Source organism: Coptis chinensis, chromosome 4 (assembly GCF_015680905.1).
Source record: "Coptis chinensis isolate HL-2020 chromosome 4, ASM1568090v1, whole genome shotgun sequence".
In the NCBI taxonomy this organism is placed as follows: domain Eukaryota; kingdom Viridiplantae; phylum Streptophyta; class Magnoliopsida; order Ranunculales; family Ranunculaceae; genus Coptis; species Coptis chinensis.
The window spans coordinates 26946416-27018504 of NC_141459.1; the positions used below are offsets into that span (position 1 = coordinate 26946416).

Genomic DNA, 72089 nt, shown 5'->3' on the forward strand with positions numbered 1-72089 from the left:
GAATAGGAAGAACTACACCATTTAGAAAGCCAAGATGGAAGACTTGCTTTATTGCAAGGACTTGGCACAACCCATTGAAAATGGAGGAGAAAAACCGGAAGCAGTTACTGCGACTGAGTGGAACAAGCTTGACAGAAAAGCGATTGGGTACATTCGACATTGGATTAACGACAGTGTCTTTCACCATGTATCCCAAGAGACAACAACTTTTGGCTTGTGGAAGAAACTCGAAGACCTTTATGAGAGGAAATCGGGCGGAAACAAAGTGCTGGTCGTTAAGAAGTTTGCCAACACGAAATTCCAAGAAGGTTCATCAATGTCTGAGCATCTTAATGAAGTACAGAATATCATCAATCAGATGCATTTGATGAAGATTAATTTGGGAGATAAAGTTGAAGCTTTGTTTCAATTAGGCTCTCTACCTGAAAGTTGGGAAACATTAGCAATCTCTCTACACAGAGCAGCCAAGGATGGAATCGTTACCATGGAGATGGCTACCGCGTCTTTGTTGAATGAGGAGACTAGAAGGAGTTCAAAAAGTAGCTCCTCTCGCTCAGAGATCTTTGTCACAGAGAAACGAGGGAAAGGTAGATACAGAAAACCATCTTGTTCTAGAAGTGATGACAGAAGTAAATCTAGGGGTGAAGCTAGAACTCCTAAGGCAGAGAGGCAATGTTACTATTGTGCCACCAAGGGCCACTTCAGATATGAGTGCAGAATACTGAAGAGGGATGAGAAGAATAACTGTGTACATAAAGACATGGTGTAGAGGAATGGAAACATAGGCAGAGATACTACTGCACTAGTCGACGACCTAGTGGGAATTGTGTTAGATTGTGGTGTGTGTTGTCTTAGTACCTCATGTCAGGATACAGAGTGGGTGATAGATACAGGAGCATCCTATCACGTCACACCGCACAGAGAATTCTTCACTACCTACAGTGGTGGTGAATATAGTGAAGTGAAGATGGGTAACAGTGGTGTCTCGAAAATTATAGGCATTGGTGATGTTCATGTAGAAACCAATGTCGGCTACACCTTGACACTCAAGGATGTAAGATATGTCCTTGACATTCGGCTAAGCCTAATTTCGGCTGGGAAATTAGATGACGATGGCTTTGTAAACTCGTTTGGTAACGGGGTATGGAAACTGAGCAGAGGTTCCATTGTAGCAGCCATAGGGAAGAAAACTTGCTCTCTTTACAAAACACATGCTAGTTTGTGTAAAACAGAAGTGAATGCGGCAGAAGAAGAAGCTTCCTCTGAATTGTGGCACAAGAGACTGTGTCATATAGGTATAAAAGGGATGAAGTTCTTGCTAAGCAAAAGGCATTGCCAAACATCAAAGGTACACATTTAAATACATGTACTCACTGTTTGGTAGAAAAGCAACACAGGGTGTCTTTCCAAAGATTCCCGTCTCACAGAAAGGACAATATCCTTGAACTAGTGCACATAGACTTATGTGGTCCTATAAAAGTGAAGTCCCATGGGGGAGCTTCATACTTCGTGACCTTCATTGATGATGCGTCCAGAAAGATGTGGGCATATAGTCTGAATACCAAGGATAAAGTTCTTGGCGTGTTTGAGAAATTCCACAACATGGTGGAAAGAGAGACTGGGAAGTTGTTGAAGTGTATTCATTCAGATAATGGGGGTGAGTACATTGGGCCATTTGAAGAGTATTGTCAGAGTCATGGGATTCGTCATGAGTAGACCGTTCCCAAGACACTGCAATAGAATGGAATAGCAGAGAGAATGAACCGTACAATTATAGAGAGGATAAGATGCATGTTGTCTCACTCTAAGCTACCTAGAACCTACTGGGTAGAAGCAATGCGTACAACCGTGCATGTGATCAACCTATCGCCGTCGAAGCCTCTGAATAATGACTATCCAAAGAGAGTATGGTCAAGCAGAGATGTTGATTATGGATACTTAAGGGTATTTGGGTACAGGGCATTTGTGCATATTCCAAAAGATGAGAGATCTAAGCTTGATGACAAAGCCAAGCAGTGCATTTTTCTGGGTTATGGAGATGAAAAGTTTGGTTACAAACTCTATGATCCAATTAACAAAAGGTAATCCGAAGTCAAGATGTTGTGTTCCTAGAAGACCAAACCATAGCAGACTTTGGGGAGGGTGAGAAGCTACAAGCTTTCACCAATGATCTTGTTGATTCAGAACTAGAAGTTCCTACTGTGGAATGTGTAGAAGGCATTGAGAATTCAGAGAATCATGAGTTTGAAGCTCATGATGGGATAGAACCTATTGGTATAGAAGATGCAGATGAGATGCAAGAACCACCACCAGAGCAAACAGAAGTGCATCCTCCTGAGGCACCAGCAGATGGGGCAAGGAGGTCAAACAAAGAAAGACTAGCTTCAACCAGGTATCCACCACATACGTACGTGCTACTATCGGATAGTGGAAAACCTATGTAATATCAAGATGCACTTGAAGATACAGACAAAGAAAAGTGGTTGAAGGCCATGCATGATGAGATGGATTCTTTGCATAAGAATCACACTTATGAGTTAGTTGAGAAACCGCAAGGACGAAAAATTCTCAAGAATAAGTGGATATATAAAGTCAAGCATGAGAAGAATAATCCTCACCCAAGGCACAAAGCTCGCCTTGTTGTGAAGGGATTCGGTCAAAGAAAAGGGATTGACTTTGATGAGATTTTCTCTCCTGTAGTGAAGATGACTTCTATCTTGGTGGTATTGGGTATGACCGCAAGTATGAACCTAGAGGTTAAGTAGCTAGATGTTAAGACAACTTTTCTTCATGGAGACCTTGAAGAAGATGTCTATATATACCAGCCAGAGGTTTGAGGTCAAAAGCAAGGAGCACCTAGTATGCAAGCTGATAAAGAGCTTGTATGGGTTAAAGCAGTCACCGAGGCAGTGGTACATAAAGTTTGATTCCTTTATGGCAAAGCAAGGATACAAGAAGTCTGGTTCCGATAATTGTGTGTTTGTTCAGAGATTTCCAGATGGGGATTTCATAGTGCTATTGCTGTATGTGGATGATATATTGATAGTTGGCCCAAACATCAACAAGATATCTAAACTTAAGAAAGACTTGAGTAAGTCTTTTGAGATGAAGGATTTGGGTCAAGCAAAGTAGATACTTGGGATGTGGATCACTCGTGACAGAAAGAGTGGGAAGTTGTGGCTTTCTCAAGAAAGCTACATTAAGAAGGTGTTGAAGATATTCAACATGGATCAAGCGAAGCCAGTCAGTTGTCCACTTGGTGGCGGTTACATGATGACCAAAGAGATGTGTCCAAAGGGTGAGCATGAGCAGAGTCAGATGGAAAAGATTCCTTATACATCCGCAGTGGGCAACTTGATGTATGCAATGGTGTGTACAAGACTGGATATTGCTTTCGCTATTGGTGTTGTAAGCCGTTTTCTGTCAAATCCGGGTAAGGAACATTGAGAAGGTGTTAAGTGGATATTGAGATATTTCAAAGGCATTTCCAAATCGTGTTTGTGCTTTGGTGGAAGTAAACTCTTACTTAAAGGCTACATTGATGCAGACATGGCAGGTGATGTTGACTTGATGAAGTCCACTTCCGGTTATCTGGTTAATTTTGTAGGGGGAGCATTTTTTTGGCAATCAAAGTTGCAAAAGTGTGTTGCGCCCTCTCAACTATAGAAGCCGAGTATATTGCAGCCACTGAGTGTTGCAAAGAGTTGCTATGGATGAAGAGGTTCTTCGACGAACTAGGGCTAAAACAGAAACAGTTTGTAGTTCTATGTGAAAGTTAAGGGCCATCCATTTGAGCAAGAATCCGAGTTTTCATTCTAGATCCAAGCACATACACGTGCGTTATCATTGGATTGGAGAAGTACTCGAAGACAAGCATTTGTGTATTGATAAGATCCATACCGACAAGAACAGGTCGGATATGATGGCCAAAGTTTTACCGAAAGGTAAGTTTGATGTTTGTTGTGCTATTGCCAGAATGGCAGCACACTCCTCTTGTTGATTTGGAAATTGCATGGAGGTAGCCCCCCTCACTGTTCGGGAGGGGGAGATTGTTGGAGTTATCCCTCACATGAGGAGAGAACGAAGTTCATGTGAAAATGTTTGAGCGCAACCCGCACCCATGCCATGGAAGACTTCCAAGATCACAAGAACCCGCTTCGACTTTGGTCTTGCCGAAGCGTTCCGCCCCAGTCTATTTTCGAAAGAAATTGTGGACCGCGAGTTTGTAATAAGAGTTAGAGTTTTTGGCAAAACCTAACACCCAGAAAACACACGCGAGAGGCAGGACAAAAGTCAGAGAAAACCTAATCTTGAAAGCTATCAAGATTGAGAGACAATCCTGTAAAGAGATAATAGTGATCTAGTAAGGTGAGAGACTGAAATGAGAGATTGTAATATTCCTTCCCACTTTATAAAGAACTAGTTCTTGTGGAAGTAGACACCATTGGCCGAACCACGGTATATCTTTGTGTTGTGGTATGCGTTTAATTCTGTTTTATATTAGTATCTGTTGTTAATAGTTGTTTAGCAAGTTGGGCATATTAGTATAAATTGTAGTTAATATTTAGAATTTGTCTGGAGTTGAATTGAGTTCAAATATATACAAATTATCTGTGTAGTAGGAGAATCGTTTGGTATTGGTATAAACCCCAACAGTATATATATCTATCTGATTTTTTATTTTATTTTTTTCTCGTTGGCGGTTCTAAGGTTGGAACAAGATATTGAGAAATTCATCCACGATCCTGCCCAACAACAATTGTTTCAGCAGTTGCCTACTTCCTATTTAAGACTGGCTGCTCATCGCGTATCTCAGCACTACTGTCTGCAGTCAATGGTATTTATCAATTAAACTTCAGATTTGCAGGTTAACTCCACTTCGTGTAATGTGAAAAGAGAGGGACACGTGGTTGCAATTAGATTAAAGGAATAATAAAAATGGATGTGTCCTGGTTGAGTGCCATTCTTGTAGGAGTTTATAAACTTGATTGTAAGATTGCAGGCCATTTTGCAGGTAACAGTCCCAGTCCACAACTTATGGGCTAAATGGTATACTGGACCTAAATTAGTTGGTAGATACGGATTCTGATTTGGGTTGTAAATTGAACATGGCCTGGATAAGGTATAAGGTGGGGCCTTCGGCTCAACGAAAAGGGGCCCTCAATCTGCACAGTATCCGACCCTCCCAAGATCGCTTTATGCAGTTACGCATTCACCAAAATGGTGTGGGACATGAACTGGTTTTATGCAACGCAAGAGAATTGGTTGGCTTGAGCCACAATCAAGTGTCATCGCTATCAGGTTAGCTTCCAGCCAGAGTCGAATCTGACCAGCCTATAGTTTCTTTCACTTGAGTCACATTGTTATGGGCTTCAAACCAATCTCAAATTATTGAATGAACGTGCAGCAGGCCGGCGGTCGGTCTTGCAACTATGACCACTGATTGTTTTTTCTTTTCGTTCTAATGGTCTCTAATCTGTATGGTTCAAAGATAAAGAGTGTTCACTAGAATTCGGAGCTAGCCATCAGAGGAAAATGTACTTTTACCATTTTCATTTTCTGCCAACTAGCACATCTTAACATGTGGTTATTTAATTTTTCATTTTTATGGGTATCAGTGACACAAAATTGTGGATGCCATTTATTTTTTGTAGGTTTAGCTGGTTTTGCTACAAAATATGAGATTTTTTTTTTTTCAGCAACGGTTTATAACCGTTACAAACGATTTTTAAATTAATTTGTTTTAAAAGTTAACTAACAACTTTGCAACGGTTAAGAACTGTTGGTAATATTTTTAACAAATTACTATCGCTTAAAAAGCGTTTGTGAAATAAAAAAACTGTTGCAAAATTTTAAATTTGTGTACGAAATAGTTATAAAAAGCGTTACAAATCATTATTGCAATGGTTAATAAGCGTTGGAAATTTCTGTTTACAACGCTTATTAATCGTTGCAAAAAATTTCAACACTTTACCCACGCCATATTTGCAACGCTTAAAAAGCGTTGCGAAAATGATTAGCAACGATTTTTTGCCATTGCAAATAACCTGTTATGGTGTAGTGGGATAATAAAGATTATACATTGATCGGTGATGGTTCTCCTACTATCATGCTTATGGATTGTGATTCGGTGCATCGTCTTTTACGCCGTGAGAAATAGGATGTTCTTTTCCAGTTGAGCACTGATTCTTCGTTAGTCACTAAATCAGTTCCACTCGAAATCACCACTCTTCAATTCTTTCTCGTTTTTCAGATCTTTTTGGTTCTCCAACTAGTCTTCCGCCAGTTTGCTCTCATGATCACCGAATTCCTTTGGTTGCTGGCTCTTCACCTGTGAATGTCTATCCTTATAGGTATCCTCACTTTCAAAAAACTGAATATCGACAAGGTTGTTAAGGAATTACAAGATGCTGGACTAATTCGAGCTAGTTCAAATCCTTACTCTTCTCCAGTTCTCTTGGTTCGCAAAAAAGATGGGTCTTGGCGTATGTGTGTTGATTTTCGTGATTTGAATAATATTATGATCAAGGATCATTTTACTATTCTTGTGGTTGATGAGTTATTAGTCGAGTTCGTTGCATGGTACTGTTATTTTTACCAAGCTCGATCTCCGTCTTGGATTTCATCAGATATTGATGCATGAGCCTGATATTTTGAAAACTGCTTTTCGAACTCATGATGGTCATTATGAATTTTTGGTCATGCCATTTGGTATCTCTAATGCTCCTGCTACGTTTCAAAGCTTGATGAATGACTTATTTCACCCATTCTTATGCAAGTTTGTGCTGGTTTTCTTCGATGATATCTTGGTGTATAGTGGTTCTCTCTCTGCTTATATTGAACACTTATATCTATTGTTTTCAATATTTTGCGCACTAATATTTTATTTGTTACGGAGTTGAAGTGTTCTTTTGTTCAAAGTTCGGTTGCATATCTTGGTCATGTTATCTCTACTAAAGGGGTTTCGGTTGATCCTGACAAGATCTCTTCTGTTGTACACTGGCCGGTTCCAAAGACTATCAAGGATCTTTACGGTTTTTTGGGGTTGATAGGTTACTACCGCATGTTTGTTAAAGATTATGGCAAGTTAAGTGCACCATTGACTCAATTATTAAAGAATGACTCTTTTGTTTGGGACACTAATGCAACTGATGCCATTTCTCACTTAAAGTCTTCCTTGACTACTACACCAATTTTATCGCTTCCTAATTTTTCTAAAGGGTTCCCTCTTGAGTGTGATGCTTCCGATAATGGGTTGGGTGATGTTCTCATGCAAGATGGCCATCCTCTCGCTTATTTCAGTAAGGTTATCTCTGGTAATTAAAAACTTGAACCTGTCTATTTATGATAAATAGATGTTTGCTATTGTTTCTGCCATACAAAGATGGCGCCCTTATTTACTAGGCCGACATTTTAAGATTTATACGGATCATCAAAGTCTTAAATATTTCTTGGAGCAAAGACTTTCTTCTATTGAACAACAAAAGTGGTTGTCTGAAATCTTGGGATATGATTATGAGATTATTTATCGCCGAGGGACTGAAAATCAGGTTGCTGATGTTTTATCTCGTGTTCACGAGTCGTCAACTCTTTTTACTATCTCATCACCTATATTTTCTAGTATTGAAGATATTATTCGCGAGTGTAACTCCACTGATTCTATGCGTGCTATTATTCATAAGATTCAATACTCATCTCTGCCAAAGAATCAATATTCTTATGTCGACGACATTCTCGCTATAAGGGTCACATTGTGGTTGTTCCACCTTCTTCTTGGTGTTCTAAATTGTTGCATGAATTTCACCCCACGTACTCCAACAGGTGGGCATTTTGGTTTTTTACGCACTTATAAGCGTCTCCAAGTCAATTTTTACTGGCCTGGTATGAAGCAAGACACAAAGACATTTGTTGCTCAATGTGATGTGTGTCAGCGCAGTAAGGCATAAGCTATCTCGCCCACTGGTCTTCTTAATCCCTTGCCTATTCCTGATGATGTTTGGATTGATATTTCTATGGATTTTATTAATGGGCTACCTTCTTCTAATCGGAAAACTGTCATTTTGGTGGTTGTGGACCGATTATCTAAATATGCTCATTTTAGTACTCTGACCCATCCTTATACCACTACTTCTGTTGCTAAAGTTTTTGTTTGAGATATTGCTCGTTTGCATGGTATGCCTCGTACAATTGTTAGTGATTGGGATCCTATATTTCTCAATGCTTTTTGGGAAGCCTTCTTCTCTCTACAAGCGGTACACATTTATGTCGGAGTTCCGCTTATCATCCTCAAAGTGATGGTAAAATTGAAGTCACTAATCGCACTTTAGAGTGCTATTTGCATTGTTTTCTGGGTCAAAATCCTCATGATTGGACTCACTAGTTACCATGGGCTGAATGGTGGTATAATACTACTTATCACTCTACTATTCAAATGACTCCTTTTCAAGCTGTGTATAGCCGTCCTCCACCCTCCATTTTTGCTAACCTGCTTGGTTCTATTGTTGTTCATGTTGTGGATGTTGCACGTACTGCGGGATCATGATAGAACTTTGCGCCTTTTAAAGGACCATTTACAATCTGCTCAAGCTCGAATGAAACAATATGTTGATGCTAAGCTCTCTGAGTGCAGTTTTGACGTGGATGATTGGGTATATTTAAGGTTGCAACCTTATCGACAATCCACCGTGGCATCCCAAACTTATTCTAAGCTCTCTCCCCGTTACTAGGGTCCTTTCCAAGTAACTGAGAAGATTGGTTATGTCGCTTATAAATTGGACCTTCCAATAGGTTGTCTCTGTATTGAAGAAAAAACTGGGTAACACTGTTACTCCGGACCCATTTACCAACTTTTGCTGATACTTCTAAATGGGTGGCTGAGCGACTTATGGAACGAGGTATTTTCAAGAAGAATAATCAAGCAGTCACTCGTTGGCTTATTCAATGGAAGGATCACTTTGTGGATGAAGCTACATGGGAAGAGTGTTCTGAATTTTGTGCTCGCTATCCTGATTTTCCAACTTGTGGACAAGCTGCATTTCAAGGGGGATGGGATGTTAGGAAACCGATACTACTATTAGCTGTATTTATTTATATTAGGAAACATTCGTTTCTAAATTGTTTTGCTTAATTTAGGAAGTATGTTGAAATAGAGTTAATAGCTTTCCTATATAAGGAGGCCGTTTGTAATTGGATTGGTATTCATTCAATTAATAATATTAAGAACTTTTCGGTGGTTTATTGATCTCTAATCAAAGGATAGATGGTTTTGATCTCCAATCAAATTAAGGATAAACTTAGGGGTTCTTCTTAATTTAAGTTAAAAACCTTAACATTCGATGATATTGAACATCCTACAATAAGCCTGCAAACAATAAAAAAAAAAAAGTAACTTAGATATGTGGCGTCAATCCAAAATTTTAATTTTGAATATAGCCATATAGGAAGTGTCTTATGGAACCGAAAAGGGGTGATGGCTGCCTTTTTTTTGGTAGCGATTGGAAACAATATAAAAATTATGAAAGGAGGAAAAACTAGAATGGCGCGAATGAAATAATAGGCAAAGTAGCGCAGAAGAAATCTTTGTCAAACGGTCGAACTGTTGTGAGAAGATGCAATATGAACTTTGGAGGGTCCTGGGCATTTTAGAATTTCCCAACTATTTGTTTACTATTGTATGAATTTTTTTGGATAACTGTTTTTTCTAATGTGGAGCCCATTTATAAATTCATAAAATTAGTTTAAGGGAGTCGGTTAAGAATTTTTTGGACTCCTAAGACAAAGGCATAATCTTTTTAGTTTTTACACCTAAGTTTGACCAAAATTAAACTAGAATTTAACACATGTTTAACCACTTTTGGAAGCAATAAACAAAAATACCCTATTTAATTTTGCAACTACTTCTACAATATGTGAAACAACAAGATTTCCTCTTCCATAATTTCTTAAAAAATTCATAAATTTTAAATGCATTTGAAAATAAGTGTTTTTTTAACAAAATTTCATAAATTTTAAATGAATTTAAAAGTATGCATTTATTTAAATGTTACGCATTAAAATGCATTTTAACTTGTTCAATATTTTAAAATGCATTTAAGTTATTTTGAATTCAACATTTTAAAACATATATTCCATGTCACTATTTCACTTATAACCACCTGCCCTTACTTTTAAAAATGCATATAATGAAAAAACTAAAAATATTATGCCTCCAATATTTTGTGGAGGTATTTGACACGTACTAGTTGTTAAGTCTAAACCCCAAACCACTAGACACTAAACCCAAAATCTTTATAAATTAGACCCTAACCCTAAACCTTAAGACACTAAACCTTAACCCCTATAAACTAGACCCTAAGCCTAAACCCGAAATCTTAAGACACTAAACCCTAACCCATATATCCTAAATTTCTAAACATTAAACCCTAAACCAACCCGTTGCATTTAATAGTAGTTAATCGAACCTACAAAATAAATAATCAAATGCATTTTGTATCTACATTTTAAAATGTGTTGTATATATGTATTTTAAAATGTATAAGTTTATAACGTGGTGCATCTTCATTTTAAAATGTTTGCATTCAGTAAAACGTTTTTTTATAGAATCTGCAAGTGTATTTATACAATTCAAAACCACTGACAGAGCCCGATTATCCCATTGAACTGCACCACAAATGAAAAAATATGTTTAAAAATATTAGTTATCTAGTCACTATTGCAAATTTAATACAAAAATTAAATAAAGCTATAGTGTTGAACATAAATTAATAAAAGCAAAATATTTGGAAGGTAGAAACATATCACCACACAATACGCACTTTAAAATGTCAAAATAAAATTGAAAGTTGGTAAAATACAATTACAAATTACAATATAGTACGCATTGATATAATATCTAAAGATCAACATCGATCGAGAATCGGGATTTACTAAAACAAGAAAACTAACTATGCATTTTAAATTGCAACTAGAACACGAGACAATGCTTGGATTAGACAACCAGGAATTGTTTTGGCTCATGGATTAGCATCATGTGCTTTTAAGAAGAGATTAAATTGAGCAGAGATTAAAAGAATGATGATTGCATAAACTAAAAAAAATTATGTAAAGAAGAAGAACAAAAAATAAAATAGGGCGGTTCTTTATCTGCTAAGTAGTTATTTTGCAAGGGCAAAAAAGAGAATAAATTATCTCAAAAAAATCACAGGTGGCGGGCTGGTTTCGAGTCAAAAGCCAAAATTCTAATGATTTTCTATAAAAAAAAAAAATACTTATGCTAATGAAAACAAATTAGGGTGTATTAAAACCCAAAAAATTATTGGTCCAACTTTTAAGTTGTTTTTTATTAAACCAGTCTCTCAAGCCCAATTTCTTGTTTATAAATTTGGAGGGCTTTAAATTGAATCATCACAATGGTTCAGAAGGGAAGAGTGGCAAGTGGCTATTGAAGCATAGGAACGTATTTTTTTTTATAGCAGTTCTAGAGTACACCCTCTTATGGGTGCGTTGGTACAATACACCCTTGATTATAGACTCTGCCATACAATACACTCTCACCCCTTGCCTGATGGAGGGCCCAGATGTGATAGCACAGATATAGCCTGCGTACTCTAGAATTTGGTTTTTTTTTAATGCTTCGTCCGAAAAGATAACTGCCAAGTACCGAAAATACCCTTATTTTTGGAATAACTACCTAGATGATGTGGAAAGCTGAGAAATCAGGAAAAGTCTCTGTCTTTACAGAGTAGTGATTCTTTGCTCCTAGCAATATTCCCTCCAAGGGATCCAAGTCCAATCAAGAAACAACACTTGTCAATTATATTGGAGATCCACCTAGCAACATATTTCTTTAGATTTGCACTTCCGATTTTACCCTTAGAATATTAGTCAACAATTCTTTTTTTAGTTATTTTATTTAATCAAAAAATTCAATAATTATCATTTAAGCCCCAATAAAAAAGAGATTTATGGAGAATCACTTTATTCATGAGTCGACATAGAATATGAACACATTTGAAAGATCATTTCTTGTTTTTTCGAGCAAATATTTTAGATTTTTTCTTTAAATTTTGACGAGGGCAAATTGGTAAATCTAAAAAACAAGCGGTTATTGGTAGTTGGATTTTATAGACATGTGTTACTTCTTAATTGGGCTTGGAACCCTTGAAGGAAATATCGTTGGGAGCAAAAAAATCACTCTTTATATAGAGTAATAGACACAATATTTTTTTTTCTTAGATTGAGTGACATACACATGAGTCATGATGAATTCTTAGTTTCTTCCTTGATACAAAAAAAGAAAAAAAATAATAATAAAAAATAAATCTTTCTTTCTACTCATTTACAAGTTGATCGGTTTTGCAGACTAGGAAAGAGATCGAGAGATGTAATTATCCTATTTAAATTTTATAATTATATAATTATCACTACAAGAAAAAAGGCTTTTATATCACTGTTAAAAACAGTGACAAAAAGTCTTTTGTTACTGTTTTTTTTTTTTTTTTTTTTCCAAAACCGTGACGAAGTGGGAGTCATTTATTTTTTTCCCAAAACCGTCACAAATATTTGTTCCAGACTAGCCTCTCTCAGCCATTAAAAATGGTAACAACTACTCAAAAATCGTCACAAAAAAACGTATCTTTTGTGACAGTTCTGGCAAAACCATGATAAACGTTATAATTTTTTTCAAAAAAAAAAATATGTATATATTTGAAAACAGACATTTCACATTGAATTGGAACTGTAACAAATATGCACCTAAAATATAATCCATTAAAATTCAAATAGCATTCATAAATGCTAACTCCATTGAACATTCCAATAGCAAAAATAAACATATAAGACTTAGGTAATCAATAAATAAGTATTTAATAATATACAAATTAATGGATTAGGAAAGAATTGTGACCAAGTCACATTCACGTCAAATACTCGTGATTAGTCTTCATCATAGTTCGAAAGGCTTTGACATCTATCCGAGGTAGAAGTCTTCTTGCTGGCCAGAAAGTTTCTTGAGAATGAAGCTCTTCAAGCTTCTTCTCCTCATTCAGCCAACACTACAAGAAAAAAAGCTTTATATCACTGTTAAAAACAGTCACAAAAAGTCTTTTGTCACTATTTTTTTTTTCTAAAACCGTGACGGAGTAAGAGTCATTTATTTTTTTCCCAAACCGTCACAAATATTTGTTCCATACTAGCCTCTCTCTACCATAAAAAATGGTAATAACTGCTCAAAAACCGTCACAACAAATCATATAATTTGTGACGGTTTTAAATAAACATTTATGCATTCATCCTTTTTAACGATCATAAAACCATAAAAAACAGTAACAACTGCTCAAAAACTGTCACAACAAATTATATAATTTGTGACGGTTTTAAATAAACTGTTATGCATTCATCATTTTTAACTGTCATAAAAAGTACCATTAGTCATGACGGTTTAGATAAAACAGTGATATAATATATATAAAAACCCCCAAAATTGGAGACCTGCAATAAACTACACACCTGAATAAACTACATATCTGGATATGATCCATTAAATTTCAAATAACACTTATATATATTGCTAATTTCATTGAAACATTCCAATCCCATTGGATAACCAATATATATTTGTACTTAATCGTAAAACGTAATGAAATAAATAACACATTTCCAATCTAATTCATATAAATATAATCAGTCTAATCCAAATCCAAATGAAAAAATAACCTAATCTCATCAAATTCAATAACCCACATATATGTCTTCAACCTTATGGTTTATCTTCATCTTAAGAATAGTTCATAATACATTCTTGAATAAACATAACAAAATCCATTCGAACTTTCATCCTTGTCGGTGAAAGTCTTTTCATTGCTAAGATTTTTTTATCTGAAACATAAGAAACATCATTAATATATGAAAGATAAAACACGGTTGCTAAAGAGTCCATACTTTTATTATACTTTTACAAAAAACTAGAATCATATTTTTATTACCAACATAAATCACACAAAGAATTTGTTCATAATACATAATTTATTCACAAAGAAAATAATAAATAACTCAAACACTTGATTTAACATCAAGTTTCATAATCTAATAATAATCCAATTTACTTAACCAAAATAGTAATCAACCTACGAAACCAATCCATAACAAACAAACTTAAGCGAGCTACCAATGCAAGTTTGTGTTTACTAACTCTTTCCTCCATCGAACGTCACTAACTTATAACCTAAGAAACAATGTGAAAAAGAATATGTTAGTTTGTTTAATAAGTAACATTGCCTTACCACACCCCACACCAGGTGGGAGCCTCGTGAGTGTTTCAAAAGAGCAAGAGGTGGACTAAAGATGAAATTGAAAAAGGAAGTCGAGTCATCGAAAACTATGATGAGATCAACTGTTACCATTGGCCTTAGAGAAACTCTCATCTCAAGTTGAAAATAATTTTCTCCATATAAATAGTTTTAGATTACTGTGCTATCTCTATATGCTAATGACACCCTTTCACACCCTGGACAATATTTCTTTTATGTACCAGTGGACAGGTGACCAAGTTTATCATAGCTGAGATGTCATTATTATCCTCTCCCATTATGATTTATCTTCAATGATTAAATATTAAAGAGTAGATTGAAAAATGATACCTTGCGAACTTTGGTGACAGGTACTCTGTTACTAGCAAGTGTGTCTGCAATCCACCCTCCTACATTTGCGGATACTACCATTGTAAGCCAGGGTAAAACACAGAGCATGCCAAATTTGTAAGGTTGAACTTCAAAACCTAGAGCAATGAATCAAAACCAAAAAACCAAAAACAAAAGAATATACTTCATTCAGATAGTACATTTCATAATGCATTATCAAAAACAAACGGTTGCTTCAATGCGTCTATAATTTTAGATTCTCAATTATCACTACACAAATTAGATCACATTATACCAACAGATAATAAATCTAGCATCAATCAAGTATTACATAACATATTAGGTGATTCTAGGTTTCAAGTCTACTACAACTCAGATCATGCCAATAAGCAAGCTTGCCTTAATTTAAGAACTAATAGATATTATTCAAAAATACTTTATGTAGAATATAGCAAGTAAAATATATGAAGCGCGATTGCGCAATAAACACGCAGAACACAACAACAGAGAAAATGCTTATAAGACTAAAAAGGCCGAGCCTGCCAAGGTAATGCATCAAGACATCAAGGGCCAAACCTAGTGACAACTTATGATTATTTTTCCCCCCAAGATTTTTACAGTTATTTATTACCCCATTCCCTCCCTTTCTAGGTTAGGGGACAAGTACAGGGGAAGTAAAACTGCATGGAGTCATGTCCCCACATCATCTTTCTTGACTTTATAAACCTAGCATACCAAGGTTACATACTAACCAGGAAACTTTGTATCAACACTTGACTTTGTAAATTAGTTCATTAGGGGGAAATTAGCTATAACATAAAGACAACCAATACCATAGGATGGTTCTAGTTAGGTTCATGTTTGCATCAACCCAAGTGTATAACAAATCCCAATGAAGGAGAAAGATTAAAGACAAACATATATAACTAATCCAAACTATCTGACTTTCAAGTGACAATAAGAATTAATATCAATAAGCTAAAAGCCAAATCGAAGCCTTAATCTTGTCCTTCAAATAATACAAACTCTGAATTGATTGTTGCATTCAAAGGGGGTGCAAGACTATTTTAGAAAATTTACAGTGATCATAAATTTCAAGTCAATGTAACTGATGCAAACCAAAGGGAATCAGGTGCAAGACTACAATATTGGCTAGGTGGTTGATCCTTGGGTGATGAAAGGAGGAAAACTTTAAGTACAACAATTATGATTCAAAGCTCATGCATCAAATTTCTGCCAAAAGTAAAGTAAGAAGGAGAATCCTCCCCAGGCCACACCCACCGATGAGAGAGAGGTCATGTAAAGACAAAGATGCGGTTTTGAAGTAATCCATGACCAAAATACTTATTCAGTAAGTGAAAAGTATTACATTCCTATGCTAACATTTTACGCAAGTAGGAAACCTTATAGGAGTTATAGGTATACTATAGCCACTAAAGTTTGTAAAGAACAAGTGAATTTATGCTGCAGTGATAGGGAGGCAACAAAATCGAATTAGACACGTATGAGGCATGAGTTCAGAATAATAATAAAAAAAACAAAATACAAACCTATATGAAGAATAATGTGCAAATATTTGAATGCTAGAACGGGGAAAGCTATTTTCAGCCATACTTGTCTTGTCCAAAAGCTTGAAGCGTATATGAAAACAAGTTCTCTGTTTTGGCCTTATAACAAAAAGGACTTTAACCCGGCCATTTCATGTAAGGCACCGCCAACACGTCTTTCATCAATTACAAAAGAAGTCCAACTAGTCAAACAGCAAGAGCCCTCACAAATTTAGATTAAGAAACAAAGAATGCATAAGACCCTATAAAAAAGTTACTTGACATCGGGATCAATAACCTTAAGACAATAAAAGGAAGCCAGACCATTACCAATTACATTATACCTAAAATGTGTTACAAGATCTACCTCGAAAACAAAACATCCACAAATGGATGCCACTTAACCATCTTTACAACTGTGCATGCCCTTGCAACACTTAGACACATTCAAATTCATACCCAGGGAGTACTTCCTAGATGCAAACAGAATCATACAAACCACATGTAGCAAGACTAACTGTGCCAAATACTATTCAAAATGGACATGTGAGTATCTCACCCAAAACAAGATAAGTAGATTTCCATCTTGGAAAATAAACCTCAACGGACTTGTACAAAGGCTAACTAAAAGGTCACCATGCAATAAGGATCATCCAACAAATAATTACTATGTTCCAATTGGCTTCCAACAAGCAAGGATTGATAGATGAAGTGATAAAAGAGCGTAAAATTATTTGTAGTGTTTACACGCTAATTCAATTGTCAAAACCATCCATATAGTTGATGTATTGGAAGTAACAATGGCATTATAAAAAATCAAATAAAAATAAAAATGGAAGTAAAATAACAAAGGCAATAAACTAACTAGAAATGAAGTGAAATTTAAAATCAGGATGTTAATAAACACGAAAGTAAGCTATGCAATAGAAAATACTAATTTAATTTCATTGAGGTTCTAGAATACTTAACGACATAAGGTTTTCTCAGGTACACTGATTTGCAAATATTTCTAAAATCCAACAAGTTAGGTTCTTCTTACAAATTAAAACACAAGTATTAGAAAAGTCAGTAGAGGACTTCTCACTTCTCATGAACACATGCAATCTTGTCACTGCCACCACGACCGCATTGAACTAAAGGATTCACATTCGATTGCAAGAACTCCTTTGCTAAAGCTATTGCTACCTTCCTCAGTTTGAAGTTAAACAAACCCCCTATCAGTTTGGTTATCGTAACTAAAACTATTAACAAAAGGATTATTTCCCTATCAAGTTGGAAGTGGTATTACAATGGTAGGTGCTACAATGCAAGGACATAAATTTTGGTTAGCTGATATTTATGTACTTTTGAAAGTGCACGAGTCTAGGCATAAAAACTTGGAAACTTAGAATAAGGCAACACATAGTAAAGCATCTCCAATGGAGTGATCCTGGAGTTGAAGATTTAATAAGTTTAATAAGTACAAGCCTGTGTAAAACCAAAACCCAAGAAAACTTTTGTGGCCTAAATAAATAATTTTTTTTTAAAGTTAATGCATCTAGGTAGAAAAATTGAAAGCGTGGCACAACCCAGCAAAAACACAGCCACAGTAAAGCTCCTTTAATGGACTGCTCCTAATGATCGTTGATAAGAATAGAAGTGTGAGAAGACTGCATAGCAACAACACTCATGTTTAGGGAGTAGCTAATGTTATGTGTTATGTGTAACAGAGAATGATCAGATTTATATTAAGGCTCAGGCACTGGTGTTAATTACAATACTCATCTTCTACTAGAGTTTTGCATGATAACATTCAAGTTCTTATTATGTACAAGACTCTTGTTACTAAGTGCAGCTGAGTAAGACCACGTGCTGGTCCATTCTCCATTCAAATCGAACACATGGGAATGAAAGGTCTATCCTAATCATCAAAACTGATCCCATTTTAGGACCGAACCACCTCAAAGAACCAGTTTAGTCAATTACCCACCCACACAAGAACAAACAAGATAGACAAAGAATACAGGGTCCAAAGAAACTAGATAATGAAGCAGATTGTGGGATCTTAGAGATCCATAATTTTCTTTTCTTTTTAGTCGTGACAAGAAATTTACATAGCAAAAAAAGTGATAAGGAAAGACAATGTGGAAAAAAATTTTAAACAAATATCAAGTGTAATTTGTTCGAAAGTAAACACATACATAATAAGCACTTATGTAAGGAATTTTAGCAAACAAATGGCGGTTATGATTTATCATTTGCAATCACACATAAAAAAAAACTTTTAAGCAATGAATTTATGACTATTTTAAAGAGATTAATGCAAGAAAAAGGGGATTTTTTAGAAGATCAGTACAATCATTTTCCAAGCTAAATACAAAATTCAATGTACACAAAAATTGAAACTTTTCCATTGTATAATTCTTAACCTAGAAACAAGTTACTAACACAAAAAAGGTGAAGGAAAGCTTACTTGGGAACAGATACGATGACTATAGCAGTATTGTAGCCTCAACGAGAAATAATGGTGGCTGAAGAGGAGAGGGGAGTTTTTCCATTTTCAGTTCATGATTGAAGAGAGATGGAGGGGGTTTCTATTTCGTGCGGGGGATTTTTGGTTCGTGAGGGAGAAAAATAGAGATGAAGCAAAATTTAAACCAAGATAAAAAAAAAACCCCTTTTTTAGTAGTGAACAAATCTGCCATTTTGGCGATAAATGAAAAGGATAAGAGTACCTTTTAATTGGAAGATTGAGCAAGGAAGGGAGGCGTGAAGGAATCTCTCAAAGAACCCAAATCAAAATCTAGCAAAAATAAATAAAAATTCGTAGTTAAGAAATCTCTTTAAAAACAATACTGATTCAAAAAGAAGGAAGAGAGAGAAAGAGTACCAGATCGATGAAAACTATAACCCTGGAACAAAACAAACCAAATATCAATCCGATTTTTTTTTCAAAACCCAAGACTAAAAATTTAGGTATTTGTTCCTGCCTCTAAAATTTTGCTTTTCCTTTCTGAAAACTGAGCGGACATATTTGAACTTTTCACCAAACAAGGGACGAGTAGTTTTTTTCATTTTTGTTTTTCATGGTACTGAAGTATTTCTGGAAGTGTTGGAACATGGGCTGTGTTTCTAAGTAGTTTTATTTAGTGGGCTCGCGGGACCGATAAATACTTGGGTATAAGTTTGTGACATAAAGTCCGGGATATGTTACTGTTTTGGGGAATGGTCACAAATAATACTCTGCACACACATGTACCTTTTCCTATAAAAAAAAAACATATGTGACAGTTAAGATCTGACAATCACAAAAAACTTTATAAAATAGTCACAAAAACCCTTTTATGCTATTTGTGACCGTTTCGAACAGAACAGTCACAAATAACTTTCTAAAATAGTCACAAAAAGCTTTTTTCTACTAGTGCAAGTATCTACTTTACCCGACGGATGAGACGATGGGGCAATTGATGGTATCAACGAAACATCAGTATAACACCCCGCATTTTCTTTTATTTTCCTATAATAGTAATAATAATAATAATAATAATGAAAATGGATAAAACAGTTATATGATAACTATCAGCTTAGGGATAAAAGTCCCGTAAGTAACTAGATAAGTGTTATCCTTGTGTTTCGGTAAGGTTTTTAAAACTAATAAAAAAAAATGGTGTTTTCTCACGTAGAGTTTCTTGGGGAAAAACACAGCGAGAGTTTTAGAAAAAAAAAAATAGAGTTTTACTGAAAAGGTTTTGAACGAGGAAGATCGTCTTTTCGTGCGACAGTCGACGTCGGTCTTTTGGGGTTTTTCGCTTTCGGGAAGCTGTTCGGTTTATAAACAGTGAGTAATCTGAAGATGTTTATTTTTAAATATTTGATTCTGCTAATCATATCCGTAATACTGTTTTCCATATTTGAAGATCTTGTAAACTCTGTTAATGGTGTCGGTTGTTAGATACAAATCTTGAAGTACTATAGTATATAAAACTTTGACGAATTAGAGCATTGAACTATCGAAGCATTGACACCGGTTGTTAATGGCGTCGCCATCAGCACCAAACCGTCCTATTACTTGTTGTGTTTGAATTATGTTTTATTTGATTTGATTATGATTACTGTAAATGTCGAGGTGAACTAGGTAAGTATCTATGGGTCTTAGTGAGTAAATTGACTGCGATTTGTTGGTGTAGTGAGATGTGGGCTGTCGAAGCTTGGAAGGAGCATTAATGGCGTCGCCTGTTTAGATTGTTGTTTGAACTCTTGTATATTAAGTTGTATTTCTTGGTTTAGTGTTGGTTGTGGTGGAAGGGTTAAATACTAGATTGGGTGGGGTTGTAAAGCTCCAGAGAAGCCATTAATGGTGTCGATCTCGATTTTTTTTCAGTATAAGGAAATCACGAATTGTTGGTATAGGTACATGGGGTTTTTCTCCAGGAACCAAACCGCTGGGTTCATATTGGATATAGATGGCCGGTGGTGGCTGCATAGGTGGTGGAGGCGCTGGTGAAGGGAGGAGGAAGAAGGAGAAGAAAATGTGTGTTGTTGTTTTCTTTTTAGCTAGGCTTGGGCTTGGGCCGACATGTGGGTTTAGATATTTTAAACTTTAGATTTTCATTTTTGGACTTAAGTTTAGACTTTGGGCCTTAGGATTTGGGCTTTTGGGTTAGAGGAGTTTAGGTCTGGTTGACTGCTGTTGACCTAGCTGGTTGACTGCTTGTTAACCATTGGCAGGTTGACTTTGACTATTGACCAGGATTGACTTTGACCAGTTGACCCAATTTGACTTTTACCTCGGATTATGATTCGGTCTATTAGGATAGGTTTAGGATTATTAGTATGCTTGAATTTAGGCTAAGACCTTTCTAAATATACTTGTGTACATGTAATTACTACTCTGTGATATGTTAATCTTTTATGGTACACAACGTTATGACACTTATACATCCATGAAATTAATAACGCGTAAACCAAAAATACAAGAAACAAGATACTCCTTAGTTCTCTGAAATAATATATACAATAAAGTTCAATAATGCGTAAACAAATTTACCGCACTCTTTTAGAACTCTCCACGCCTCAAGTTTTGGAATTTGAGTTTTATGACTAATGATGTCATATGTTAGGTGGGCATTTATTGAATGTGCCATAAATGGCCCGTTAGCGTTATATGTGGGTATTCATTGAATGTGCCATGAATGACCCGGGTATTCATTAAATGTGCCATGAATGACCAGATTGTTTGGACTGCCCTAAAGAGGAACTAAGGTATTCGCCTTGCGGGTTAGTTGTATTCCTTGAGTGTACGGGAATGTAGGTTTGGGTATTCTTTGAATGTGGCGGGAATGACCTAGGGCATTCATTGAATGTGCCATGAATGGCCCGTTAGTGATATGATAGGTATTCCTTGAATGTGGCGGGAATGACCTAAGGTATTCATTGAATGTGCCATGAATGACCTGAGTTTTTGTGCCCAAAGAGGCTGTGAAATATATGTATGAAAGCCCAGAGGTGGCTATGATATTGTGGTATTCGGTGGGAGAGAGGCACACAGGAATGTGTGATTTGGCAAATGTGTGGAGTGCAAATCGTGGAGTAGGTACTAAAGGGTGGGTGTATAAGAAAAGTAATTAATTAATTGATAAAAGAAATTGATTTGATTATGCGAGTGTGTTTGGGCTTACATTTGAATACCTATAGGATATTTATATATGTTATATAAAACTTCTAACTTTCTTTTGCAGGAGGGTAGGACTTAATAATATTTTGTACAGGGACGCGGTCCTACCCTAATACAGTCGTGGATATCGGTAAGTTTTAGTTCAATTACTTAGTTATTAAAACAAGTTATTATAACGAGTTAATAAGATGAGAGTCTTGCTTGGGAAGAAACTATGCCGGTTGAAATGACGAAACTACCTTTCTTCTAAGCTGAGAATGATTATATTATGATATATTTAAGGTGTTAGTTAGATAAGTAAAGATTGGAAATGTTTATATGTGGTTAGTCTACTCATACCAGCAAATTCTATTTTGCTTACCCATGTTTGCTTTGTTTTGGCAACGTGGGTGTGTTCTTGGGAACATAGGTGGAAGGTAGTGGAACCGCGGCATGTGATTTGGATTCTTGCCTGGAGTAGTCCGTTAGTCCTTTTATTAGGTCTGATTCGTATTCGAAGGATGTAATAATGTAGTTAATTTTTTTTAGCATGACATGAGAACATGGTAGTGAGGAATTTTATTCAGAGAGTTTGTTTGATGTTTTATTTGGATGGGAGGTAGTTTAATAAAGTGATGGTGGAAAAATTATGGGGATTGTGCAGTTTAAGTTGATTCTTTTATGATATGGCTGTTAGGGTTTTGTATGTGTTGTATCCATCCTGTCATAGTCTGGGTTTTTAAACAAGTGAACATAGTGATGTTTGAGATATTTATATTTCAAATATTCACTTTGCTATTGTTTAGAAATTCGGGTTGTGACAATCAGCATCCACAAACTTCTGCACAACTAATGCATACAATATCTCTTCTAATGCCTTCTTCCTCTCATTCGCCTTAACCTCATCAATTCTCCTAAAGTTTTCACAATAATAACAACTTTAAGTAAACCCCCAACTACTCTATCAATTCAACTATTGCAAATTTAAAAGTAAAACTAACCTGTAAAAAATGAGGTCCATGCCAGCGAGAGATGGCTCTTCTTTGGGTGTAACTTTCTCAGCATCACGATCAATTTGTAGCTGTTCAAGCTGTTGATCAACAGCAGCAGGAACAAGATGGGGATGACTTTTCAATATCTGGGATAAAAACTGTCCAATGGGAGACTCTAATCGAAGAGGCGCAATTGGCGAATCAGCCGAAGCAGATGAAGCTCTATCAACAAAGCTTCTTCTACCTCCAAATGCAAATCTCCTCTGCCCATTATTCGGGACCGCAATCGAACCACAATATTGTTGTCCATCCATCAAAATAACAAACTCAATACAATAAATCTCAAGTAAACAATAATAATAATAGTAGTTAAACTACTGACCTTCATTAATCCATTAGAAAGATTGGCTTTTGAGCCGAAAGAAACATTACATAATGGAAAATAGATCATTTCATAAAAGCACATAAATCTAAATACTTTTTGCAGTTGCATATTCTAAGAGAAAATACCATTCAAATAGATTGCTCAATCACATCTTTGAAGGCTTTGGGAAGATATCAGGAGTGAATTTCTGTGCAACACTGAGACTACCCTTAATCTTCATTGCTCCTCTGTATCCATAAAAACCGTAAACAAACCCCTCATCAAACCACAAAATAGAAAAAGAATTTCTTCCAAACCACATACAATTTCAAAAGTCACAGACCTCATGAAAGCATATTACGGGTTCATCTTCCCCGTCACAACCTTAACAAAATCTTCATCCTTTAAGGAAAATGTAACATCAGGTTTCCCTTCAAACGGGCCTGGATTTCATAAATAGAAGATACATTATTACATAAGCGTGTAACTAAGCTAAAATCGTTCAAAATCAATAACTTCTCAGTTGCATTCGTTAAATTATGAGCCCTTACAGACAAACAGAAACCAAGTGTACACTTTCTTATTTCTCTAAACATACATGACTCAATCAATACATTTAGTTTCAATTCAAAATTTAAGCTAAGATCATAAAGAAACAAAACTTTTTATGGCTACATCACAATATTTTCCTCTTACTATAAATTCATCTCTACATGCTTCTATAATTGCTATATAAAAATCAAACTTTATCCCATTTCTTCCTATTCAATTCACTTTAATCAAGGAAAAGAACACTAACCTTGGGCAACCTCTCCTTTTTTGAGATCAACAGTGAATATCTCCTCATTAGTCCCAATTTTCTAATAAAGGTAAGAAAAAAGATTAGTGTTTTATTATTAATAAAAAAATAATAATAATAATAATAATAATAAAAAAAAAACCTTTGGAGCAACCAACCTCTTGTTCCCGAAAGAAAAATCGCATAGAACTTAAAATATGAAAACTTTTTAATTCAAAATCGAAGAGAGAGATGAGAAGGAAGAGCCAATGAACACTGATTAAGGACTTTGACATAGTTATTGGAAACCTAACGACCGAAGTTAAGAGAGGGAGAGAGTCGTGGGAGATCGAGCGTTTTTTTTTTTTGGTAGAGGCACGTACTTGGAAGTGTTTCTGGAGGTGTTGGAAAAATGGGGAAACCGAACCCTGGGTTTCTAACTACTTTTACTTAGTGGGCTCTTGCAGTTTTTTTTTTGGGATCTTGCAGTTGGGGGAGCGAAAAATACCTGGGTCTTAAGGACTGTCACATAAAGTCCAAGAATATGTAACTATTTTTGAAGAACAATCACAAATTATACTCCACAACCTAGAAAAAACCATTTGTCACACTTCTGAATATGACAGTCACAAATAGTTCTCCACACATATACACCTTTTTAGAAAAAAAAAAATCATTTGTGACCATTTCGAAAATGCATGTCACAAAAAACTTTTTAAAATAGTCACAAAATTCTGCCATTTGTGACCGTTTCGAACAGAACAGTCACAAATAACATTGGACTTTAGGCTTTGATACATTTATACTTGAAAATTAGACTTTAGTCCAACTTTTGCCTTGTATTTTGCTTAATACATAGAATACCCTTACACGTGCGTCTCACATGTTTGATTAATTTTAGGACCAAAACCTAATATCGCTACTATAAATAGGACCAAAGCCTAAATACCCCTAATTTTAGGCAGATAAAAGGGATTGATTTCCACTATCTCTTGTTGTTGCTGCAGCACAAGCAGCAGTCGTTGTTGTTAGACTTACAAGCCATGGAAGAGATACTATGTTTGGTGGAGGTGGAGAAAGATAGGCTGCTGTGAAGATTCAAACTGTATTTAGAGGATTCTTGGTATTATTTTCTTGATGTTTTAGTGTTTAGTTCATCTCATTCCATTCTACTTGTTCACTTTCTTCATGGGTGTTTGTGAATTTTGATTGGTGATGAACATTTAGTCATAGATTGCTTTTCATTGGTTTGTTTAATTTTCTCTATTCTGCATCTGTCACAAATAGCTTTTTGGTTTAGTTCTGATTGGTGTCCTTTAATTTCTCTATTTTTAGTCTGATTTAAATTGTGTTTCAGGCAAGAAAAGCTCATAAAGCTTTTAAAAGGACTAGTTAAACTACAAGCTCTTGTAAGAGGTTATCTTGTGAGGAAACAAGCTACTAGAGCCCAAAAATAGTGGAAATCGATACTTGTAGGCCTAAATCACGGTCACAAAGAACCAACACCGACACTTCAATGTCAGAATCTGGTGAAGATCCATCATATCAAACGATCTCCTCTCCACTTCCATGCCAGATACCAGCTCGTCTATCAATACCTGAAGGCTGACATTATCATCAAGACTTCGATTGGGGATTCACTGGGGATGAATGTAGGTTCTCAACTGCACAAAGCACACTGCGGTTTACAAATTCTACTAGTTCTCAATTGCACAAAGCACACCGCCGATGCTAAAGGCTGTGATCAAGCATAGACAGGCAAAAAAAGAGTTAGACAAATAAAACAAGAGCATATGAACAAAGAAATTCAAGAGCTAGGAGGGCCTTATCAGAGTAAACTTTCCAGTTTCGGATAAGTACGGATAACATAGCACCAAGTAATCCAAACAGAGCACCAGAGAAAGTAACAGCTGGGTTGTTCTTGATAAAAAGTGCAGCCGTCAAACTACCAACAAAGGCAGAGAGTATGTAGACAAGCCCAATCCTCCCTATAAAACAGAAAGAAATAAGAAATTGTAAGCATCAACCACAGCCATATAAGAATTTTGGCCAAGTATTCCTTTGTTTCGGAAAATGATAAGCAACTCACATGACCCAAACTCTTGCTCCAAACGAACTCCAACAAATATTACACTTGAGAGCCTAATATCGCTAATGATAAATTCTCATGCAAGAAAAGGGCAATCGAAAGGGAAGAATCAAAATTAATTCCTTTTGTATTAATCCCTTTTGTCTGTCTGAAATTAGGTGTATTTAGGCTTTGGTCCTATTTATAATAGCGATATTAGGCTTTGGTCCTAAAATTCATCAAATATGTGAGACGCACGTGTAAGGGTATTCTAGGTATTAAGCAAAATACAAGGCAAAAGTTGGACTAAAGTCTAATTTTCAAGTATAAATGTATTAAAGCCTAATATCGCTATTATAAGTAGGACTAAAACCTAAAAACCCCTTGTTTCTATATCCTCAAAGAATACACTACTCTTATTTGAAAAGATTTATCACATGAACGTGTCCTACGAACGGGTGCCGTTATATTAAATTATTCTAAAAAATATTAGCAATTATGCATAGCTATGAGATATGAAAATTATATTAATTACTCATTTAAATTTATTGCACCACTCTCTATAAAAATGAAGCATCAAACCTTGATAAAACTCATCGACTTCTTTATTGTTAGGTTTAACAATAGAAGTTTGATTGAAGTTTTGTGAGAATGCCCAATGTGGCGAAGATAATATTGAAGCTACTTGAATAGCAAGACATTCTCAATCACAATAAAAGAATTATGATAAACACTACTTCAAATGCAAAACTATATTTGTTGAGACATTTATTCTCCTTACATATAATACAAAATATATTTTAGGGTTATTAGTTCAATGCATTTGCATCAAGTTTTGATTTTCCATTAATTATTCTTTGAGGTTAGTTTAATGTAGTTCGTTGCATCCAATTTTCAATTTCTCATTAATTATTCTTTGAGGTTAGTTCAATACAGTTGCATCAAGTTTTCGATTTCCCGTTAATTATTATTTGAGGTTAGTTCAGTGCAATTACATCCACTTTATGATTTTATGTTAGTTATTCATTAAGGTTAATTCATTATAGTTGCATCCAGTTTTCGACGTTTCGTTAATTAGTATTTGAAATTAGTTCATTGCATTTGCATCCAGGTTCTAATATCTCGTTAATTACTTTTTGAGGTTAGTTCAATACATCTGCATCCAATTTCTGATTTCCCATTAATTGTTTTTCTAGGTTAGTTCGACAGTTTACAATTTCTATATAGTTTGCATACATGTAAGAGTCTGTTTTTATAAACTCACTTTCGTTTTGGGTTCCTAATTACTCGTAACTACTCATGTGAAAAGGCTAAAAAAGCAGACATTTATACTTTGAGGTCAGTGCGAAGCAATTACATCCGACTTCTGATTTCCAATTAACTATTTTTTGAGGTTATTTCAATGCATTTGCATCCAATTTCTGATTTTCCGTTAGTTAATCTCTGATTTTAGTTTAATGCAGTTGCATCCATTTTTGCTTTTCCGTTAATTATTCTTTGAGGTTAGTTCAATGCAGTTGCATCCAATTTTTTATTTTATGTTAATTGTTCTTTGAAGTTAGTTCAATGCATTTGCATCAAGTTTCCGATTTCCTGTTAATTATTTTTTGAAGTTAGTTCATCAATGCAGTTACATCAAATTTATAATTTCCCGTTAATTATTCATTTAGGTTAGTTAAGTGCAGTTTCATTCATTTTTCAATGTTTCGTTAATTAGTCTTTGAGATTAATTCATTGCATTTGGATCCAGTTTTCGATTTTCCGTTAATAACTTTTTAAGGTTAGTTCAATATATCTGCATCTAGTTTCTGATTATTTATGCTTTGAGGTTAGTTCGATGCAATTATATCCGGTTTCTGATTTCCCGTTAATTATTCTTTGAGATTATTTCAATACATTTGCATTAAGTTTTCTGGTTCCCATTAATTATTATCTGAGGTTTATTTGATGTATTTGCATACCATTTTTGATTTCCCGTTAAATATTTTTTAAGGATTTGCATCATAGTTCTAATTTCATGTTAGTTATTATCTGACGTTAGTTTAATGCAATTGCATCCAATTTCCGATTTCTAGTTAATTACTTTTTTAGTTCAGTTTATTGCACTTGCATAAAGTTTTTGATTTCTCATTAATTACTCTTTGAGCTCAGTTATGTATTTGAATCCAGTTTCCAATTTTCTTTTAATTATCCAATGTGGTGTGTAATACCAACTTCTACTGATCCATCTGTAGTGTCCTTGCAAACATGATATAAAAAGTAAATTATGCTTGATTTACTATGTGGGATCATCGAAGATTATCCAGTTCTCGATTTCCTATTAATTATTCTTTAAATTATGCATGACTCACTATGTGGAATCTTCAAAGATTATCTACAAACGGGTGTTGTTATATTAATTATTCTGAAAAATATTTGCAAATATGCAGAACTATTATATATTAATATTATATTGATCACTAAACTAAATTTTTTAAAATGTGAAAACCTCACTCTCTAAATAAAAAAAAAAAAAAAAAAAAAAAAAAAAAAAAAAAACTCGCCTTTGATAAAACCCTTCAACTTTATTTTGTTGTTTAATAAAAGAAGTTTGATTGAAGTTTTGTGAGATTGCCTAATAAGGTGAAGTTCATATATATTGAATTGTGAGATTGCTTAATAAGGTGAAGTTCATATATATTGAAGCTACTTGAATAGCAAGGAGTTCCTAATCATACGAAAATAGATAAGATAAACACCATTTTAAATGCAAAACTATATTTATCGAGACATTCCCACAACATATAACCCAATTATGTTTTGAGGTTAGTTCAATGCATTTGCATCCAGTTTCTAATTTTTCGTTATTTATATTTTGCGGTTAGTTCAATACAGTTGTATCCAATTCCCAATTTCCGTTATTTATTTTTTGAGATCAGTTCAATGCAGTTGCATCCAGTTTATGATTTCTCATTAATTATTCTTTTTGGTTAGTTCAATACATTTGCATCCAATTTCCAATTTCTTATTAATTGTTCTTTGAGGTCAGTTCAATGCATTTGCATCCAATTTATAATTTCCCGTTAATTATTCCGTGAGATTAGTTTAATGCATTTGCATCTAGTTTATGATTTTTCGGTTATTATTTGATAAAGTTGCATTTGCATCTAGTTTCCGATTTCTCATTAATTATTGTTTGAGGTTAGTTCAATCAATTTGCATCCAGTTTCCGATTTCCGACCCATTAATTATTTCTTGAGGGTTAGTTCAATACATTTGCATCTAATTTATTTTTTGAGATTAGTTCAGTGCAGTTGCATCCAGTTTCCGATTTCACGTTAATTATTTTTTAAGATTAGTTCCACGCATTTGCATCATGTTTCCAATTTATAATTTTTTTTTTTAGGTTAGTTCAATGTAGTTGCATCCAGTTTCTGATTTCTTATTAATTTAATCTTTGAGGGTTAGCTCAATGCATTTGCATCCAATTTTCGATTTTCCGACAATTATTTTTTTATGTTAGTTTGATGTATTTGCATCCAAGTTTTGATTTTCCATTAATTATTATTTGAGGTTAGTTTAATGCAGTTGTATTCATATTTCAATTTTTTATTAATTAATTTTTAAGATTAGTTTAATGCTTGCATTTGCATATAGTTTTCTATTTCCCGTTAAATATTATTTGAGGTTAGTTCGATGCATTTGCATCCAGTTTTCGGTTCTCCATTAATTATTTTTTTTATGTTAGTTTCATTCAGTATTATATATATATTTTTAAAATATTTGTCATTATTTTTTTGCCATTATTTTTTTTTTCCATTTTCTATTATATATTTTGTGATGTTATTTTTTGTATAATTGTTTTTAACTATGTTTCGACGTCGTGTTAAGGATATATTCAAAATAAGTCGGTGATTTATCATAGACACTAAAATTGTATGATTTGTAATAGGGAATTAGTTTATACAAATCACCTATTTTTTAGCAATTTTTTTTTATTTGATTAAATATATAAGAATTGGAATACTAAAAGTGTTTGATTCGTAATAGGAAATTACTTTTTACAAATCACCTATTTTTTAGCAATTTTAATTATTTGATCAAATATATAAGAATTGAAAATATACTCAAATTCTCCAAATATAAGAATTAGAAATACACTCAAACTCTCCAAAGAGGTTCTATATACGTGGGATTGTAGGCTATTATAAAATACTATATTTAATATTAGAGTGCTACATAGAAGAGAGAGAAAACTAACTCTCATATTAGAGTGCCACATAGGAGAGAGAAAATCTTCCATTAGAAGTCTCCGTTTTAGTATATAGATAGTAGATAAGGCAAAACCTCTAGACGATTGGTTTACTGAAAACCTCTTGACGAATGGTTGACCAACCTACAAGCAAGGTTATCCATGAATAATAGTTTCACCAAACGAAAGATTACATGAGGTCCAGAACATAATATAAACAAATGATCCACGCACAAGTTGATTGATTAAAATGTTGTAGGCCGTATTTACTATACCAGTATACCCTACAACAAATCTAGACTCAATATCGCATCTACTTTGCTACCAAGTATCACAGGCTCAGCAACTCGGTTGACTTGCTGCTGTGAGATCTATGACGGTAAGGGATATTGTAAACAATTAAGGTATAGCCTCATCTCCAACAGAGTCGAGTAAGCATAATATAAGTTTTGCTAACTCACTATAATCTACCTTACCCAAGTAGTAACACTTGGCAATGGGAACTCAAAAGCTCACCATGTGGATTGTTATTGCTTTCTTCGCAGTCGTTGAATCGAGCTATTCACAAGCTCCAGAAAGGCTGGACAATACAACTGATCAACAATCTATTCTTTCATTCAAATCCCACGTAACTCATGATCCATTTGGTGTTTTCGAAAGTTGGAATACAAACACCTCCTTCTGCAACTGGAAAGGAGTTACATGCAGCATTACCAAGCAAAGAGTCACTGGTCTCAATCTTAAAAACCAAAAACTTGAAGGTTCGATCTCATCATACATTGGCAACTTGTCCTTTCTTCAACTCCTCAATCTTCAAAACAATAGTTTATTCAGAGTTTTACCTTCGGAGCTTGGCCAGCTCTTCCGATTACAAACTCTCACTTTAAGCAGCAATCTCATTCAAGGAACTATACCTTCTTCTTTAAGTCTATGTACAAGACTCATTACCTTAGATCTGATGAATAACAGGATTGAAGGCAACATCCCTTACGAGTTGGGTCGGGTATTGGCGCTTCAAACATTAGCTTTGTCTAATAATTTTCTTACTGGGCAAATTCCACCTTCTCTAGGCAACCTTTCATCGTTAACACATTTGAAATTATCTCTAAACAGTATACACGGAACGATACCAGAAGAACTGTTGGAGTTATCCCTCACATGAGGAGAGAAACCGAGCGGACGGGAAACGGGCAAACTCGACATCCGAAGTCGAGGCCCAGCCGGCCAAGCGCCCGCGCCCGAGTTCCGATAACATAGAGGCTTACCAGCTCAAAGTGAAGCGGCGCCAGCCAGCTCGGCTTCAGTCTTGGTAGCGACTTCGCTCGAGTGAAAGCAGCGCCAGCTCTATTTTTTTTCGGGCTTGCTTCTCAAGATCCGCGAATTTGGTTTTTGGAGATAAAACCAAAAATCAAGGTTTTGGAAAACCTAACCTAACAGAACCAAAACAAGTCAGAAGGATTGGAATCCAGACTAAAACAAAGAGAGAGAACCTTTGCAGAGATACAACCCTGTAAAGAGATAAGAGTGATCTAGTAAGGTGAGAGACTGTAAGGAGAGATTGTAATCTTCCTTCCTACTTTATTAAGAACTGGCTCTTGTGGAAGTAGGCATCATTGGCCGAACCACGGTAAATCTTTGTGTTGTGGTTTGCTTTTATTGCTTTACATTATTATCTGTTGTTAATAGTTGTTTAGCGAGTTGGGCATGTTAGTATAGGTAGTTTGTGATATTTGAGATTTATCTGGAGTTGAAGTGTGTTCATACAAGTTATCTGTGTAGTGGGGAACCGATTGGTATTGGTGTAATCCCCAACAAGTGGTATCAGAGCCTTGGTTAGAATAGCCTAGGGTGTTATCCTAATCTTTGTCGAGCGGTGTTTGTGAAATTCCCGAGAGAAGATTTGAGGTTAAATAACTTGTAGAGATGGACCATTCGCGTGAACACTTTCGTATGATGAGTCCGAATAGGAAGAACTACACCATCCGGAAAGCCAAGATGGAAGACTTGCTATAATGCAAGGACTTGGCACTTCCCATTGAGAATGAGGGAGTAAAACCGAAAAAGGCGATGAGGCCGAAAGTGGAAAAAGCTTGACGTAAAAGCTATTGGGTACATTCGACAATGGATAGACGGCGGTGTCTTTCACCATGTGGCCCCGAGACTACGACCTTCATGCGTGGAAGAAACTTCGAAGACTGTATGAGAGGAAGTCGGTGGAAACAAAGTGCTAGTCGTTAAGAAGTTTGCGCACCACACGGTACCAAGAAGGTTCTTCAATGTCCGAGCATCTTAATGAAGTACGAATATCATCAATCGGATGCATTTGATGAAGATCAATTTGGGAGACGAAGTTGAGGCTTTGTTTCTATTAGGCTCTCTACCCGAAAAGTTGGGAGACATTAGCGGTTTCTCTACATGGAGCAGACCAAGGATGGAATTGTTACCATGGAGATGGCTACCACGTCTTTGTTGAATGAGGAGACTAGAAGGAGTGCAAAAGCGACTCTTCTAACTTCGAGAGGTCCTTTTCACGAGAAAGCGGGGAGAGGTCGAAGCAGAAAACCATCTCGTTCTAGAGGTGATGGCGAAGTAAAATCTAGGGGTGAAGCTAGAACTCCTAAGGCGAGAGGCAATGTTACTATTGTGCCACCAAAGGCCACGGATATGAGTCGCGAACAATCAGAGGGATGAGAAGAATAACCGTGGTACATGAAGACATGGTGCGCAGGAACGGAAACACTGCGAGATATACTACCGCGACTAGTCGATGACCTAGTGGGAATTGTGTCGATTGTGGTGTGTCTTTGTCCCGAAAGTACCTCATGTCGATATCTGAGTGGGTGATAGATACAGGGAGCATCCTATCCGCCACACCGCCGCGGGGATTCTTCACTACCTACGGTTGTGGTGAATATGGTGAAGTGAGGATGGGTAACGATGGCGTCTCGAAGATTATAGGCATTGGAGATGTTCATGTAGAAACCAATGTCGGCTACACCTTGACACTCGAGGATGTAAGACATGTCCCCGACATACGGTTAAAGCCTAATTTCGGTGGGAAATTAGATGATGATGGCTTTGTAAACTCGTTTGGTAACGGGTATGGAACCGAGCAGAGGTTCCATTGTAGCGGCCGGAGGAAAGAAAACTTGCTCTCTTTACAAAACCACGGCTAGTTTGTGTAAAGCGAAGCGAATCTTGTGAAGAGAAGCTTCATCCGAACTGTGGCACATGAGACCGCGTGTCACATGGGCATAAAAGGGATGGAAGTTCTTGCTAAGCAAAAGGCCATGCCGGACATTAAAGGTACACATTTAAATACATGTACTCATTGTTTGGTAGGAAAGCAACACAGGGTGTCTTTCCAAAGATTCCGTCTCACGTAAAGGACAATCGTCCCCGAGCTAGTGCACCACGGACTTATGTGGTCCTATGAGAGTGAAGTCCCACCGGGGAGCCGTGACTTTGACATTCATTGATGATCGTCAAGAAAGATATGGGCCTATAGTCCGAAGACCAAGGATGAAGTACTTGGCGTGTTTGAGAAATTCCACATGATGGTGGAAAGAGAGATCGGAAGTTGTTGAAGTGTATTCGCCGGATAATGGGGGTGAGTACATTGGGCCATTTGAAGAGTATTGCCGAGTCATGGGATTAGGTCATGAAGCGGGGCACCGTTCCCAAGACACCGCAACGAGAATGGAATAGCGAGAGAGAATGAACCGTACCATTGTAGAGAGGATAAGATGCATGCTATCTCACTCTAAGCTACCTAGAAGCTCTTGGGTAGAAGCAATGCGTCAACCGTGCATGTGATCAACTGTCACCAGCAAAGCTTCAATAGTGATTATCCGGAGAGAGTATGGTCGGCGAGATGTTGATTATGGATACTTGAGGGTATTTGGGTGCGGGGCATTTGTGCATATTCCGAAGGATGAGAGATCCAAGCTTGATGACAAAGCCAAAGATGCATTTTTCGGGTTATGGAGATGAAAAGTTTGGTTACAAACTCTATGATCCGATTAACAAGAAGGTAATCCGAAGTCGAGATGTTGTGTTCTGGAAGACCAAACCATAGCAGACTTTGAGGAGGGTGAGAAGCTACAAGCTTTCACCCAATGATCTTGTTGATTGAGAACCGAAGTTCCTACTTGTGGAGCGTCGCGCGAAGGCATTGAGAATGCAGAGAACCATGAGTTTGAAGCTCATGATGAGAATCCTATTGCTCATGATGGGATAGAACCTATTGGTATAGAAGATGCAGATGAGATGCATGAACCACCACCGAGCAAGCGAAGTGTATCCTCCCGAGGCACCGGCCAGATGGGGCAAGGAGGTCCGACAGAGAGAGACTAGCTTCAACCAGTATCCACCACATAATGCGTGCTTACTATCGGATGGTGGAGAACCTATGTACTATCAAGAGGCACTTGAAGGTACGCACAAAAGAAAAATGGTTGAAGGCCATGCATGACGAGATGGATTCTTTGCATAAGAATCACACTTATGAGTTAGTTGAGAAACCCACGGGGAGAAAAGTTCTCAAGAATAAGTGGATATACAAAGTCAAGCATGAGGAGAACAATCCTCACCCAAGGCACAAAGCTTCGCCTTGTTGAAGGGATTTGGTCAAAGGAAAGGAATTGACTTTGATGAGATTTTCTCTCTGTAGTGAAGATGACTTCTATCCGGGTGGTATTGGGTATGACCGCAAGTATGAACCTAGAGGTTGAAAGCAGCTAGATGTTAAGACGACTTTTCTTCATGGAGACCTTGAAGAAGATGTCTACATGGACCCCGAGGGGTTTGAGGTCAAAGGCAAGGAGCACCTAGTATGCAAGGCGATAAAAGAGCTTGTATGGGTTGAAAACAAGCACCGACGATGGTACATAAAGTTTGACTCCTTTATGGTGAAGCAAGGATACAAGAAGTCCGCTTCCGATCATTGTGCATTTGTTCGAGATTTCGGATGGAGATTTCATTGTCTTGTCTTTGTATGTGGATGACATGTTGATAGTTGGCCCAAACATCAACAAGATATCCAAAGTCGAAGAAAGACTTGAGTAAGTCCTTTGAGATGAAGGATTTGGGTCAAGCAAAGCAAATACTTGGGATCGCGGATCACTTTCGTGTGACGAAAGAGTGGAAAGTTGTGGCTTTCTCAAAAAGCTACATTGAGAAGGTGTTGAAGAGATTCAACATGGATCAAAAGCGAAACCGATCGGTTATCCGCTTGGTGGCGATTCCGCATGACCAAAGAGATGTGTCCTAAGGGTGAGCATGAGCGAGTCGGATGGAAAAGATTCCTTATGCATCCATGCAGATGGGCGGTTTGATGTATGCCATGGTGTGTACTAGACCGGATATTGCTTTTCGCCGTTGGGGTTGTAAGCGATTTACATCAAATCCGGGTAAAGAGCATTGGGAAGGTGTTAAGTGGATATTGAGATATCTCAAAGGCACTTCCAAATCATGTTTGTGCTTTGGTGGAAGTAAGCCCTTTACTTGAAGGCTACACCGATCACATGGCGGTGATGTTGACTTCGATGAAGTCCACCTCCGGTTATCCGGTTACTTTTGCGGGGGCGGTTTCTTGGCAATCTAAGTTGCAAAAGTGTGTTGCCCTCTCCACTACTGAAGCCGAGTATATTGCAGCCAATCGAGTGTTGCAAAGAGTTGCTATGGATGAAGAGGTTCTTCGACGGCTGGGGCTAAAAACAGTAAACAGGTTTGTAGTTCTATGTGACGGTCGGAGGCGCCCATCCACTTGAGCAAGAATCCGAAGTTTTCATTCTAGATCCAAGCACATACGTCGCGTTATCATTGGATTAGAGAAGTACTTTCGAAGACAAGCATTTGTGTATCGAGAAGATCCATACCGACAAGAACGGGTCGGATATGATGACCAAAGTCTTACCGAAGGTAAGTTTGATGTTTGTTGTGCTATTGCGGAATGGCGACACCTCCTCCCGCTGATTTGGCAATTGCATGGAGGTAGCCCCTCACCGCTCGGGGGGAGATTGTTGAGTTATCCCTCACATGAGGAGAGAAACCGGGCCGACGTAAACGGGCAAACTCGACATCCGGAAGTCGAGCCAGCTGCGCCGAAGAAGCGGCGCCAGGCCGAAAGTTCGATAACATAGAGGCGACCAGCCAAAGTGGCCAGCCAGCTCTTCCAGGGTCGGCTTCTGCTGGCCAGAGCGACAGGCTCGGCCAGTCTATTTTTCGTGGGCTTGCTACGGTATCCGCATGAATTTGGTTTTGGAGATAAAACCAAAAATCAAGGTTTTGGAAAACCTAACCTAACGAACCAAAACAAGTCGGAAGGATTGGAATCGGACTAAAACAAAGAGAGAAACCTTTGCGAGATACAACCCACAGAAAGAGATAAAGAGTGATCTAGTAAGGTGAGAGATCTGTAGGAGAGATTGTAATCTTCCTTCCTACTTTATTAAGAACTGGCTCTTGTGGAAGTAGGCATCATTGGCCGAACCACGGTAAATCTTTGTGTTGTGGTTTGCTTTTATTGCTTTACATTATTATCTGTTGTTAATAGTTGTTTAGCGAGTTGGGCATGTTAGTATAGGTAGTTTGTGATATTTGAGATTTATCTGGAGTTGAAGTGTGTTCATACAAGTTATCTGTGTAGTGGGGAACCGATTGGTATTGGTGTAATCCCCAACAAGAACTGGGTCGTCTTTCACATTTAAGTGTCGTGAAGCGATTGAAGCGGACTAACCTAAACAGGGAAAATTCCACCCTCGGTTCTCAATAGTTCTTAAACTTTTGCGTTGTCCTTCAGTATTAAATAAGCTCTCGGGTAATCTTCCTTCCGATATGTTCTCTAGACTTTCCAGTTTAACCACCTTTCTTGTGGGTAGTAATAACTTGACCGGACCTATGCCTCCATCTCTAGCCAATGCCTCGGCCGGGGTAAAGATTGATCTCGGTGGAAACAGTTTTAATGGCCAAGTTCCGTTATTTAGAAACCTTCCAAATCTACAGATTTTGCACCTTAGCGAGAACCAACTAACTAGTGATGGTGGGGGCGGAATGAACTTCATTACTGTTGTGAATAGGACAATGCAGAAACAACGTTACCCACAACAAATAGATCAATCCTACACAAAGATCGATCCTTCTTACTAGACAAGACTTCAACACTCTCCAAAGTATTCCCAACACTTCTCAATATCAAATAAACAAGTATCTAAAGTAAAACAATTAATATAAAAGAAAAACAAACCACAAGATGAGATATATCGTGGTTCGGCAATTGCCTACGTCCACACTGCGAGTTCTAAGCTTTACTAGATGTCCGGAGTAACAGATTACAAGTCTCTCAATTCACTCACAAAAAATCAACACTTAACTCACAAATAATTGCTCACTTATAATCTCTTTATTTCTTGGTTTTGGTTAAGTTAGGTTTCTACAGAAAAAAACTTATATTTATAATGTTTCAGAAAAAACTTCCGAAACAGTCGAATCCTTGCTGCAATACGTGGGATTGTAGGCCTTCGATACCAGCAAAGAGAGGCGGGCCCTCAATCGCGGAGGTCGACCAAGGCATGGCCGGGTAGCCTGCTTGTCAAGGCAAAAGTGAGGGTGGGGCGTGCCTTACACGTGAAAGAGAAAAAAAAAACACCTTTTTCTCTACAATTACTTCCCTAGCAGATTCTCCACAGCTTGAAGTCTTTGGAGTAGATTCCAATAAACTTACAGGTAAGCTTCCTTATTCCATTGGAAATCTCTCAAAAGAACTTTCACAGTTATACATAAGTAGTAATCAGTTGGATGGAAACATACCTGCAGAAATCAGCAAATTGGTAGGACTTGCTGTTTTATCTTTAGGCATTAACTCCTTCACTGCACTACAAGAAAAACCACTTTCAATAGCATTTATATAATAGCATTAGGAAAATAATGCTATAAACGTTTTTCCAATAGCAATATACCATCCAACGTTATCAATTAATTGCGTTTAGGGCTATTTTACTATCATGTACCCCTTACTATTTTTTTCAGTTGACCCACCTCTGAAATTAAAATCCCCAAATAACCAAATTACAATGGGCGCTTCTTTTTTTGTTTCCCTCTTTATTTCCCCCAAAATCTCTTATAAGAAATGGACGAACATTTCTTCTCTCCTCCATCAGCCACCTTTCTCCACATTTCTTCTCTCCTCCATCAGCCACCTTTCACCATCAACAACCATTTGTTCTCCCCATCAAGGTATACAAAATTCTTTTTTCCCATTGATTGTTTGTGTTCTTTAAGTCGATTTAATTTTTTGAAGGCAAATTTTAATTAGGTTTAAATTTTTCGATGGATAAAGTTTTCAAAATTGGAACTTTTTACAGCAACTATAAAACTGCCGATTAAATTTTGAAACTTTTTGGTTAAAATTTATTTTGATACATTTGTCCCTATATAGAACAAGTGTTATGGTTCAACTCATGTGTATTCATTTTGGGATGTATTGACCAAGGTTTAGTAATGGAATTGTTGAATCAAGGTTTAGTAATGGAATTTTGTTGTGAATTATCCTTGCATGTTGCTTAGGGATTTTGCTGTGAATTATCCTTGCAGGTTGCTTAGGGATTTTGCTAAAGATTAGTCATATCCTCAAAAGGAGTTAAGCTTTACACATGAACTTTCATTCCACTTATTTGAGCATTACATATAGATTTATCAAATGTTATGTGTCATGCTATTGTATGCTTTTGCTATATTTTCTTGTTTACTTAGGAACATGTGATGGAAATAATAGTACGGTAATGTCTGCTTCATCATATCATGTATGATTATATGTACTTCCTATGCATTGTTTGGGGTTTTGAAGTAAGAGATTTTAAGTGTGAACTTGTTACAAAATGTGTGCTGATGTCATGTTAATGACCTTTACTTATTTTGGTTGCAACCTTATTACTTCCTTTTGTTACTAATGTTAGCTAGTATTCTTTAATTCTGGTTGTAACCTTGTTACTTCCTTATTACTTCCTTTTGTTACTACTGTTAGCTAGTATTCTTTAATTTTGTTGCTACTGTTAGCTAGTATTCTTTAATCCTGTTGAATTTGAAAAATAAATATAGTATTAATTTATAATACATTAGCAATATAGCAATATAATGGAATTCGAAAGATTATATTCATGCAACTAAAAAATGGTCTTGAATATGACTAAGAAGGTCTTGAATATATATGTGTTTGGGCCTTTGGGGTAAGTAAATGCAAGTAAATACAAGTACACTATGAGCAGGTCCACAAACTAGTGAAATAATAACTAGAAATAATTACACTAGACATTCTCATATTTTCTATCAGAGAAAGTGAAAAGGGGTTCTTTTGAAAATGAAGTGAAAATATGTATAAATCACTTCTGTGTTGGTCATAGCAATTGAATTGCACATTTAGTTCGTTTAGTGTGGGCTGTGTGGCGTGAAAGACCAATATACATAGTTACCCTTTATCTTAATCAAAGTATGTTCACATCACGTACAAAGTAAGATAATACTCAAGTAGAAGCTGCTTGACAGAGTGATACATTTTGTTTTAGTTGAGCTCTTTAGTAGCTATGTCTTGTGTGTTTCCATCTACTTGTAAGGCTTGAGCCTGCTGGTTATCTGAACAGAGAACATATAGCAATGGTCGAAAACACAGCTGCTCTAAAAGAACTTCTTCAAAACAATATCGGTTCTACAGCAAGTCTAATCAGTGACAACTCTCATTACATCTAAATCTTAACTTTCCAGCTAACAGACTAATTACACCCTAAGCCCTCCCTTATTAACTACACTTTCTATTTTGCATAAATTGATTGGCATGAGACTGTGTGTCATAACAATAACCAAAATCATACCACTTAAGTAATTCACATTGCTCTGTGTAGTATTTCTTTAATTAGGTTGAAAACTTCATTGAGGTTTGGGGCCATAGAAACTACCACCAAAGACATAAATTTTGCACCATGTGCCTCGGTATTTGATTTAGCATAGCTGACCGAATACTTGAGAATTATCTAAACACAAGCAACCAAACCATAATGTGTGGTTGTCCATGAATCCTGTAGTCTAAACCATGTCCTCCATCTGCATTTGACTACATTTACCCGATTCACTCCTAAAAGACTTATTTAGCACCAGACTACTAGTAACAATACTAATTTCATTCTTGTGTATATTGGAAAACCAGTAACAAAGGCTTGAGACGTATGTAATATATAGAGTGAGCCTCATCGAATTCAGTTCTGAAATCAAGTATAAGATTACAAAACTATAAAATTCTAAATCTTTATGGGGGTTTTTAGGTTTTGGTCCTCCTAATAATAGAGTAATTAGGCTTTGGTCCAACAATTATCGTTTATTAGGTTTTGGTCCTCCTAACTGTGAGTTGACTTGGTTGACCAACCATGGACGCCCACCCATCTCACATATTTTGTTATTACCCACAATATCCTTCTGAATAACTAAAAAAAAAAATTGAAGGAACACATTTTCTTACACCAAAACTTTCAAATTCATTCAATCAACGTTATTAACCAATCCACCTTTATCTTTCTCTCAGTCATTTCCACAAACATATTGTGATTATTCTTTATTTAATGTATCAAACTTCAGTTCAAAGTCTATGGAGAAGATGTAACCATGGATTTTTCTCCATTTGTATTCAAACTCACATCATTTCATCGAGTTTCAAACTCACATCATTTCATCGAGTTAGAAGGGTTGGGTATTAAAGATGAGAAACTTATTCAGAATGTTGAGATAATTGTGGGTATTTTAAGTAAGTTTGAGAGTAGTGCTATAGAAGCAAAAGGTAAGCTTGAGAAATGTGGCATACCCTCATCAAGGGAATTGGTTTTAGAGGTTCTTTCTCGAGTTAGGAATGATTGGACGGCGGCATTTATGTTTCTCTAATGGGCTGGAAAACAAGAAGGGTATAGTCATTCTGTTCGTGAATACCATTCGATGATGTCTATACTTGGGAAAATGAGGAAGTTTGGTATAACTTGGAATTTGATTGATGAGATGAGAGGAGGGAAAGTAGGACCATCTTTGGTGAATCCTCAGACACTTTTGATTATGATAAGGAAATATTGTGCAGTTCATGATGTTGGGAAGGCGATAAATACTTTTTATGTGCACAAACGGTTTAACTTTGAGATTGGTATTGAGGAATTTCAAGACCTCCTTAGTGCTCTCTGTTGGTATAAGAATGTTCAAGATATTGAACCTTTGCTTTTCTGTAATGAGAAGGCTTACCCACTCAACACCAAGAGTTTCAACATCATTCTCAATGGATGGTGTAACATGCTCATTAACTTGGGTCAGGCGAAGAGGTTTTGGAGGTTAATGGGTAAGAAAGAAATTGTATGTGATACTGTCTCGTACTTGAGTATGCATGATTTCTTGCTACTCAAAAGCTAGTAACCTTCATGAAGTTCTCAAGCTATTCAATCGAATGAAGCATTTGGGTGTTTCTCTTGATAGAAAGGTTTACAATGCTGTCATTTATGCATTAGCAAAAGGTAAGCATGTGAAAGAAGCCTTTGATTTAATGAAGACCATGGAAGAGAAGGGTATTGTGGGTAATAGCAAAATATGTGAGATGGGTGGACGCCCAGGGTTGGTCAACCAAGTCAACTCACGGTCAACTCACGGTTAGGAGGACCAAAACCTAATAAACGATCATTGTTGGACCAAAGTCTAATTACTCTATTATTAGGAGGACCAAAACCTAAAAACCCCAATCTTTATGTATGAATCTAGATATGTGTGCTCCCATACTCATTCTAAACATCACAAACAATACCCACCCCAAAAAATCACTATCATTATCATTCCCTTATCATTTCTTTACTTATTTCAACAAACTAACAACATGGGCACACTTAAAACATACAAAAAACCAAAACAAAAGAACACCATATAACAGTAACTTGGTTTAAGCATGAAACATACATACCAGAGAAGCAGCGAAGCTGAAAGCCTGAAACACCAAGAGGTAGTTTAGAATGTTGAGAAGAAAAGTAGAAATGACTAGCAGTAGTAGTAGTGAAACTGAAGAAAAGGTATAAAGATAATTATTTAGCATAGTCAAATCGACACAAAGCACTCATAGTTCTTGTAAAATGAAGGACATTCGATAGATATGGATTCAAAATGAGAGAGACAAACAAATGAACCTGCACTTCATATGCGACTCAAAGTTATATCCCAAAAGTGCATACCACTAGTTTCAAGTAAGCATTTACAATTGTGGAATCTAGCAATGAAAAAATAAATAAAAAGAAGGTACCTTTAGATAAATGGATTATCACAAACAATATTGCCTCCTTTACTTCAACAGCATCGATCGAGGCGAGATTATGAGAAAACGGAAAAGGGGTAGAATATGAAGAGATTAGATAGAATGAAAACCTAGGGTTTTCAATTGCGATTGAAATCAGTAATCACATTAACTAGGGTTTTTAGGATTTTGCTATTACCGTGATTTAGGAATGATATATAATTATTATAAAAACGTTTATGCTCTTGTATTGTAGATGAGGAGTCAAAAGTTTCAGGAAATGAGAGCAAAGCAAGATCTTCCACACACATGCAGCCGACAAGGTTATGCACGCTTGGAGGACAAAATGGTGATTCAATTCACTGTCAATCAAATTTGTTAAATCTTTTTTACATCAAGTATCTTACTAAATTAAATTATTTTTTTTTTCTTGTGAAATTAAACTTTTTGTAGAGAAAGGAGATTTCTAACCCCTCGTTTGTAACTAGAGTTGATGTTTGGTTCAAAGGACACACTAAGAAAAGTGGTGAACCATCAAATGCTCATGTCGCCAAAAAAATGGTAAGTATAAATCGTTATTATAAGTTTCAGTCTTAGATATTCGGACAACAATCGAGCTAGGCTAAATCTTGGTAGTATAACAAATGAAATTACAGAAAAAGATGCAAGAACTTAGAGATTCAGCGGTAGCAGATTCATTTACCAACTCTATGTGAGATGATGTGCTTTCACAAGTACTTGGTCCTGATCGTCATGGCCGTTTAAGAGGAGTGGGATCTGGAGTAACTCCTTCCAGACTAGGAGTTGTATCACAAGACAAGGCATTTGTGACCCAACTACAAGAGGAGCTTGCTTTGGTCAAGAAGGATGTGACTCAGATGAGCAATTTGGTGAATAGTCAAAATGAAATTATAAGAACATTAATGTCTACTTTAAAGGCAAGTGACTGATCAACACTATACAATCGTTAATTTTGATTGTTTTTCAGTCTATATTTAAAGTTGCATTGTTATTTTTTTCTAGGGTCAATCCGAGTAAGTACAGCAGCCAACTAGTACTCCAACTACTTCGCTTCCACAGGTAAAATGAACGTATATATACTAAATAATTTTTCTTTTCTTTTTCTTATGTCAGCATTTATGAATTCTAAAATTCTTGTTTTTTAGGGGATGGAGGGTATTTAGGATCAAGGCATGACGAGTGAGCAAGTGATACATACTACCACTCCAACTACTTCACTTCCACGGGTGAGAATTGCATATGAAGAACACAGATTCTGCTCTTATTAACTGACACTTGTTATGTACATTGTCACATGTTCTCTTTGGTAATAATTTGATATTTAAAGAGTTGTATTGGTTACAAAATGGTATCAATTAAGGGTGTTTGCTGCTGAATTCGATTTGGTTTGTCATAAAACTTTAGCGCTAGCGGTTAATTTGGTTTTGTTAAACCTTGTGGTTTTGGTTGAACACGTACAATATACCGCTAGAAATTTAGACAAAGTGAAACTTGGAAGACACTCAAGTCGCCACTCTAACACAAATTAGGGTTTCAAGCCTTTCCTCAACATCTTCTCTCATCATGATGCCAAACCTGTTGAATAGAAACCTACTGAAAAACCTCCCAAGTTCTACCCTGCTGATGACGTCAAGAAACCTTTCGTTAATAAACGCAAACACAAACCCACCAAGCTCAGGGCAAGTATTACCCCTGGAACTGTTTTGATTATTCTAACTGGAAGGTTTAAGGGGAAGAGAGTTGTTTTTCTCAACCAACTTGCATTTGGCTTGCTTCTTGTTACTGGCGGCCCATTTAAGATCAATGGTGTTCCCTTACGTTGTGTGAACCAATCCTACGTGATTGCGACTTCCACCAAGGTCGACATCACCAGCTTAGATGTTGCTAAATTTGATGACAAGTATTTTGCCAAGGAAGTAGAAGAAAGGAGAGGGCGAGTTTTATGAAGCAGAGAAAGAGGAGAAGAATGTGCTCTCTCAAGGGAAGAAAGATGATAAAAAAAAAAGGTTGTAGATTCATCTTTGATAAAATCTATCGAGTGTACACAGGAACTGAAGGCATACCTTGTCGCTAGCTAGATTCTCTCTCAAGTCAGGCATGAAACCACTTGAGCTAGTCTTTTAGAATAGATATCGTTGAGGTGTTAGACCTGAGTTTTGTGCCTAGAGTTTGTCTAATATTCTGCATTGGTATATGTACTGTAGCCATTTCACTGTTGTTAAAGACCTTGATACTTGTTATTTTTATTACATTATGTAATAATTTCTTTTTAAATTAAAAACAAAAAATGAATATGGGTTTTGGTTTCATGATTTCTTTTTCATGGTAAATAGTGGACAGAGGTTAACACATTTTTGTGAGATGCCATCCAGGAATTTACTTTGTTTGTCATATTTAGGTGCCATGTAAAGGGAGTGTGGAAGTGATAGAATCAACTAAGGTTGCAAATACAATTAATCCAATTACTTTTGTACAGGTAAAGTCCATACAAACTATTATTCGTTTATGTAAAGTGTTTCTTGAATACAAGTTCTTTTGTTTCAATTTTTGCGTTGCAAATGTAGCCACTTGGAAGTAAAGGTACCATAGATAGGAGTTGCAAGTTAATGAATTGGATGGTGCCACATGAGTTAGTTGCTGAAGGGTGTTGGGAGACAAATGATCCTAACACGAAGGTGCATTGTTTGCCACTTGGAGACAATGCCTCCAAAGTTTGGGTAGATGTGGTTAAGAACTCGAAAGCGCGACTTTGGAGAGAGAGTTCTGAATTGGAAACTATCGAAGATGCTAGAGGGTCTATAATTGCATGGCCAACAAAGCATGTCATATTTACAGATGAAAGCAATTAAGGTAAACCATTGTTTGATTAATTTTCTATAAAACTTTTTTTGTAGTCGTATTAATTCTTATCTTCTTTCAGGATCGTCAAAACAATTTGTATAAAATAGAATGACCTACTAAGTATGTTATTGATTCCATTGTTGAATGCACAATTGTGCCATCCAAATAGTTCGGGAACTCCATCTTCATATTAGTTAGTTGATAATAATGATATTGTTATGGCATTATGTCTAAATCATATATATTTACTATGGTCAATCTTTTTCGCAGTAGCAAGCTAGTTAGCTTGTGTCGTGGGTCTCGTGGATGCATATATAGCCTATTTTGGATTGATGTCGATAAGGAGCTAGAAGGAAACGAGACATTAGCTATAGGCACTAACTTTTAATTGTCTTGTTCAAAGAAATTATTGAGCAAACTTAACTACTTGCACTTTTGTATATTTTGTTTGGGAGATACAGTTGTCTTGGAAGACATGTTTCTCTTTTTTTGGCACACATGTACATTTATATATATGAATGAAGTAAGGTGTTAACTTGTTTTTGTAATTAAACAAGTAATGTCTTATATATCTCATTGTCAATATTTTGTGTTACTTAGATGTTTGATTAGTACAATATCAACAACTTTGTAAGTTTTCATGGTGTTTTTACATATTCAAAGTATGGAAACAAAATGATTAATATCTATTAATGTGCATTATAAATAAATTTTAATAAAACCAAATAACAAAAAATTAAATGATGGCATTTATAACAATATTGCAATTGAAAGTATAGCATTGGTGGATGTTAACGCAATGAAATAAGAATGGCGGGAACTAAAACGCAATTAAAATTGATAGCATTTCACTAAACAACGCTATTAAATACAATAGCGCTAAAGAACAGCCGCTATTAAATATCCTTAGCGTTCACTTCCAACGCTATTAATAAATATAGCAAAAACGCACAAATGCTATAGAACAATTGCGTTTTTTGGAAAAACGCTATCATCTAAAGGATAGTATGCTAATAGATAGCGTTTGACAAAACGTTATGCCTCTTATTTCATAGCGTTTTTTGGAAGCTATCTATGACATTTTGTGTTGTATAACATACCACCTTCAATTGGTGAGATGCCATTCATGCAAAGACTTATGTTGGACAATAATAGACTCTCAGGTCATATACCAGAGTCATTTGGGAATCTATCCCAGATGTTCGATTTGCGGTTGAATCAAAATAACTTAAGAGGAACCATCCCTGCAAGTCTAGGAAACCTTCAACAACTCCAAGTCTTAGTCCTCTCAGGCGACATGCTTAATGGATCAATACCCAAGGAGATTCTTAGCATACCGACCTTTTCCTATGTGTTGAACTTGTCCTCAAATTCACTCACTGGATCTGTGCCTATAGAAATGGGGAAATTGAACGCTGTTCAAGTAGTGGACTTCTCCTTGAACAATCTATATGGAGAGATACCTGACTCAATAGGAGACTGTTCGAGTCTGATAATTCTTGACGTCTCGAGAAATTCCTTCAATGGTTCAATTCCAAATTCAATGGGTGAGTTAAAAGGTATAGAGTACATTTCTCTCTCATTTAATTATCTATAAGGTAGGATTCCTTCTTCTCTACAATACCTCGAGTTTCTGCAAGGCTTAAATTTATCCATGAACCAACTTCAAGGAGAGGTACCAAAGCAAGGAGTATTCCTAAGCACAAGGAACGTTTCTTTAATAGGGAATCCAAATCTTTGTGGTGGGGTACCAGAACTTCAGCTCCCCAAATGCATTGTCATTAAACAGAACTCAGATGGACCAAATCTGAAGGTCATCATAGGCATACTGGTGGGGCTTGTTTTTATTGGCGCTCTCTTGGGCTTTGCCATGCTTGTATTGTCGAAGAGGCATAAAGTCAATAGCAAAGTAGTTTCATTTGGGGAACCACATAAACTGTACACATATCATGATCTCCGGATTGCCACAGGGAATTTTGATGCAGGGAACATAATTGGAGAAGGGAGCTTCGGGCGCGGTTACAAAGGAGTTTTGAGAGATGGAACTCATGTAGCCGTCGAAGTCTTTAACATGGAGCAGCATGGGGATTTAAAGAGCTTTTTTGCCGAGTGTGAAGCTCTTCGACATGTTAGGCATCGCAACCTTGTTCGAATAATGAGTGCATGCTCAAGTACCAATTTCAAGGCATTAGTGCTTCATTTCATGCCAAATGGGAGCTTAGAAAACTGGCTTAATGGATCAACGTTGGAATTCAATACAAAGCGCAAGTTGGAGGTAGCCAAAGATATCGCAACTGCATTGGAGTATCTGCATCATGACTGTGAAATTCCATTGGTGTATTGTGATATCAAACCAAGTAATGTTCTTCTAGATGAATCCATGACTGCACATGTTGCTGATTTCGGACTTGCAAGGATGCTTCTTACAAATCCAGAAGAGAGTCCCCTCACCAGCACCCTCGGACTCAAAGGATCTATAGGTTGCATAGCCCCAGGTAGTTTCACTCACAAAAATTGTTCCATCCACTTCTTCTTTCGTAAGATTTCAAATAAAATCATCTAATACTTCAACCAATTGAGTTGATATGAATATGGATTTTGATACAGAATACGGGATGGCTGGAGTAGTTTCTGAAAAAGGAGATGTGTACAGTTATGGAATACTCTTGCTTGAGATGTTTACTGGGAAAAAACCAACCGACGAGATGTTCACTGGTGAACTAGATTTGCAAAAATGGGTAACCACTGAACTGCGTAACCGAATCGTGAATATTGTAAACGGTAATCTTGTGCAGGAAGATGATGAGCTTTGCTCCATTTCAATGCTGGAAATTGGTCTGACCTGTACATCAAACTTACCAGAGGATCGACCTACCATGAGAGATGGTGCAATATGATTAAGAATGTCAAATGATGAGCTACTGGCTTAGTATGGAAAATTGGAAAGAGAGACATTAAATTAATTTGTTACAAGAATAAACTTGTAGATCAATCCAATCTACTATATCTCTGTAAAATAATTAGTTTCTGCTCAAGTGCTCAACTTTCTATATATCACAGACATCATAGCATAGTACAAAATATCAGGATATGACAAAATATCGATTCTTGATTTATAGATATGTATCGTGGATATATCTTTCTCTTTGGAGATATTTGACATTGTTTCATATACAAATATCGTGGATATATATAAAATATCGATAAATATCGTGAATATTACGGATATTTCTTGATATATCATGATACAAAATATTAACAAATATCCCAAAATATCACTAAATACCACAAATATAGTCAAAATATCGTATATATTTGTAGTCTTATATATCTCAACATATCATAATATTTATATATCTTTTGTTGAAATATAGATATTTATCGCAAAATCTCGCGATATTTTGTACTATGCATCATAGTATACCCTTAGCTAAAAACTGGGCTAGTTAGTTAAAAACTCGAGTGTGTGTGTGTGTGTGTTTTTTTTTATGCAAATCATACTACCATATATATATTGCAAATATCACACAGACATAGGATAGCAGTTTGAGACTAACATACACCTTAGAATATCAGAACTCCCTAACTGTTGATATGACCAAGTAGCTAGCGAGTCTGCATCCCCATTAAAGCCCCTACTGATCCATCTAAAAGCAAAAGACCTAAGACCTGACCCTAAGGATATAATATGATTCTTAACCCCTTCCCAATTCCATCTACAAGAGCTACCCTGTAAAATTCTAATCACTTCAAGATTATCCCCTTCTAACACAAAATGCTGTCTTCCAAGATGCTTTGTCAGCAGCATTGCGACTTCAGCTGCTTCCAACTCAGCGTCTGCCGCTTCCAAAGCTTTAAACATTCGAACAATTGCTCCTATTATGACTCCCTCACTGTCTACAACAATAGCTCCAGCTCTAGCCCATCCATACTGCCTGTAAAAGGAAGCATCAAATCTAATGATTATACTATCATTTGGCATAAGAGGAAAAACATTCTCAAAATTATTCTCTACTATATCTAAAACAGGTTTTGAGTTGAGATAATCTTCTCTAAACGCCAGATAGCATTTCTCTGCCAGAATTCTGCTCTCCCTGATCAGCCTTTCAAGATTAGCTTTCCTATTTTCAAATTTAAGGTAATTCCTAGCTTGCCAAATCTGCTGAATCAAGACAACAATGTGGGTACCAGCCAGCCTAAGCTCTATGTCAGAACTACAGCACCATGCCAAGATCAGATCAATTCTTTCTCTCAAGGAGATCTGTTGTTCGTTGTGCATTCTCATGCCAACATATGACCCAAACCACACTGTCCTTACCCATTCACATGTAAAGAACAAGTGTTCTGCTGACTCTAGCTCTTTGAGACAAAAAGGACAGGAGAAGTCCCCCTTTAATCTTCTTTCTGCTAGGAAATCTCCCATAAGTAATATCTGCATGTATAGTTTCCAGAGAAACATTTGTATGTATGCTGGGATAGGAGCCTTCCAGATATGCTTAAGGGTGAGGGGATTACAGCTAGAGCTTTGGCCCACCTCCTCCTTTGGCTTAATAAAGTTATAAGCTGATTTAATAGTGACTTTTCCATATTTGTCTTTCTCCCATTCATTTTGTCAGCAGTATTCATCTCAGGTCTGACTTTGACTTCTAGAACCTTGCTGCTAATAAAGGGGTTAAGATGAAGGCTAAGTTTAGCCTCATCCCACCCACTCTTATCTGGCAGAAACAAGTCAAAGACCACACAGTTTTCCAAGGTAAGTGCAAGCACCCCCAACTCCTCCAGAGTTATAGGTTTTTCATTACATTTCAGCCATGGATCTTTTAGGGCTGAAATAGAATTCCCATTGCCTATAGCCCAGATCAAACCCCCACTTATGTCATTAAAAGTCTTATGGATGCCTTTCCAAAAGTAAGATGCTTTGTATGGGGGTTTTTTAACATCCCCTATCCAATGTTTACCATAGATGCTAAACAAAGTTCTAGTCCAGAGAGACTGAATATCCGTAGCAGCTTTCCATGGTAAGTTAGCCAACATGGCTACATTCATTTCTCTAGCTTTTCTTAGACCCAACCCTCTAATATCTTTAGGTTGGCATATGTGCTCCCACCCTATGGTGTGGACACTTTTAGTTTGTTCCTTGCCTGCCCACCAGAAGTCCCTACATGCCTTATCAATCTTAGTGCAAGTTGAGACAGGGAGCACATAAGTTGACATGGCATATAAGGGGGTAGACTGAATCACAGCTTGGATGAGAGTTGTCCTGCCAGCTTGGGACAGAACCTTAGCTCTCCATCCTTTAATCTTGTTATGAATCTTGTCCACCAAGTAATCAAAGTCTTCAGACTTTTTCCTTGATAGCATGATGGGAACACCAAGATACTTTTCTTTAGGAGCAAAATTCCTAACTTTCCAGAATCTTTTAAGTCTGAATTTTTGTCTATAAGACACATTTCTACTAAAAAACACACTAGATTTCTCAAAGTTTATCTTTTGGCCAGAAGCCTCACAATAACCATCCAGAATCCTTTTAAGGTTCCCTGACTCTACCACATTTGCTTTTGTAAAAAGAATGAGATCATCCGCATAAAGCAAGTGTGTTAAAGCAGGAGATTGCCTTTTGATCTTTATGCCATGCAACTCCTCTTCCTGTTCAGCTTTTGCAACCATCCTAGATAGTGCCTCAGAGACAAGAATGAACAAGTAGGGGGATAGGGGATCCCCTTGCCTCACTCCTCTTTCAGGGACAAACTTTTCCATAGGAGACCCATTTAACATTACTTGGAAGGAAACAGTAGAGACACATTGTTGAATCATGTGTCTCCACTTCTGATTGAACCCCAACTTTTCAAAGATGCTATCCAGAAAGACCCATTCCACCCTATCATAAGCCTTAGCTATATTCAGCTTAAGGGCAATCCAGCCCTCATTCTTAGATTTCATATTTTTCATATTATGAAAAAACTTCACAAGCTAGCCCCACATTATCCCCAATACTTACGCCTTTAATAAAAAATCCCTTGGAATGGGGAGACAATTTTATTAATCGGACCTTTGAGTCTATTGGCAAGAATCTTGGAAATAATCTTGTACCCAAAGTTGCACAAGCTAATGGGTCTAAACTTTGAGGCATGATCTGGATTAGCTATCTTAGGAATCAGAGTAATATGAGTTTCATTCAGACCAGGATTGAGCACCCCCTTGGTGAAAGAAATCCTTAACAAAGGCAATCACAGCAGGCACAATGATGTTCCAGCATTTTTGATAAAAGATGCCTTGGAACCCATCAGGGCCTGGGGACTTGTATCCCCCCATCTTTTTCACCACTGCGCAGATATCCTCACTAGTAGGGATAGCAGTGATGACCTCATTTTCTCTAGCAGTCACACAAGGTTGAAACAAATTTAAGATTTGTTCATTTCTCTCAGGGTAGTCAGAAGTAAAGATCCCCTTAAAGTACTGATTTAAGGAGAGCCCCACCTCAGTTCTACCCTCCTTCCAATCTCCTTCATTATTTCTAATCTTTTCTATGGTATTCTTTCTTCTCCTGTATATAGTGGAGAGATGAAAAAACTTAGTGTTTCTGGCACCATCTTTAAGCCAAGAGTTAGAGGATTTCTGCTTCCAGAAATCCTCTTCTTTGTTATACCAATCAAGCAACTCATCCTTGAGCCCTTTTGCTTTGTTGTAATTAACAATGCTGAAAGGTTTAGCCAACACAGAATCAAGCTTAGCTTGTGTGGTTTTGATGTTGGTAAAGATATTACCAAACACGTACTTATTCCACATAGCCAGATCTTTTTTAGTCTTTTCCAACTTATTGATGAAATTGCTATCTGGTAAATCATTGGAAATCGAATTCCAAGCTTTTTCAATAACCTCCATACAAGTTTCATGTTTCAACCACATATCAAAGAACTTAAAAGGTGAAGTTTTTCGTGAAGTGAATAGGGTAGCGGATTATTTTGCTAGTTTGCATGGAAATGGTGAATTTTCTACGGTTCACTTTGCACATCCATTAGATTTTCCTATGCAGGAAATTGTAAAAGAGGATGCGAGTGGTAATATATATGTAAGGAAAAGTTAATTTAATGCAGGTAGGGGTCTGCCTAACCCTAGCTTATTTGGGAAAAAAAAACTTAAAAGGTATAGGCAGCTTTTTCAACTTTCTTATCATTAATGAACAAAGAAATATGATCAAAAGTAGCATTGTCCCATGTTCTAATTTGAGCATTAGGAAAGGATGCAAACCAATCAAAGTGGCCAAGGCTCTGTCGATAGCCTTTCGAATATGGTCATTAGGCCTTCAGTTATTGCTCCAGGTGTACTTGGGGCCTTTAAACCCCAAATCCACTAGCCCCAACTCATTAATAAAACTATTAAACTCATGTACGCTTTTAGTGAGTCTACTTCTACCACTTATCTTCTCATCCAGACTCGATATGGAATTGAAGTCCCGAAACAAACACCAAGGACTAGGTACAAAACTCGAGTGTGTAGTTTGTTAGAAAAACGACAATATCTTTTTTTCTAAGTGAGCAAGTTTTTCTATTAAAATGAGGAGAAAAGTTACAATGGGATGTACAAAACAAAGGAAAATAACAAAAGATGAAAATGAAAGGTTACACAGGCTTTCCAGGTTACTCTTCTACAGATATTCTGAATAAAGAATGTGGTTAGAACTCTGAATTGGGTACTTCATTCTCTTTGCTCAAAGCATGTATATATTGATGTATAGTCTATAAATGATCTTCGAAATGGAAGCTAGATGGTGCTTGATTTTTTTGCAACACCGGTGATGTTTATATGTAATCTCAATATAGATTATCGAAAAAAAAAAAAAAAAAAAACATGTAATCTCAATATCTCATGCATGAAAATGTAGCATTTCAGACTTTGAAACTGCAGTATTTGCCAAATCTCGGTTTGACTCTTTTGAGTATTGATATTCTAGATTGAAGTGCAAAAGATGATATATATAGACAATGTGGGCATTGGGCGGGGGCGTAAATAAAATAAGAGTCTAAGGGTATGTAGTGATCGATATAGTTAAAGTTCACGGCCAAAGGCTATTACCGAGTCAAAAGATAAATTAAAAACCTAAAAATATGATCTTTTAGTTTAGGCCGGGCTACATGCAAGCCTATGTGGCAATAGGCAGAACCATAGTTCGTGATTCCGAACGAAACTTTGGAATTCTGCTTGAAATTTTGGTTTTTCAAAAAACCGGAATTCCAAATATAGAGTTGAAATATCTGAAATTCCGAAATCATCCGAAATTCCGAATGTAATAGGAGTCGAAATTTAATAAATTTTAGTTTTTGAATTTGTTGGAATTCTGAGAATTCCGAAATTCCGAACTATGGGCAGAACTATGCATTAGGCTATGCACCTCTATGCGTATGCCTTAAGAGTGAGGCTAGAGCCTAGGAGATGGGCCTAATCAAATGCCTGTGCTAGCATTTGACTTCCTAGAAAACAACATATCTATACCAATTCCTACATTCTTTTTTATAAGGCAAGGTTGGGGCAACAAACTCATGTCGTTCATAGAATATTACAGTAAACAGAAGAAAACAAAATAAAATTGTAGATGCAATTGTACTAGCATTTAAAGACATAATAAGCCAAAGAATATATTGATCGGAGGATGGCCGTACCAATATTGCAATTTCCGCTTGGTCATCTTTGCTTAAAAAAGGTTTCTTGGAGACTTTCTATTGTGAACCAATCTTCACCAATTAACTGCATCCATTCATATCAATTGTCAGAGGTGATAGGGTTCATCACATTAATTACTAGGATATGTCCGTGCCCACGGCCCGCGAGACCTCAATGCGCCTGCTGCGCTATTCCCGACAACTCGTCGCGCCTTCGGCGCAAGACGTATGCGTGCCGAAATGCATGCCACGGCACGAAACAACTCGTCACGCTTTCGGTGCAAAGTATGATTTTTCCGGTAAAAACAACTTCGTCGCGATTAAGACCAGCCCAATTGCCTATTATCCATAAACCCAATAGCATCAATTGGGTCAGCCAATTGTGCAGTACCATGTCAAATTTGGAGGCCCAACAGTTTATAAGCCCAGCCGCAATTGCTGATTTTTGGATGCCTACCCCCTCTATTATCATTTTTTTTTTAATTGAGCCCATGCTCATGTTTCCAAGCCCATTAAAAATTCAACCCCTAAAAATTTTGTCCAATGTTGACTCTTTTTGTGTAGGGTGGGTGAGGTGAGAAAAACATTTTAACTCACCCCATAAAAGCTTGTTAATTCACCATTTATGATTTTTTAGTGGCTATAGTTAGGGGGTGTGTGGACCAAGTCTCACCTTATGACATGGAATCTGTCCTCCCACTCCTTTCTGTTTTATTAGATACTAGGGTATGCCCGTGCTACAACCCGGAAGACCTCGGCGCGTCTGGGGTGCTACCTCGACAACTTGTCGCGCCTTTGGCGCAAGGCCAGCCCAATTGGCCATTATCCATAAGCCCAAATCAATTGGGCGATCAATCTGATACTATGTCAAATTTGAAGGCCCAACCAGGTTTATAAGCCCACCACAATTGTTGACTTTTGGCTGATTTTTGGATAGATCTCATGGTATTGATTGCACTTAACAAAATTGCACTGAGACCACTCCAAACACTTGGATCTGCCAAGTCATATTTTGGTGAGAATGATTAGCTACCATTGGATGGGACATTTTAGGCCCCACACTTCCCTATTTTGTTAGATAGAAAGAAGACTTCATTTCTGACAATGTCCAATCAGATAACATTGAGAAGAAAGACTCGCTTATCTCACGTGCCAAATTTAGGTTCTTCATCATATATATCTCGTCAAAATAATTGATTTCTTACTAAGAATTCAGCATTACAAATTTCAACTTAAAGCTTACAAGAGCAGTGAAACCTATCCAATCTCAGCTAACAAACTGATTGTAATAGTACTTTAAAACCTTTGGGTCTGCCTCGATCTTTTCAGGATAAAATGGACCAGATAACTGTTTAAGATGGTGTTCGTCTTTTACCCCTCTTCTTATCCCCTAAAGCAAATCTATAAATTAGGGATCAAACTTTCGAAATACTTTAGTAAGTTCAACTTGCAAATATAATGTTTTCTTTTTCTTTTGTTAAGTTTTCTGGTTTTGAGTAGTAATTCTTGCTTGTCTTGGTATTGAAACTTAAGGGTGGAATTTGAACCGACCGGCTTGGGCTCGGCTCTAGTTTGTTTGTTTAACTATATGAGCCGAGCTCAAGCTCAAATTAAAGCTTGTGTAACAAATGAGCTTGATGAAGCTCGGCTCGTTTAACGCAAATAATATATTTGTAGTGTAAAATGACCTAGCCACTCGGGCTCGGCTCGAGCTCGCTCGTTTAACTATATGAGCCAAGCTAGAGCTCAATTGAAAGCTCATGTAATTAACGAGCTGAGCTTGAGCATGGTAAAGCTCGGCTCGTTTAGATCGAATTCCACCCTTACTGAAACTTCTAACTGATGTGATTACAGTGGGAGAAACTTTTTTTTAAGAAATGTGAAGATCTTTGAAGGGTTTTTGAGGATTTTGAGATGGATGATTGGTTTCATTGGATTGATTTTGAGGTTTTAGTTTTCAGGTGTGTGATGAAATGCATCGGAGTAGCTTTGGTATCAAGTTTGTAGAGCTTATATGTGCCTGAATTGAAATATGTGTCAAAAATTACCAAATAGAAAGACACGATTTGCTAGATTAAACTATTTACCACAGCACATGATACATAGAGTGCAAAAAGTCGAAAATAACTTGTTTTTCTTTTGGTAGAAAAATATATTTTTTTAAATTTCTTAAATAAATTATACAAAGGATTTGGAGGTCTAGCGCAACAATTTTTTTTTTTTTTTTTTTTTTTCACTGAAATACTTCTATATCCGTCTATATTTGATAGAATTTGCTTGGACAAATTTTTTGTTTAAAATTGTGTACAATTATCAATACTGGCCAAGGATCTACACCAAGAAGCACCTTATTCATCAAGAAAATGTTTGAATTTAAGCAGTGGATTTAATCCCATCATAAAGTGTGATTTCTCTGCTTCCGCTTCCTACACAAACATAGTAAATTATTATGCTCCTTGCTGTTTCAATCTAAGCAGTTAAAATCGGGTTTCGAAACTAATCGGCTGAGGAGCGATATGCAATTAATCAATGATTTAATCAGTTATATCGGATGTATATATTTGACACTTTTAAAATATAATCATACCAAATATTTCTAAATAGTTATCCGAGATACAACAAAAAATATCAAATTCTTATAATCACAACTAACTAATTTAATTTTGGAGTACTACAGATATGTCAAACACAACAATTAAGTTAAATATTTAAAGGAATAAATGGAGAGAAACGATAATATATATTAGAGAGATAATAAAATAATTTGTATATTTAACTTTCGTTAAGGAGGGGAAAATAAGTAAACTCTTAGCTTTGTGTGTTGATTAGGTTATATTATTGTGAGGGACTAATATACACAACCAATGTATATTATACACGTGTCCAGTGTAAACAGAAATACCACACCGACCTCATGTCCTCGTCTTCCGAGCTCGCTTCATAAGCAACTCACCTCATATAGGTGATCTACTTCGGCTCATACTACAAGCAACGACACCATCGCCCAATCTAAGATGTTCGTCTTACGAGCTCGCTCCAGGGTGACACAGGTTGAACGGACGAGCTCACGTAGAACGCTTCATCTCATGACATCATCCCTTGTCCATATGCAATCATTACCAGAGATATGCTTACACATCCCATCACTGCAATATATGAACCACTGCAACCACTCCCCATTATTACGGGATTCCTACCAACAGCAACCCTACATGCATCCCATCTCAGCCACATATCTGTACCCATCGGTACACGTGTTGCGCAGATCTACATGCTCAACAACTATAAATACATGAACTACGTCAAACTTGATTCTTCTTTCCCCCCAGAATCGAGATAGATAATGAGGGCGGTTAAACAACAACAACTCAGTCTTTCCAATATTCAACCCCCTTCTCCTCCTAATCTTGTATGTAAGGGAAGACTAAAACGCTCTTTTACATTGGCACCGTCTGTGGGGACAATTTCTTGAGAAACCACTTCACAAATCCCAAAACCAATAAATTAAATCATCAAGCCCACAAAGCATGGCAAGCCTCGAAGCTCAAATCCAGAGTTTGGCAGGTCAGTTAGGTACAATAAACGAGCACATTACCCTGCTCAGGCAGGAGAATGTTACTTTGCGTGCACAAGTGGACACGCAAAATGCACTAGGTGCCATAGGGGAGGACATCATCAACGAAGTCATTCAACAAATCAACGAGCTTTTACAAAGAATAGATCAGAGCGCAGTCAAGAAGGACGCTTCCCAGATCGTTCAGAAGATGTTAAAAACGTACCGTGCATCCCCTTTCACAGGTGAGGTACTTAGCAAATCCTCACCTCCATATTTTGTTCAGCTCACTTTTGCAATGTACGATGGCTGCACGTGTCCAGGTCAACACGTAGCTCGCTACATTCAGAGCCTCGCACTCTATAGTGCTCAAGAGTTCAATCATCTCTATTGTCGTTTGTTTCCAGCCAGTCTAAAAGATGGCGCGCTCGACTGGTTCTTTTCACTCGAGCCAGACTCGATAAAGAACTTCGAGCAACTCACTGATCTGTTCGCTAGTCAGTACGTCCATAATAGGTGTAAGAAAGCTGATCTCGACTCACTTTTCTAACTCTCAGTATGCGAAGATGAAACCATTAGCGAATTCCTAGGTCGGTTCAAAACCGAACTATTAGGCATGGAGAGCGGTCTCAAAGAATCTTTCGCCACATTGGCCTTCTCCAACGCCTGTCGTGTGCGTAACACGGTGCTCTCCAGATCACTGATGAAAGAACGTCTAGAGACGTTGTCCGAGCTATACGCTCACGTTGACAAATACATCAAGTTACAAGAGGGCCTCGCCGTCAAGGCCTCTTAGAAGAACAAGAGGTAGCAAAGAATATATGATGATGCCCTACCGTCCAAAAAGCGAGCCAGACAACAAGGACAGAAGTCTGGGAACAAAACAAACAACAATTGCAAGTTTGTAGTACTCACCCGATCTCCTAGCTACATACTGGACAAGATCAAACGAGCTTCATATTACCGACCTGATGTACGCCAACCAGACGACCGACCTGGCAATCCTTATTGTGCCTTCCACCGAGCAAAATGTCATGAGACCGATGCATGCTAAGGGCTCAAGCATTACCTCCAAGACCTCATCGAATCAGGACATATCAAGCAATACACCAACATCGCTGATGGTGATCTGCGCCATAAGCTCATGGCTCGCAAGGAACGAAGTAGATCTCCACCTCGCCATAATCGTCACAGCGTCCAAGCTCGCTCTCGTAGCAGAGGACGCCCCAAAGACCGTTCTCACCATGAACGCCGTCAGCATTCATCGGACTGAGATAATGACAGAACCATACATATGATCACATTCCTGGATGATTATGTTGCATCCTCCAGAGGAAAAAGAAGGCGCGTAGGCGCTCTCCAAGAAGTCTACTAGTTCTCTGTACATGCCGCACCTGCCCCGCACAGTTCAGGTCACAGTTCAGGTGATATAACTTTCACAGAGATCAACCTCAACAAAGTTTGCCTCCCTCACAACGATGCACTAGTTGTCCATGTCAAAATCAGCGACTGGACAGTCAAGCGTATCTTGATAGATCCTGGTAGTTCGTGCGACATTTTGTTCTACCATACCATTCAGGAAATGAACCTACCCAAGTTGGTCTTCATAGACCCGATAGCTCCTCTTTACGGGTTCAATGGCTCCAGAGCCGACCTAATTGGTGACATCATACTCCCAGTCTCTGTGGGATCTAGGGAGGACAAAGTCGACCTTCAATACGCATTTTAGCATTTTAGACATCCAATCGCCCTATAATGTCATTCTAGGACGGCGTTGGATCCACCAAATGCAAGCTATATCGATCCACACCGCACTGTGCTCTCCTTTCCCAAAATTTCCCTGGGGTATGATGGAGCTTCACAAACAATCACCGAGACTTATATTGTAATCAGATTCTCTTAGCGAACAAGTCCGCTGACCCACCTATCAGCACTAGGAATGAGCCCACTAGCTACACGATGGCAAAAGATTTAATAGTTGAGGTCAGATCCAAAGCACTAAAGCAGAACATTAGGGGCTCTAGCAGAAAAGTTCATTCGTCTGTCAGGACCCCAGAGGTTGCCAAACTCCCTGTGCATCCACCAGTCAGGACCCCACCCCAGAGGTCGCTCCAGCATCAGTTACTCCACCAGTCAGGACCCCAGAGGTCGCCCCAACATTTGTTAGTCAACCGATACAAATTCTAGAGATCACTCCATCCCCTGTTATCATGACCACAGAGGTCGCATCAGCCCCTATTGTCGTAACCATAGAGGTCGCTCTAGCTCCTGCTGCCAAGACCTCCATTCCTCAGATCAAGAAAGCACCATCAGAGATCAATTCCCCTGAAGACGCATCATCGTCAAAAGTAGGAGTTCAGACAGTAGAAAAGGAGCGAGTGAACTTAGGAACAGAAGACGATCCCAAGTTCGTCTATGTAGGGGCTAACCTTGACCCTACACTCAATGCCCAGCTTGTAAACTTTTTAACAATGAATAAAAATGTTTTCGCTTGGTCATATATCGATGTGCCTAGTATAGATCCTAGTGTCGCATGTCATAGATTAAATGTCAACCCTAATGCTAGGCCAGTTCGACAACGACCTCGGAGATTATCCCTGAGATTTCAAAAAGCAATCAATGATGAGGTCGACAAACTCAAGCAAGTCAGTTTCATCCAGAAGGTTGATTATCCAGACTAGGTCGCTAACATAGTAGCAATTCCAAAGAAAAATGGCACAGTTCGCCTTTGCATTGACTTCACCAATGTCAACCAAGAAACACCTAAAGATAGCTTTCCTTTACCTAGAATCAACCGACTTGTGGACCAGACCTGTGACCACCAGCTCCTGTCATTTATGGATGCATACAGTGGATACAGCCAGATCCCACTCACTGAAGAAGATCAAGAGAAAACGTCGTTCATCACTGAACAGGGAATCTACTGCTACAACGTCCTCCCGTTTGGCCTCAAAAATGCTGGAGCGACCTATCAACGGCTTGTCACTGACATGTTCCAGGACATGTTAGGCGATACCATGGAAGTCTATATCGATGACATGGTAGTCAAGAGTAAGAAAGCAGGTGACCACCTCACTCACCTCGAGCAAGCATTCTCCAGATTACGCCGAACTAAGATGAAGCTGAATCTCGAAAAATATCTTTTTGGAGCGTCCTCTAGAAAGTTTCTAGGGTATCAGGTATCACAACGAAGGATCGAGGCTAACCCAAACCAGATACGAGCGTTCTTAGACATGCCCGATCCAAAGACAAAGAAGCAAATTCAGAAGCTATCAGGAATGGTTACAACACTCAACCGATTCATATCAAGGGAGTCAGACAAATGCCGACCGTTTATGCAACTTCTTAAAAAAAGCGAACGCTTCTCATGGAAGCGACCCGGTGCCACCAAGCATTCTCCACCCTCAAAGAATACCTGACGATACCACCCATCCTAGCAAAACCAACAGATGGGGAAACGTTGGGGCTCTACCTAGCTGTGTCGGACTTTGCTATCAGTTCGGTTCTCTTCAAAGAGGACAACAACTCAGAGAAACCGATCTACTTCACAAGTAAAACATTAACACCAGCTGAAAAGAACTACTCTTACATTGAAAGAGCAGTACTCGCATTGTTATATTATGCAAGGAAGTTCAGGCCTTATTTTCAAGCCCATCCCATCAAAGTACTCACCGACCTCCCGTTAAAGAAGATCCTTCTTAAGGAAAACAAAACAACTCACATGGAAGTATGGGCAGAAAAGCTTGGAGAACATCACATCGAGTTCGTCCCATGTACTTCTCAGAAGGGACAGGTCATTGCAGATTTTCCTGTCGATGACCTGAATTGGGAACCAGAAACAGATATCCCATCCGTGAAAAAGTATGACAAGTCCATCTAGTCTCTCTTTGTTGATGGTTCTAGCAACCCTGGAGGGAGCAGAATCGGAGTCTTCTTAGTGTCCCCAGATGGAGCTATGATGGAGAAATCAGTTCACATCGATTTTCGCGACCTCCAACAATGAGGCGGAGAGTAATGAGACACTAATCATGGGGCCTGAGAATGGCGCCATACAAATGTACAAAAACTTCAAGTCTTTAGTGACTCGCAACTGGTTGTTCGCCAAATTGCTAAAGAGTATACTACTCATGAAGGTAACCTTTCTAAATACCTTCAAGTTGTTTATCATTTACTCCATTCTTTTAAGAAAGCCACCATACATCACTTCTTGCGTGACAAGAACCGTCATGCAGACAATTTAGCTTATCTGGCTACCCAGACACCAAACTGTGTCCCTAGACAAATACTCATCGAAGTAATTGACCGACCTACTTTCCAAACCGAACACATCTTGGAAACCAACGACCTATGCCTACTCTCTAACAGTCAGATGAGTCAAACATAGATGCAGCCCATCATAGAGTACATCCAACACGGTACAATCCCAGAAGAACATACCAAAGCCAGACAAGTTCAATATCAGGCACGTCGTTACTGCCTAATCAATAACAAGTTATTCAGAAAATCTGCTGGCGGCCCTCACTTGAGGTGCATAAGCCCAAAACAAGGTCAGTTGATTTTTGCAGAAATTCATGAGGGCGAATGCGGGAACCATGCTGGAGGTCGTTCCCTGGCCCACAAAGCGATCTCCCAGGGGTACTTCTGGCCACGAATGCAGATTGATACCAAAAAGTACGTGCTTAAGTGCATCAAATGCCAAACTTTTGGCCACAATATCATTCAGCCAGCCCGCAAGCTAATCAATATTGCCAGCCCTTAGCCATTTCACATGTGGGGCTTAGATATCATGGGACCATTCATCCCACAAAAAAGCACTAGCTTTTGGTTCGTCTTGGCCGCAATTGACTACTTCATTAAGTGGGTCGAAGCAATTCCTTTAGCTCATGTCAAGGAATCACATGTCAGAAACTTCATCTGGACACACATCATCACCAGATTTGGTTTACCACACACACTGGTGATGGACAATGGTTTCCAGTTCAAGGGGAAAACAGTCAAGGAGTTTTTGGCCAAGTGGAAGATTGTTCATGCATTTTCCACTCTCCAGTATGCCCAAAAAAATGGCCAAGCAGAAGCCAACAACAAAGCAATCTTGGAAAATTTGAAGAAAAAGATTGAAAAGAACAAGAGCCAATGGCCAAATCAACTAGAGAACATTCTATGGGCTCACCGAACTATAGCTCGTTCTAGCACAGACAAGTCATCATTTACATTATGTTATGGCATAGAAGTCATTATTCCTACCAAACTGACAGTCACCACGACCCGATCAGAGCTCGTCGAATCTGGGCAAAATGACTCCATCCTAGCTCGAGAGGTCGACTTACTAGAAGAACGGCGTGACCTAGCAGCCATCAGAGTGACATCTTACCATTAGACTCTAAAGAAATCCTATAACAAGCAAGTCAATCCTTGATCATTTCAACCTAGTGACCTAGTTCTGAAAAAGACACCAAATGATGCTAAGCTAGCACCAACACGGGAAGGTCCATACATAGTAGAATGCATCGTCGACAATGGAGCGTACTGGATCAAGACCCAAGAGGAGAAACCATTACCACGTCCTTGGAACACTTATTTGTTAAAAAAAATTTATTAATAAAAGTCTAACATTTTGTAATCTATGTTTTATTTTACTGCACAATTTAGTATAATTTACTTATGCATAGTATTGCAACCCACTCCGTTCAAGTTCATCAACAGACATGGAACTCGCACTGAAAGAGCCACCAACATACGTGAACAACACGTTCTCAGTGAGCAATACGCTTTCTTAAGCTACTATGCTCTCCGTGAGCAACACGCTTTCATAAGCCAATGCGCTCTTAGTGAGCAATACACTTTCTTAAGCTACTACGCTCTCCGTGAGCAACACGCTTTCATAAACCAACGCGCTCTCAGTGAGCAATACGCTTAAGCTACTACGCCTCCGTGGAGCAACACGCCATAAGCCAATGCGCTTTAGTGAGCAATACGCTTTCTTAAGCTACTACGCCTCCGCGAGCAAAACGCCATAAGCCAACGCCGCTTAGTGTGAAAACAAGCTTTCTTAAGCTACTACGCTCTCGTGAGCAACACGCCATAAGCCAATACACTCCTAGTGAGCAACAAGCTTTCTTAAGCTACTACGCCTCGCGGAGCAACACGCCATAAGCCAACATGCTCCCAGCGAGCACCAAGTTTTCTTAAGTTAACACGCTCTCCGCGAGCACCAAGCTTTCTTAAGCTAACACGCTCCCAGCGAGCACCCATCTTTCTTAAGCTAACACGCTCTTTGCGAGCACCAAGCTTTCTTAAGCTAACACGCTCCCAGCAAGCACCAAGCTTTCTTAAGCTAACACGCCCCTCAATGAGCACCCAAACCTTAAGCTAACACGCTCTCAGCAAGCAACACGCTTTCTTAAGCTACCACGCTCACTCGAGCTCATAGGCTTCTTAGCCTCTATAGTTCTTACTAGTTGACGACCTACACCTCTAGGCTCAACTCAGCGAGAACGCTCTCTGCGAGCAACACGCTTTCTTAAGCTACCACACTCACTTGAGTTCATAGGCTTCTCAGCCTCTATAGTTCTTACTAGTTGACGACCTATAACTCTAGGCTCAACTCAGCGAAAACGCTCTCCATGAGCAACATGCTTTCTTAAGCTACCACGCTCACTCAAGCTCCTAGGCTTCTTAGCCTCTACAGTTCTTACTAGTTGACGACCTACAACTCTAGGCTCAACTCAGCGAGAACGCTCTTCGCGAGCAACACGTTTTCCTAAGCTAACACACTCACTTGAGCTCAAGGGCTACATAGCCCACCACTTCTCACTAGTTGAGGACCTATGCTTCTAAGATAAGCTCAGTGCAGAACGCTTACTAAAGCATCCGACTCACTCAAGCTCCAAGGCTCCCTCGAGCTACAACTTTCTTACTAATTGAGAGCCTACACTTCTAGGATCAATTCAGTACTTGTCAAACCAGTATCACTTGCATCTTCAACTTGCATCTTCAGTCAATATTCCACGTGCTTCCCACGTGTGGAATTACTCTCTCATCAGGTCGCCTCACAGAATTGGAACGACCTAATGAGAGGGGGCTGTGTGAGGGACTAATATACACAACCAATGTATATTATACACGTGTCCAGCGTAAATAGAAATATCACACCGACCTCATGTCCTCGTCCTCCGAGCTCGCTTCATAAGCGACTCACCTCATATAGGTGATTTACTTCGGCTCATACTACAAGCAACGACACCATCGCCCAATCTAAGATGTTCGTCCTACGAGCTCGCTCCAGGGTGACACAGGTCCAACGGACGAGCTCACGCAGAACGCTTCATCTCATGACATCATCCCTTGTCCAGATGCAATCATTACCAGATATATGCTTACACATCCCATCACCGCAATATACGAACCATTGCAACCACTCCCTATCATTACGGGATTCCTACCAACACCAACCCTACACGCATCCCTAATCTCAACCACATATCTGTACCCGTCGGTATACGTGTTGCACAAATCTACATGCTCAACAATTATAAATACCCCCTACATGAACTACGTCAGACCTGATTCTTCTCTCCCCCCAGAATCGAGAGATAGATACGTAGGCAGTTCGCTCAACAACGAACTCGGTCTTTCCAATATTCAACCCCTTCTCCTCCTAATCTTGTATGTAAAGGAAAACTAAAACCCTCATTTACAATTATTATTAATACGGTTTAAGAATCCAATTCGTTAATTTTATATATTTTTAATTTTTTATGGGTGGAGAACCAATATTTTTTTTCTCTGTTTAGCGAGAAATTGGTCATTTCGGTCGATTAATCGGTAAATTCGGTGATTAAATAGGATTGGTGAGAAAATTTTAAAAATCATTAAAAAAAAATAATTGGTTTACAAATGGTACGGGCGATCACCGAGATGACCGATATTGAATATCATAATAAATTGCACATCAGGCCTACGTATAAGATGTTCAACTTTATGTACAATTACAATCTCACTTACCAAAACGTGCTCTTCAACTTGATGTACAAACTTTCGGCTACTTGAGGCGACCACTTAAGGATGTCAATATGGCCCACAAGCCCACCGCCCGAGTGGCACATGAGCCAAGAAAGCCTTATAACTACCCACGGCCACAGTTTATTCGGTTGGTAAACTGTAAAAGCAAACAGAAAGTGAGTGGCAAGAAGCTAGGAATGAAGTGAGTTTAATCCTCAAAAGTCAAAATGCTAAGACATGCTTCAAAAATCTTTACTTTCCTTCACTTCAAACCCACCACCTCATTGTTTCGAACCTACTGCACCAATAAGAACACCACAGGTTACACACAACACTTAACAAGCCAACAACAAGAAGCACTGAATGCAATATCAAATAAAAAGTCAGTTTTCATCACTGGGTCAGCAGGAACAGGTAAAACTTTCTTGGTTTCAATAGCTATAGACATTTTAAAGAATGATGTATACAAACCTGGTGAAGTGTTTGTTACTGCATCAACTGGTATTGCTGCTTGCGCTTTATATGGACAAACTTTACATTCATTTGCTGGTATAGGACTTGGGGTTGGTCATAAACATGATTTACTTGAAATGGTTGTTAGGAATTCTGATGCTTTTGAAAGATGGAAAAGTGTTAGAGCTTTAGTTATTGATGATATAAGTATGATAAGTGGTGATCTTTTTGATAAACTTGACTACATTGCTAGAACTTTGAAGGGTCGTGTCCATAAACCTTGGGGTGGTATTCAGTTGATTGTTAGTGGTGATTTTTTTCAACTTCCACCTATTATGGACGACCAATACCCCTTTGATAGGGAATTTGCTTTTGATGCCAAATGTTGGAATGCTACTTTTTATTTGCAACTTGAACTTACTCCAATATTTCGACAATCGGAGCGGGAGTTTATAGATCGATTTGCTTCAAGGGGTAAGGAGAGGGAGATTGAATGAAGAACATTTAAGAATTCTTCAACAATATTGCTGTAAAGAACCGGTGGATTCATCGGTGACTGTGCCATGTCTTTATCCGTTGAATAGGGATGTCAAGATAGTGAATGATGCTAGGTTAAGAAGTTTGAATGGGAAAATTTTGAAGTATACAGCAAGGGATACTGGAAAGAAGGCAAAGAACCTTTGGAAGTGGGAACACAGTAGGGGGATCGCACCTAAGAAGTTGGAGTTAGGTATTGGTGCTAGGGTGATGTTGATTAAGAACATGGATGTGGGTGTTGGCCTCATGAAAGGTGCGACTGGTACCATTGTGGATTTTGTTGAGCAAACTGGAAAGAAGTCTCGGGGAGTATTTGCTAAACGTCTGTTGCCCAAGGTTCGATTTGACTCAGGATTGGTGCATATGATTGGGCCTGAAGAATGGCGTGTTATGGAGGGAGAAAAAGTGCTTGCACTACTACATAAATGCTCATTAGCCACGGTAGGTCAAAGCGCATATACCACTGTTTCTCTAATAACAGTGACTAATAGGCATATGCCATGGTAAGAAAAACTTTTCTAATTTTGGTACAAGCAAAAGCCACTAGTCTCGTAAAACAGTGGTATATAGTATGTCATATACCACGGAACAAACCAATATCGCCTAATTTGTATTTTGATGTTCATATACCCCACGATGTGAACAAAAAGGTGGCTAATGTCTGCAAAAAAAGCATACCGTGGACAAAGTCGGTCTACCAAAACCCCACGAAAAATTAATATTAGAAAGTAGGGCCAAAACCGCCTCTTAGTCTTTTCAACTCAAACTTAGTCTTTTCAACTTCCAAAACTCTCTCGGTCTCTCTTTTTTCTTCAACTTCTATCGTCCACTAGTGTTCTTCTTCAACTTCTATCGGTCTCTCATCGCCACCAAGAAAGCGTTAGAATAGTAGTGATTTTATTCTACTCTCCCAAATTTCGCATCGGATATTGTTTTTTGCTCTATTTAAATTCAATTTTGGTGTAAAGTAATTGTTTTGCTTTATATCATTGGTAGTTGTTGATAGGGTTCACAAAAAAAATAAGAAATTGCAATTTTTCTTTGCAAAATTTGGGGATTTTAGTGTAAAAGGAAACTCATTTGTTCGATGAGGCTAGATATCACGGAGTTATAGTCACTTGGGTTGAAACAACTTAGATATCCATCGAGAGTGTGTACATGTACACTACAACAACCAATGAACTCAAATTACACAAAGAAATTGAAATTTTTGCACGATTCTCGTAATTTGAACTCACCTTAAATATGACATCAAAGATCGGGATAGGTATCCAAAGGGAAAGGTTGGAGATCAATTCAAGCATTTTTTAGCGTTTCCAAAAAGAGACCTAACCGCTTAAAACCATGGGAGCCACCTTGAGCGTTTTTTGAACCACGGTTTTCGGGTGGTGCTAGGGTGATCCTTTCAGCATTCCGCATTGACCCATTTGTTGAAGTCGGAGAAGAGACCAGCTCTTCCAATGCTTTTCTGGTTGAGTCTCTTGTGAAAGTTTCCCACTCTTCTTTGGAAAAGTTTTTCCTTTCGTGTATTATTATAAGTTGACAAGTAAAGAGTAAATGATCTGCCGAGCGTGGCGGTATTTTAGTGGCTTAAGGTGTTTGACTGAATGAGTAAGAGATGGAGACTGTTCTCGTACATAAACTGATTTTAGAAGCTCTTATGCCTGTTGTTTTACTATTAGTTTGCAAGTTTGTTTATTGTTGATTGATATATTGGGCAGGAACGCTTGGCTGATCGTGATTTGAGCTGACAAATAGATAAACACTCAACGGTAAAAAGATTACTAGCTTTCAATTTGTTGATTGTGTGTGTGTGTCTTTTTTGCAAAGTTAAGGTACTGAATATTATGATCTAGGAATTTCTGATATCAAGACCCTAATCTTAATGCTACACTTAGCTATTTCATTTTATTCTACCAAGTATCTAGGTGGCTGGCCGGGCACATGTAAGGAAAGTAGGAATTTCCCCATTCATACGCCTAAATCCATTCCCACGCTACACTTTTGGCACCTTAGGTTGATTAGTACAAGGTTATATTGCATGTTTTTATTTGCTTCAACCACCAGATTGAGCCAAAATCTATGAATTGTGTGATTTTATCTTGCTTAATCACATTTTTTTTTTCATGTGTATGTAGTACTTGTGTATTGAATTTCTGACATTGAGTATGGATAAGCCTTGGATGTCTATGGATAGACTGTCTGATGAATACGAGGAAGGGGTCAAGTATTTTATAAAATGTGCTGGAGAGCATGCAGCCCAGACAATCTTAATTTCATAAGATGCCCATGCCTTAATTGTGGGAACCACTTGCATCAGAGTTTGGACGATATTAGGGATCATCTGTTTCATGTTTGGTTTTGAAAAAAAGTTACAAAACGTGGATATGGCATGGGGAAAAGCCTCACGCTGGAAAGTCCCGGTGTCAACACGCATGAACCTCCATGTCAAGACTTTGATATGGAAACCCCATGTGATTTTGGGGACACGGTTAGAATGGTTAATGATGCATATGAGAGTTTCACGAGGGAATCTGAAAAAGCTTTGTAAATTGCTTGAAGATCTTTGAGAAACCTTTGTACAAAGGTTGCAAAAGCTATACAAAGTTATCATCCCTTGTGGAATTGTTCAACTTGAAAGCCGGTGGTGGGTGGTCGGACCGCGAGTTTTACCAAGCTATTGAAGGTGTTGGGAAAAATGTTGCTGGATAATAACGAAGTGCCACAATCCATGACCAAAGCTAGAAATATTTTGTCTACGTTTGGAATGGAAGTTCAAAAAATACATGCATGTCCCAATGATTGCATACTTTACAGAGGAGATGAGTACAAGGATTTAACTAGTTGTCCAACTTGTGGAACGTCGAGATATCAGGAAAAGAAGGGTAAAGCGCCTGCGAAAGTTTTGTGGTACTTTCCGCCTCTCCCAAGGTTTGCAAAGATGTTTCAATCCGCTCAGACATCAAAGGATTTGGTATGGCATGCAAATAGAAGAGTAGAAGTTGATGGTCAAATGCGTCATCCAAAGATTTTCCAAAGATGGAAAGAGGTTGATAAAAGGTGGCGAGTTATTTGAAGATCCAAGAAATCTGCGACTTGCTCTTTTCGACAGATGGGATCAATCCACATAGTCATCTCAGCTCTAGGCATAGTTCTTTGGCGGTTATGTTGATCACTTACAATCTTCCGCCATGGTTATGTATGAAGAGAAATTTTTGATGCTGACAATGTTGATATCAGGTCCCCGACAACCTGGTAATGATATTGATGTTTACCTTAGACCTTTAATTGAAGATTTATAGGCTCTTTGGAATCCTGGTGTGGAGGTTTATGATGCCTACAAGCAAGAATCTTTTACATTAAGGGTTGTTGTTCTTGTGGGACGATCAATGATTTTCCCCGCTCTTGGAAATTTAGGCTTAGTGTAGTGTCAAGGGATATCTTGCTTGTCCAATATGCGGTGAGAAAACTGATTCTACAAGATTGAAACACTCGAATAAAAACATATATCAGTCCCATAGAAAGTTCCTTCCAAAAAATCATCGTTATCGAAGGCAAAGGAAGGCATTTAATGGTCAGCAAGAGTTAAGATCACATCCAGACCCGTTAACTGGAGAGGTGATTTCAGAGAAGCTCAAAGGGATGAAGGTTAGATGGGGGAAACCAAAGCTGGTGATTCCAAAGCCAAAAAGATCAAGAAAGAAGTCAAAGGCATCCAATGAAGAGTCACAAACACGAGAGAAGCAGCCTAGCACTTCTGATGAGAATGAAAGTGGTAATTATTGGAAGAAGAGATCCATATTTTTTGAGCTTGAATATTGGGAATTCTTGCTTGTGCGACACAATTTGGATGTCATGCATATTGAGAAAAATATTTGTGATAGCATCATCGGCACACTACTTAACATTAAGTACAAGACAAAAGATGACCTCAAAAGTCACCTAGACCTCTTAGAAATGGACATAAGGAAGGAACTAGCACCAGAGAAAAGGGGAAATAGGACTTATCTTCCACCAAAGATGTCATAATGTTATCTAGAGCTGAAAGAAAGAAAGATGCAACACGTTGCGTGAACTCAAAGTGCCGATGGATATTCTTCACATTTTAGACACCGCGCGTCGATGCAAGATCTAAAAGTGTATGGTCTCAAGTCTCATGACTGTCACATATTGATGCAGCAACTTCTTCCCCGTGGCGTCGATCGGTGTTGCCAAAGCACATGAGGTATACCATCACTTTCGGTTGTGTTTCTTTTTCAACTCTCTTTGCACCAAAGTAGTGGATGTGTCCAAATTAAAGGAAATTCAAGACAATTTGGTCCTCACTTTATGTCTACTGGAAATGTACTTTCCACCATCGTTCTTTGACATTATGGTGCATCTATCTGTTCATCTTATAAGGGAGGTTGAGCTTTGTGGGCCAGTATTCTTTCATTGGATGTATCCATTTGAGAGGCAAGTACATAGAAAATTGAATTAACTACTTTCAATAATTCAGTAAAGCTTCATCAATTTGATTGTTTGTTTGTATTTTATCTTCTTTTGTCACTTTTGAATATTAGGTTCATGAAAATACTAAAGGGTTACGTCTTGGAATCGAAATCGTCCGAAGGATGCATTGCTGAAAATTATATCCTTGAAGAAGCATTTGACTTTCTTAGCGAGTTTTATCCGAGTGAATGCAATTTGGGAGTCCCATCGGTTAGAAACATGGATACTAATGATAATGGAGAAAGAAAATACAATTTCTAATGGAAAGCCTCTTGGTGGTATGAATGTTGTTGAAGTCGACGAGAAGACTTGGGAGCAAGCTCATCAATGTGTTTTGGCAAACACTAATGACGTTCAACCTTATATCGAGTGCGTTAGTATAGAATTTTGTTTTTCCTTATTTCACCTAGACAGATAATGGTGACCAAGCTTTTTTCCTAACTTGATAGGAAGCATATGGAACACCTAAATCTTACTTATCCTCATAAGTCACCAAATGGTATCAAGATGAGCACACTCGCACATTCATTTATTGGATTCACAAAGGGTAAGATTATCTGAAATTATTTTACATCTAATACAACTTTGCTAAATTCGACTAAGATTCTTGGATAACTTGGATAATCAAGTTAATGAGGAGGCAAAGCACTACCAAGAACAAACTTTCAAACACCCCGAAAGTTATAGCTCAAGGACCTCGTCGAGGCGCTTCTAAAGTGTTCAGGCTATGTTATTGGTGGATACCGTTTTCATACGAAGGATCATGAAGCTTCACTAGTAAACCAAAACAGTGGTGTAGGTTTAATGGCGACAACAGTGCAAATTTCTAGTGCAAAGGATAAGAACCCCGTTGTTTCAGAAATGGGTTACTACGGTGTTATAACTGAGATATGGCTGCTCGACTATCTGGTATTCAAAGTCCCATTATTTAAGTGTGACTGGGTTGACAACAGAAATGGCATCAAAGTAGACGATTTGGGTTTCACTTCTGTTAA

The 72089-nt window shown here is 37.7% G+C and overlaps 3 protein-coding genes, 1 long non-coding RNA gene and 2 pseudogenes across 4 annotated transcripts; 3 read left to right on the forward strand and 3 right to left on the reverse strand.

Moving 5' to 3' along the window:
• Window positions 1-12914: 12914 nt before the first annotated feature.
• Window positions 12915-23121, reverse strand: LOC147502963 (UV-B-induced protein At3g17800, chloroplastic-like). The gene is made up of 4 exons (XM_086604666.1): window positions 22817-23121; window positions 22638-22729; window positions 14637-14773; window positions 12915-13052 (listed from the first exon to the last, which is right to left on the reverse strand). The coding sequence occupies exons 1-4, from the start codon at window positions 23119-23121 to the stop codon at window positions 12915-12917; spliced, it is 672 nt and encodes a 223-aa protein (XP_086460792.1).
• A 156-nt stretch (window positions 23122-23277) lies between these two features.
• On the reverse strand, window positions 23278-38106 carry LOC147502964 (sterol carrier protein 2-like; annotated as a pseudogene).
• A 284-nt stretch (window positions 38107-38390) lies between these two features.
• Window positions 38391-42889, forward strand: LOC147502965 (uncharacterized). Its single transcript, XR_015220086.1, has 3 exons — window positions 38391-38483; window positions 38841-38885; window positions 42797-42889. It is a non-coding gene; the product is annotated as an uncharacterized LOC147502965 (long non-coding RNA).
• Window positions 42890-43733: 844 nt separating this feature from the next.
• Window positions 43734-44685, forward strand: LOC147502966 (large ribosomal subunit protein eL6 pseudogene; annotated as a pseudogene).
• Window positions 44686-46519: 1834 nt separating this feature from the next.
• On the forward strand, window positions 46520-48299 carry LOC147502967 (putative LRR receptor-like serine/threonine-protein kinase At3g47570). The gene is made up of 3 exons (XM_086604667.1): window positions 46520-46961; window positions 47073-47897; window positions 48010-48299. Exons 1-3 carry the CDS (start codon window positions 46520-46522, stop codon window positions 48297-48299), a joined length of 1557 nt encoding a protein of 518 aa, XP_086460793.1.
• Window positions 48300-48925: 626 nt separating this feature from the next.
• LOC147502968 (uncharacterized) lies at window positions 48926-51342 on the reverse strand. The gene is made up of 2 exons (XM_086604668.1): window positions 49918-51342; window positions 48926-49834 (listed from the first exon to the last, which is right to left on the reverse strand). The coding sequence occupies exons 1-2, from the start codon at window positions 51340-51342 to the stop codon at window positions 48926-48928; spliced, it is 2334 nt and encodes a 777-aa protein (XP_086460794.1).
• Window positions 51343-72089: the final 20747 nt, after the last annotated feature.

Coding starts and splice junctions, on each gene's coding strand:
- LOC147502968 (XM_086604668.1), bottom strand. CDS start 51,342: ATGAAATCTAAGAATGAGGGCTGGATTGCCCTTAAGCTGAATATAGCT. Junction 49,835..49,917: donor GGTGGGCCAAAGCTCTAGCT/GTAATCCCCTCA, acceptor CTATACATGCAG/ATATTACTTATGGGAGATTT.
- LOC147502967 (XM_086604667.1), top strand. CDS start 46,520: ATGCCATTCATGCAAAGACTTATGTTGGACAATAATAGACTCTCAGGT. Junction 46,962..47,072: donor TTCAATGGGTGAGTTAAAAG/GTATAGAGTACA, acceptor ACCAACTTCAAG/GAGAGGTACCAAAGCAAGGA. Junction 47,898..48,009: donor TATAGGTTGCATAGCCCCAG/GTAGTTTCACTC, acceptor ATTTTGATACAG/AATACGGGATGGCTGGAGTA.
- LOC147502963 (XM_086604666.1), bottom strand. CDS start 23,121: ATGGATGGACAACAATATTGTGGTTCGATTGCGGTCCCGAATAATGGG. Junction 22,730..22,816: donor ATGGACCTCATTTTTTACAG/GTTAGTTTTACT, acceptor TGAAAACTTTAG/GAGAATTGATGAGGTTAAGG. Junction 13,053..14,636: donor CTGTCACCAAAGTTCGCAAG/GTATCATTTTTC, acceptor TTTTTCTTGTAG/TGTTGGCTGAATGAGGAGAA.